At 42.1% G+C, this 72,089-nt stretch overlaps 3 protein-coding genes across 6 annotated transcripts in view; 2 read left to right on the top strand and 1 right to left on the bottom strand.

Annotated features, from left to right (window-relative positions):
* Positions 1 to 2,362, top strand: part of LOC139575520 (transmembrane protein 100-like) — a 2,424-nt gene extending 62 nt beyond the window's left edge. The window contains exons 1-2 of the mRNA XM_071400538.1: positions 1 to 77; positions 784 to 2,362. The exon at positions 1 to 77 is cut by the window's left edge and continues 62 nt beyond it. Of these exons, the coding sequence (XP_071256639.1) occupies positions 885 to 1,289 (405 nt within the window). The 5' untranslated portion in view covers positions 1 to 77; positions 784 to 884 and the 3' untranslated portion in view covers positions 1,290 to 2,362. The remainder of the gene's footprint in view (positions 78 to 783) is intronic.
* An 11,992-nt stretch (positions 2,363 to 14,354) lies between these two features.
* Positions 14,355 to 34,006, top strand: LOC139575498 (monocyte to macrophage differentiation factor-like). 4 transcript variants are annotated; one of them, XM_071400500.1, is made up of 7 exons: positions 14,360 to 14,503; positions 21,626 to 21,707; positions 21,953 to 22,113; positions 22,734 to 22,808; positions 30,791 to 30,892; positions 31,151 to 31,220; positions 32,333 to 34,006. In XM_071400500.1, the coding sequence occupies exons 1-7, from the start codon at positions 14,466 to 14,468 to the stop codon at positions 32,534 to 32,536; spliced, it is 732 nt and encodes a 243-aa protein (XP_071256601.1). In that variant the 5' UTR covers positions 14,360 to 14,465; the 3' UTR covers positions 32,537 to 34,006. The 4 variants fall into 4 exon arrangements, with proteins under 4 accessions (XP_071256619.1, XP_071256601.1, XP_071256610.1 ...); XM_071400509.1 differs by lacking the exon at positions 14,360 to 14,503 and adding an exon at positions 20,114 to 20,527; XM_071400518.1 differs by lacking the exon at positions 22,734 to 22,808 and having other exon boundaries at positions 14,355 to 14,503.
* A 2,595-nt stretch (positions 34,007 to 36,601) lies between these two features.
* LOC139575487 (hepatic leukemia factor-like) lies at positions 36,602 to 49,211 on the bottom strand. The gene is made up of 4 exons (XM_071400490.1): positions 48,906 to 49,211; positions 45,484 to 45,840; positions 39,033 to 39,250; positions 36,602 to 38,493 (listed from the first exon to the last, which is right to left on the bottom strand). The coding sequence occupies exons 1-4, from the start codon at positions 49,018 to 49,020 to the stop codon at positions 38,278 to 38,280; spliced, it is 906 nt and encodes a 301-aa protein (XP_071256591.1). The 5' UTR covers positions 49,021 to 49,211; the 3' UTR covers positions 36,602 to 38,277.
* Positions 49,212 to 72,089: the final 22,878 nt, after the last annotated feature.

The following is a 72,089-nucleotide window of genomic DNA, read 5'->3' as shown; positions in this document are numbered from 1 at the left end:
CGTATTACAGACCATGTTTTATTCATCGATGGGCAAAACCACATTCTAAACGGTGCGGGCATGGAAATGCGTGCAAGGTAAGTTTAAACACTTCGTTAGACACTTATCGAACATGCAGATTTTTTTCTTCATCACACAATATTCACTGTGTGTTTACCGGAAGTTGGTCCACGCGTAAAACTCGATCTCTCCCACCCAAACACTTTTCCTCATACATGATATGTTTCCTTTTATGTAATCATTACAACTTGAGATAACGTGTTTATATATGGTAGGTAGACTATGTAGTCATCGGAATTATAGCCTATGCATGTGGCACAGCTAAGGCTACAATATTTTCCATTACTAACTTTCTAGACACATTGAAATTCAATTCAAACATAACACCCCTTACAGCAAAACCACAGAAAAACCGCATGATTTTACACGTGTAAAATTACACGGAGTAGTTTGTAATGCCATCTCCCACGCTCTCCAGGGAATGTGACAGCTTGTGCAAGGTTGAGTGGTTCTTCGTCATTTAGACAATTTCTGACTTTGCTGGGCCAGAGGCTAGCATTGTGCAAGGAGGTTGCCTGGAGTTACTAAGTGCCAAATGGCTCATGTCTTAAGCTGTCAACCATTCCGACTGAGGCCATGTGCATGCACATAATAGCTACTTAAATGATTGTTTAGGCCTATTTTATTATGTCCAGTGAGGCTACAATTGGGAAACATGTTGAACATATGGATTTTGACACTCCCTTCACTATGACATAACAAATTATATATTTTTTCACATAGATTGGGACACGCTGACAGAACAACCTCAGGATATAAAAAGTGAAGACCCATCTGTGGTTAAAGTGAGGATCCATCTGTGGTTGGAAAGAAGCAAAACTTTGATGCTGGATCCTGCGATGCCAGAGGAACCCAGTAAAGACACCATGACAGTGCCAGCAGCCCCAGAAAGAGCTGTCGTGGAGAAGGCCAACATCAATGACCACCCTTTGGTCACTGAAATCCAACTGAATGCGGCCACAGGTGGTGCAGAACTCTCCTGCTATCGCTGCACAGTGCCGTTTGGCGTGGTCATTCTCATTGCCGGTATCGTGGTCACTTCTGTGGCCTACAGCTTCAACTCACATGGGTCCACCATCTCCTACTTTGGGCTGGTGCTACTATCTGCTGGACTGGTGCTATTGGCGCTAAGTGCGGTATGCTGGAAGATGAGACTTGAGAGAAAGAAGGAGAGGCGGAGGGAAAGCCAAACTGCACTGGTCGCAAACCAGAGGAGTATCTTTGCATGAAGGGAAAGACTGATCATCAGGAGAGAAATAAGTCTGTGATATGTTTGGGTGCGAGAGGAAACAGAGGTAGTGGTTAATTTGAAAGCGGAGTGGAGACAGCTGTATCCAGATGTTTTCATGACTGACCAACGTCTATGTGGTGGGTCGTTGACCTGCAAGGCTTTGACCTCAGACTGTCTCTAGGCTAAGCAAGTCAAAACGTCTTAGCTTTCATGAAGTTGTTGGGTTTTTAATCTGTCAAACAGACTGGTCACATCTGGGAAGCTGGGCAGACAGCCAAACTGAATGTATCAAAATTAAGACAAATTACCACTGTACAAAGCAATGGAGAGGATGTTTCCCATTAATCTACTGTTGCATCTGGTGACTTAGATTTACTGGGAGGGATAGTGGTCTGAAAGGAGGGGGACATGGGAAAATCCAGAACAATGAATCATGCTTCATTTACCATGTTTTAGGCATAACATCTCTCATTAAGTCTGATTGTTCCTTTTCATTTCACACAGAATTATGTTCAATTACCTGACATGGGAATATGGTACTTACATGTTAATATGTAATGATATATATTGGCATTATGGGGACACAAAAACGTGTTGTTTTTGTTTGATGTTTATTATCGTATTCTCTGAAACAAGTCGAGCTCAGAGATAAAGTCAATTAGATGTCACACAGTAATTATGTATAGTACCTATGATGTACCTATGATGTTATAGGTAGTATTGCATTATGAGGGAATATGATTATTGACTAAATGTAACTTACATCGAATTAACCTTTATTAAGTATTCTCTGTAAGCACTTTGTTCCACACCATGACTAACATGGTGTTCTATGTAACTATGATGACAAGATTCTTTGGAATTACTAGCATCTTGCCACAGTCTTGTTGTCGCTACAGTACTTGCCATTGTCAGTAAATGTATTTCATATGTTGAGTGATATGAAATGGTCTAGTATTTTATTCCACTTTAATATAATCATTTTTATGTATGACTTCTCTGTTAACAGTACATCAATTGTTAATAGGTTATAGTGAGGTTTAATAAACTCTCATCCATATTTAAACATTTCATTTGTGTCCGTTTTCATGATCCAAAGGTTCACTATGTATGTATTCTGAAGAAAATAGCTGATATATAGGGGAGAAGTCGAAGTGTTCCATGAGACAGTCTGGCTCATATCAGCTATTAGGTTGACATATCAAATGAAATTATCTTTCTGTTTAACACAACCACACATGGTTTATTTCAGCTTTGGGGTTTTTTAACGACTGAAATGACATAATAGAATGTCTCTCACTTAATGTATTTGTCAAAGAAGAAAGAGTAGGGCATAACTGCTAAAAGCAGTTAAGTGGTGTGACTTGAACATTCAACAGTGAATTGAAGGAAGTGTGTCTTTCTCTCCTGACGTACACCACTAAGTCCAACTCCTTATCCTGGGGTTCCATTGTGTATTCAACCTTATGCACTTGTTCTGCCCTTTGTTGATTGTTTAAACTGCTTTGAGGGCAGGTTTGCCTAGGACTACATTTCATTAACTTGCAGTGAATGAAATGTGTTCGTGATAAGGATAATAAATATTGTTTATGTATTATATAAATAAGTTACAGTATTAATATCTACTTAATATTTGTTCTAATATTACAATGTATTAACTATTTGTTGTTGTTTTGTACCTCTGTCAGGATCAAATTATGTAGCTGCCAAAGGTGACATCACTGTATGCTTTGACAGCTGAGAAATCACTTCCACCGTTTCTTCCACTATATAGTAAAGTCCAAATAATCTGCATAACAGTGCTCAGTTGGCCAACAGAATCAATACTTCATTCTACCTTCCAATACATAAATTCCAAAAAGGTAAAAGGAAGTTGAACTCTCCTGTTTGACTTGGTTTAAAATAGCACAGACGCGGAGGTATATTTATAGGCAGCATTTGCGTTGCTATGCGTCCCTTTGACACAAGACTCTACAACTAAATGGTTTGCTTGCGTCAGAGGAGCACCTACAACACACTTTGTCACTTTTGAGGGCAAACATTACCCCATGCATAGGGAAGCTCCTTATAGGGGTAGAATGGAGTCATTCAGACACCTGACTCTGAGACCAAATGTTAATCACTTAGTAAGATGTGTCCCCTTTCCGCATGACAGGTTACCAGCAGCTAGGGCTAAGAGGCAGTGAAGTTGGAAAAAAGGGGTGACTTGATATGGGACTTAACAAGTGCTCTCCACAACCGTACCCTCTTTCTGAATTTGGTGTATGTCACTTTTTTTGTTCCAGGGACTGCCAAGCAGATAATTATGTTTATGAATAAGACAAAAATGAGATTGGATCAAATTATTTTAATTGAATTGAAGAAGCCCATAATGGCTAGCTGTTACAAGCCAGATTGGGATGAGCGCAATTAAAAGTAATGAGGTCGACATTACAGGGATCCTTTTCAGTCAGTTACTTCCAATCAAATACTTGATAAAAAAACACCAGAGAAGCATGGCTTAACCATAAACAGCTTGAAATAATAAAAATATGTGGTACCAGAGGAGCAAAGGGCTTATTTATTACAGCTTCTATTTCAAATGAGGTCCAATCAATGACCTTGGTTGACCTGGAATATGAGGTCCATGTTTTAGAAATATTTTTTTCATCGTTGCTTGTGAGCTCACCATGTTATCATTAGGCTGTTAGGGCTGTTGGTGTAAAGACAGACAAATTCTCACTTTTTGTGTCTGCTCAGAAATAAGACTGTCCATGTTCTTGTACAGTCCAGCCCAAATGGGAAAACAGCTAACCATATCCTAATAATTGTGGATTGTTCAATTGAAAACGGTGTTACAAATATTCACTTCAAGAGATAAGTTGCTGTTATGAATATTAGAACTGGGTTTCTGATCAATGCGTCATTTGAAGTATTCTATGGTCAGAGCTTCTCATAAGTCCAAACCATTGTAAATTCATTTTGAGGTGACTTTTAAGTTGCTCTACAAGGGCTGGTGGGTTAAAGAGATGGAGCGTGACTGTTTAGTTGCTCTACAAGGGCTGGTGGGTTAAAGAGATGGAGCGTGACTGTTTAGTTGCTCTACAAGGGCTGGTGGGTTAAAGAGATGGAGAGTGACTGTTTAGTTGCTTTACAAGGGCTGGTGGGTTAAAGAGATGGAGCGTGACTGTTTAGTTGCTCTACAAGGGCTGGTGGGTTAAAGAGATGGAGCGTGACTGTTAAGTTGCTCTACAAGGGCTGGTGGGTTAAAGAGATGGAGAGTGACTGTTTAGTTGCTCTACAAGGGCTGGTGGGTTAAAGAGACGGAGAGTGACTGTTTAGTTGCTCTACAAGAGCTGGTGGGTTAAAGAGATGGAAATTGACTGTTTAGTTGCTCTACAAGGGCTGGTGGATTAAAGAGATTGAGAGTGACTGTTTAGTTGCTCTACAAGGGCTGGTGGGTTAAAGAGATGGAGAGTGACTGTTTAGTTGCTCTACATGGGCTGGTGGGTTAAAGAGATGGAAATTGACTGTTTAGTTGCTCTACAAGGGCTGGTGGGTTAAAGAGATGGAAATTGACTGTTTAGTTGCTCTACAAGGGCTGGTGGGTTAAAGAGCTGGGAAGTGACTGTTAGTTGCTCTACAAGGGCTGGTGGGTTAAAGATCTGGGAGTGACTGTTTAGTTGCTCTACTCGGGCTGGTGGGTTAAAGAGATGGAGAGTGACTGTTTAGTTGCTCTACAAGGGCTGGTGGGTTAAAGAGATGGAGAGTGACTGTTTAGTTGCTTTACAAGGGCTGGTGGGTTAAAGAGATGGAGCTTGACTGTTTAGTTGCTCTACAAGGGTTTGTTGGTTAAAGAGATTGAGAGTGACTGTTTAGTTGCTCTACAAGGGCCGGAGGGTTAAAGAGCTGGAGAGTGCGTCAGCCACCTTTCCCCTGGAGGATTGGCCCATGTCACTACTTCCTCTGTAAACTCACCCCACCTGACACTCAGCGACCATGGGTACAGGCCAGCTGATGCAGGAAACAATAGGCAGCTAGCCTGCTTATCAGACACGACCCTCCCATTTCTTGAACGTGAGCAGCTCTTTGATGGTTATGTCAGTGGATACAACAAAAGTGGAACCTTGGCAATCAGGAGAGGGTTTTGATTAGATTGTTGCAGCAGTCGCTTGTAAGAATGCTTGCCTTCCCAAATTTTCACTGTCAGAAATATTTGTTCACTTGGAGTTTCAAACTTTTAAGCTTGTGCCTCTGCTGAATTTCAACATTGGCCCATGTTCTTGATAACTGAAAGAGCAACCACTGAAACACTGCTAAATTCCATGTATTGGTTCAGCCCTTCAAAATTTCCAATCTATATTTCAAGCGCCTCGTCAAGCAATGTTTTCTTCCTGCTCCTTCTGAAAGGTACTAAGTGCACACCTTCCAAGATAAATACATCGCTTATCAAAAGGTATTTCAAGGCAATCGTTAACCACAATTATGGTGGTAGTTCTCTTAAACAAATTATTATTGTGATCGCTGGGAGAGGATAAACAAATTAAGAAATCCAGACTACATCCATTATCCAAGAAGCACATTTTACCTTAAAAGGAACAGAAAAGCCACTATGGCATTCACAACAGTTATCTTCACTGCCACTGCCCAAGACTGTCTTTTCTTTCATGCTGTGCCAACAGCTCTCAAAGAGGTGTCTGAAGTGCTGCCTGCCCACTGCCTCTGGGGTCCTAACCCATGGCATGTCCTCATTCCCATGCACACTGGAGGTAAAGCCTTTCCTGACAAACTCAACAACTCAGAGGGATAGAGGATGCACTGGATCGCCATTAAATCTCAGTTCAACCTAAAATTTCCCACTGTTGTTTTAAAAGAAAAACTTAAGCACTGCTTTTAAAAGCATTTTTTTAAACTGCAAAGTTCTTCACCCTCTTGTATCTGGCAGTATAACTTGAGTTTTGAATCTTGATTCAATTTGACATGAACAACTCTCAGCAGATTAAAATAAGTCTGAACAACAAACAATGCAAGATCAATAGACACTGTGACGTTATTGAGTCTGGACATTGTGTAGAACCTTGTGTAGAAGGGTGGTGGGTCAGGGCCTCTAGAAACAATTATTTTTGTTTTGTATTATTTCCCTAAATTCTTATTCAGACTACAGGGCTCTCTTCAGCCATAACAAAAGGCCATCTTGACTGATACAATCTTTACGATTGAAGCAGCTGCAGCTCCCCCAATGCCCAACAACGACCAACTGTTGAACCAGGACATTCATCTTCTAATCGATTGTGCTGTGTAGTATTTTACCTCTTGTCTCCTTGTAGCCAGCCACCCTTCTGTCTCTCTCCCCACAGACTTCCTAATTAAACCAAGGAGTGTACTGCTAACAGTGTTTTCCCTTTGTTTCTCTTTCCTCATCAAGACCTCTCTCAAACATAGTGAGCCTCAACCAGCTGCCTGCTGGAAAAGGGTGAAAAGGATTCCCATCATACAACAAAGACGGAAGGACGTCAAAACGGCACAAAGGGAAACCACAAAAGTGACATCCTATCGTGACTGTATTGTTGACTTCGTCAAGCATGAAGAGACATTTAATCCATTTGTCTGAAAAGAGGAATGAGAACACACATGGTCAGAGTTTGGTTTCACTGTGATACATAATACAGGATAGTTGGCCGAATTTCTGTTGGACCATGGTGTATGTTGTATCTTGTGATGTACAATGCATTGCAAAAAGCTTAGAGAGATAAATAGTATGAACAGACAGTGGATATGTTATTCATGGTAAATATGTTGGCTCAATGTTGATCTTGAAAGAAGTTCTCACCCTAAAACAATCTAATCCTTGTACCCTTGTTGGAACAACAGAGGAACAATCACTCCTGTCATGGCGTAAAAGACCAACAGGGCTGTTTCATGTCAATCTCTGACACCAACAGGAAAAAAGCGACTTCCACAGTGTTTACCATCTCTGCCTCAGGAAATCTGTTTGTAATCTGCAAGTTCTCCTTTGAAACCAGGGATTGGGAAACAGCTGTAATTAAAGAGTTATCTATTAATCAGTGTTTATTTTTTGCACTTCCACCTTAATTAAAGTGTGTGTGTGTGTGTGTGTATTTGTGTGTGTGTGTGCATGCATGTATGCAAATGCTCATTACAGAAGTACTTGAGAAAAATACACAATGCAGATGAAAACTGCACCCCCTCATTGATCAAATAATAGACAATATGCCAAAGTACATGTGCTGCAAAAGGATATATATTTTTAAATCACAAAACAGTGGATAAAAACTCAATGATTAATATGTCTCCTGTGTCTAGAATATCAGTTTACTGTAAAGAAACATTGTGGACAGTGAGTTAATGCTGGAAGACCTCAAGTGTAATTGGTTAGACAGCAATAATACATGCAAGGTGTTCACTCTTTCCAGTACCATATTCTTGCATGTGTGCCAAGAAACATCTTGGCAAGCATGGCCAGTCTTTTCCCCTAAGTAAATTAACTAAATCATTGGAATGGTTTAGGGAGGAAATGACAAGGTGTGTCTGACACAGCTGCAGAGGTCATTTAACAAACACAATGATGTCATGGGAAGTAGCTTCTTCACAGCACTCGGTTTCCTTTCATCTGAACAGCTGAGCTACTTTGTAAAGGGTTGGATTTTCCTCTATAGGCGTTCAAAAACTCCATTGCATAGATCTTTTTGAATGGTAAGTAGAAACTTCTACTTCTGCTGTTGGTTAGGTTACCACCTTGATATTCCTCAACAGATAAACTAATACAGTTATGCTATAAATGTATTGATCTTTGGGGGAAAATGAAAAAATATCGAGGGAATAATCTAAACGCTTCATCCTTGAATGTATTAATGGAGACGAAGACAGAAATGTATATTTATTTACCTTCTTCTGCCCTTATGTGACATGAAGTGAAAGCCCAGAGGCTTTTCTATTTGCCACGCTCTGTCAGGTAACTTTCACACCCAGAAGCTATGGCCCCATAAACCAGCCTGGGAGCCTAGGACTTGGTCAGACCTGGTCACACAGAGCACAAGAAGGGAATGTGGCCCAGCGGAGAGTAGTGGGACCCCAGCTCCAAGCATCACCTCATCTTGAACAAGTGTGAATAGGTTACTGTGGGAAACAGTGGGGGAGCGTTTAATGTGGTCTCGGGGTGTAATTCGGCATGCTTTTAATCAGCTCTGGACGTTCTTCTGAGCGCTCCCTAGGGAAGAGAACAGCAGCATTTCTGATGACGTATGCAGGACAATGGAGAGGGGACACAGTCAGGGCATCTGTTTTGTAGTGCCCCAATGACTTATTACTGTGGCCAATGGGACCCACGTGTAAATCTGAGCTCCTCTGGAGCTGCAAGGCGAAAGAGTCTCTTTGATGCTGAGTGAGATTTAAAGCAAATAAAACAAGTCAACAACGCATTAGACGGAGAAAGAAAACCCTTGTCGACAGCCCTCTGTCCTCCTGAGTATGTAGAACATTGCTATAGGTTGCAATGTGTTCTGAGACATATGGCCAGAGAAGAGTGTTACAAAGGATTACACAGACTTCATATAGAGTAAAACAGTTAATTGAAATCCTATTACTCCATATTACATAGATGTCTAAGTAGGCTACAGATGTAGGATCTTAATTTGAGCCAGTTTAGTACAGCAGGAAAATAATTCTGAAGAATCAGGAAATGTGAATTATTATGTGGATTATAATTCATGTAAATGTTTTGTAGGGGTTGATACATTTTTTGTTAGGGCAAATCATGCATATAAAGTCTGATATTTTCAAGTGGAAATGACAAACTTTAGAATCCTTTTAAAACATTGAATATACTACAAGTTTGCATTTCCTCCTGTGCAAGAAAATTCTCAGCAACAAAAGAGTGATCAAATTAAAATCCTACATCTGTAATTTAGTGCTGTCTAAAAACCATTTCAATGATTCATGTGGTGTTTCGGTAAGGGTCTTTACATGTGTCACATGCGGTTTAACACCACTGTAAAAGCACTCCTCTCCCAGGCTGGGCTTTAAATGTAAGTCACATGGTACACAGACTGGTCGTGCTTTGTGAGGTCCTTGACTAGAGGAAGCCATGAGCTCTGGGAGGAGCAGGTTCCCACACCCAGAAGAAGAGACGGAGGATAGGCTAACACAAACAGTCCGCCTTTCAGGAAGGAAAAGGCTCCCTTTAGGCCTTTATCAGATCTGCGAGCGCCTCAGTCCGCCAGTCGCCCGCCAGCTGCTGTCCCCCCGAGAGGTACGGCTCCACCCTGGTCCAATTTAATGGTCCCTTTACTCTGAAATAATCAGTCATCATAATGCACTACTAATATATCAGGCTAGATGCTAGGTCACTCCCTTATTTGGGTCTGAGGACACAGTGCATACAGAGGTAAAGTGTGGAACTAGTCTGTGAGTTTTGGGACAAATTTCAAGAATGCAGGCTAATGGCAACACTATCAGATAGGGCTAGACCGGCAGTGCAATATGTGATGACCTGTGCACGGTAGGCCTACAACCCCTCACACGTGTTCAGGAAGGTCTGGCCAACGGGATACAGCAATGTGGTAACAATTACTATAGAATGAACAAAATAACAGATCTGTGGGTAGAGTGTGGGTAAGTTTGGTTTACCACACCATACATTGATTCCTTCCCGTTCAGGTCTAATTTCCTGATCAAACAAGTTATTCTATTCATAAAAACAATTCTGAAGGAAATAAACACAACACGAAACAAATCCTCAACCCCCTGGTTCCTCAGTCTAGATTCCCTCTACTCTCTGTTCCCATGGACCAGTATGTCTCTCCTGTGGTATTCGTACACATTGCAGCCGAACAGGAGCTGCCCTCAGCTGTCTTTTGATTGCATAACCCTGCCTCTTTGCTTACCTCATGGAACATCTCTGGAGTAACTCATGGAGACTGAAGACACAAAGAACAGGGACACGTTCACAACATCTGCTGGCTTCAGCACCTCATGACTGTGTATGCCGCTTGGGCAACTCCGAGTGAGTAATAGTTCCCTTATGTCCAGTAAAGGGGGCTGTGTCTACGTTGATCTTTTTTCTAAACTTACTAAACCCTTATGAAAAGGAACCGGATGTGGAACGCTATATTTAATGGGGGAAGGAAACTTTGATACTTCAGTTAAGTTAAACCTTTCAGCAACAAATGTTTTCTTGGTTGACTCCTCCATTCTTTAGATAGAAACAGATCTCAGCAACAGTCATGGAGGATAGGGACTGAGAGTAGATGATATCCCACTAACGTCATAGGGAAACCTTTGCCACATCGAGGAGGTCTGGATTTTATGGGTTGTTGCGAGAAATTGATACGCTAACGCATTACAAAATTAGCACTCTGATTTAAAAAATATATTTTTAAAAAGCCTGGGGCTGAAACCTCTGCAATCTTTTTTACTGGCATGGCTAAACTCTCCAAACTTGTATAAAATATATCTTACATTCGTTAGTAGTAGAAAGAACACAATGTACTCCAGTGTCCGCCGACTGAATTTCATTATTACCAGATCTGTAAAACAGAGCATTTAAACCTCAAATGTAAACATGCTGCCTTTTGATTGATGTCAGTTAAGTTGTAACAACTTTCTACATTTGGCGCACCCTCATGGTTGCCCACAGAGACACCATGGCAACAAAGACAAGAGTGCTTGAATCCATATATGTCAAGACAAAGGTCCATGCTGTTCAGTATTTGAACATAAAGCTAGTATAGGCGAAAAAGGTTCTTCACATTGTGTTGGATTGCAGAGGGGGAGGGACCTTTTGAATGTGTATGTCTTGTAACTCATTTGTTGTGGACTTGGAGGGGTGAGAGTGGGGGGGTCAGGATATGTCTGATGGAGGGAGGGACACCACCGAGTATTAGTGGCATGCTGGGAAAATAAACAAACATTGAGCAGAGTTGTGTTGTGTTTCTTTCCCTTGGAGGTAAAGTCTTTGTGCACTAGCAGAATGTGAGGCTTTTGTCGACGGAAAAGTCAAAGAAAAGACTAACTCCCCTTGCATCCTCAGACATCCACAAACAGAAAGGCTCCATCCAGACAGAGACGACAGATGGGAAGGCCCAAGGCCCTCCGGCAGGTTTCTCTACATATCCCTTCTCCCCAGCTCTCTCACGGCGTCTGTCTGCTTCCAGCCCCGTGGAGACGGCCGGACACCCTGGCACCAGGTCTGAAGCTGGGAAAGATCGTCGGCCCAGATATAAACAGGAGAGAGACCCCACCCATGGGCATGGGGCAGACAGACAAACCTGACATATCCTCTCCTGGAATTACTTCCAAACAACTCAACAAAAACATCCCTCAGATTTTCCTTCAACCCAATGTCAATGTGCTATTTTTTGTTTAGTAATCTTGAAAATGAAGCTATATGGATTGCAATACTGCAAATGACCTTACCAATATTAATCCATACCCACAATGTCATCTCATTGCCAAAATGTACCATTTCCCAGAAGGATATTCTGGCCTCCAAAAATAAGGTTGATGTTTGCTAAAGAAATGCAGGTTGAAAATGTTCTGCATATCAAGCCACAAACAGACAGGCTGACTGTATTACTGCTGAGGCCGCCACACAAGGGCGTAGCCTTTTCCAGATGCTCATTTTGGGAATTTGACCAGATTAACAAGTGATGACGAACTGACTGACGTGCAGAGGACTGTCAGAGGACATATTGCGCAATGAGGACTTTTTACTCAAAGACAGAGAAGGCATTAGTCTTCTTCATAAGCGTTCATGAAATATTGTGCTGATTGTCCTTCAGAGGCCAAAAGAACCCTCTAGTTTTAAATCAATGTCCAAATGGACAGTTAGATCATGACATTTTGGTGTGTCTATGAAAAATCTTTGTAACCTTTGACATTGGTCACAAGAACATTAAAAACTTATTAAAGGCATGAAAATCCAGTTCTGCTATGAAGTAACAGTGAATCCTAACTAAGCCTGTGATGTTATTTGGAAACATGAAACCTATTTTTCAAAGAAATTCTTACTTTTTCGAATTAAAACTGCTCTGTCCTTTGTTCTAAAAACGCATGTCATCTGTTTGGGGCTTGTCCATTGTAGACAATCATCCTGATAAATGACCAGTTGATCCAGAGGAACATGAACTCTAAAAACAGAGCTGTTAGAAGTTCATCAATTCACATAGGATCTATCTGGTTTTATCCTTGTTCAAGAATACAGTCTAAAACTCATGTATGCGCTCATAACAATGCACCAATCAAATCTCATCTCTTTGTATTGAAGTGCCTAATAAACAAATATTGATTACCAACGACATCAAGTAGAACATTGCAGTTTGCCTGTCCCCATACATGACAGACACAGGAGTGTGTGTGTGTGTGTGTGTATGTGTGTGTGTGTGTGTGTGTGTGTGTGTGTGTGTGTGTGTGTGTGTGTGTGTGTGTGTGTGTGTGTGTGTGTGTGTGTGTGTGTGTGTGTGTGTGTGTGTGTGTGTGTGTCTGTGTGTCTGTGTGTGTGTGTGATGGCAGTTTGGGTCAAAGTTCAGATTATCATCCTATAGATGGTGCTGTTCCTACTGCGCAGCTCATGCTCATGTTGACAATGATGACTGCCCTCTGCTGCTCATCTAACCCTCTCGCTTGAACGCAAAAGGATGAAAACCATACCACAAGAACAACATTAGCTTCACTCAGTAAAAAGATATCAGTAAATATATATGGTAAAGAAATGTCCTTGTGGTGGAAGTTCTCTTCCACAGAGCATGAGTATTTGAAAATGAAAAATGGCACTGCCTTAATTGAAATGCGTCAGCACAGATTATTGACCTCATAGGAACGCTTTCAATTCCGTTAATCCGCCCTCTGATATCTCTGCAGCGGCAGCCTACAACGACTGTCAATCCTCTGATACACACAGTGAACAGAAGAGTACTGATCACACATATTTAACACAATAAATATGCCTGCATTGATATTTAACATTGAAAATATGAAAGTCAAAGACCCCTCTTTCACATCTGAGTAGCTTTTTAAGTCGCTATCTCGGGTCTCTATTTAGCCAGATGGCTCCCTCTCTCAATCCCCACTCACAATCAAGATTAAGATTACACTATTACACACACACATTCACAAATACACACAACACACACACAGAGAGACAGACACAGAACACAGTACTCATAAATGCGTCATACACATGTTCATACTAACGACAGACTGTCCGTCCCCACCCTGCTTTTTCTGATAATTCTCTAAATCCGTGCTGTTTCCGACATTAATATGCCCTTGATAAACAGATTCTGGTGATATAACACAGGCTTTCAAAAATGGCCTTTTTAAATGGGCAGAATCCTATACGAGATTCAGTTGTTGAAATTACAACTGAGGCTTAAGTTATTAAACAGAGCAGCTTTAATCATTGATCACAGAAATTCAAGGTTGGAGGAATGGCATGGATTAAAGTATTTTTACCACAAAGCCACATATCCACTGTGATCTGAGAGAGAGAGAGAGAGAGAGAGAGAGAGAGAGAGAGAGAGAGAGAGAGAGAGAGAGAGAGAGAGAGAGAGAGAGGGGAGATTGACGAGGATAGATTGCCGGGGATAGAGAGAAAGCCCTGCTGTCACTTGCTAGTTTAGTGATTCCAGCTCCACTGAAGGCGACCGTCTTCCATTCTCCGTCCCATCCACCAGCTGTTTCTTCTGGGCCTGTGGGCCGCACAGTATGAGGCAGCTACCATGGGCTTTAAGGAAAACTTCTCGGAGATTGATCCTGTCACTTTGAACCTCTGCATCCTTATCGCCAGCTATGTTATCTTGCTTCTGGTGTTCCTGATATCTTGTATAATGTATGACTGCCGGGGCAAGGATCCGACCAAGGAGTACGCGCCGGACCCTGTGCCTACCCAATCCCCAATCAGACTGGTGGTAATGCAGCAGACCACCCCTTCTCCGCAACATCAACGCTGGGACCAGACCAATATGGTCACCTCATATGAGCCTCAGCCCAGTCCAGACTTCAGGGAGAAGAAGAGCACCATGGTCTAGATTCTAGAAGGACTACTGTGGTGCTGAATAACTCAGTTCACCACCCGTTGGAATTATCGCAGCGGGATAAACTTTTGTACATATATGTTTTTAAAAATCTGTTTCTACATTTATTTTTTAGACTGTATTTTTCCCTGGTGGCCAGGACAATGCTAGGATTGGACCTGCAGAAGACCAGTCTGAGACGGTAAGAGAGAGGCATGTGTGTGCAGTATTGATGCACATGAAATCCGTCTTTTAGAAAGCTCTGGTGGATCACAGAAGCCTGTTCTAAAAGAAGAAATGTCACAACTGATAATCAACATGGAATTCAGGAGCTGTACTATTAACAGTGGTTTGTGTTACACGACATGAGAGGGAAATGCAACTGACTGAAAAATGGTTGCAGTTTTCAAACCTTATCTTTGCACGTAGCTCAACTAGTTATTACACCACAAAATGCCTCAGTGTTTAAATTTGATACAAAGTATTACAAGTTATAATTTTTGATTTTTAAAGAGAGACAGGTCTGTCCCCTCTCAGTGAGCGTTCATTGTCATCTTGCTTCACTACTTTGTCAAATGTTACTTGATAGGTATTTGTATGATGCTCTGCTAGTGTAATGTTTTCATCGATGAAAGACTTATTGCCCTATCTCAATCAGGACTCAGGAGGAGTGTATTACAAAGTGTGCCCTGGCATTTTCAGATTAGGAGATTGCCCAACATTTCCTCATATTGTTTATAGGCAAACTAAGGTAGCCATTAGCCAATTACATAACTTGACAGTGTTGAGTCTCTATGAAGTAACCGACCACAGTTCAGCCAAGTGCTGTCCAACCATGGTCCTGACTTGTGAGGCCCAGATTATTCTGTTATTTTGAGACTTGCTTCTTTAATCGCTCTCCCACCCGCCATGAGAAACAGGTTATTTATGGAGCCCATTTCAGATATGTACCTGCTAACCCTTTGATGTCAAGACATGTGACTTGATTCAGCCAACACAAGTTGATACATGTAAATAAATACATTAACAAATGCTATGTAACGGTTTATATACAGTTAACTCATTAATTACAAGCTGTATTGAAGATACAAATGGTCAGAGTAACACATCAATCAATCAATATTGCATACTGTGTACTTTTTCTGAAGTGCTTATTGTTTTGTATAATTTCCCTGTATGAGTAGTAGCTTCCTGTACAAATGTTCCCTTATGAATAATGAAACTACAGACGCTTGATACAGACTACTCCTATCATCAAGCAAAAATAAAGATACTTTCTATTTAGTGTTTTACTTTGATAATTGCTGAATCCTATCAGTGCATGTAAATATTACATGGACTGTTCCAATAAAGAGCTGCAGTATCTAATACTGATAAAGGTGTCTGCAGCACACACATGGCTATTTCCTGACTGTAGGGTCCAGACTGCCCAAGGCACTTCACTTGTTGGTGATACAGAGAGCACGCCATGCAGTGCCCGGATAAACATGTATCTCTCGTGACACAGATACGATGGGAACATTGTATTCCCAAGCCCCACACCAGTCATAATGTAGTGCAGCTCTGCAGTGTACACGTGAAACGAGCAAAGTCCCATAGATATTTATTGATGTGACGCAGTGCTGTTACTGTAGGTCCTGAGTCCTGACTTTGCCTAATCTACAGTATATGACTCACTAAATAGCCAAATCTATGCACACATTCCTTGACTTGATGTTGTCTGATTCCAATGTGTTTCCTCTTTTACTCTGACTGGCAGTGTTTCCATTTGGCATCTGTGTTATAGGTATATGAGACGCTAGAGAGGGTCTGTCTTTTGTTCTGTTGTCCTAATGCTGAAAGGGGAGAATGCATCCACAATGCAGGCCTCATGAGGACTCGCAGGTATGGATTGTCGTGGCCATACATTCTCCTCCCGAAATTCACTAGGCCATCACAGACTCCATTGAACGACTACAGTATATTGAGAGACAGAGGTTGTGGCTAACACTTATCCAATTATTCAGTCAATCTGCTTGAATTAGGATCTCTAAAAGAGAGTGCAAGCTGAGGCTATAAACTGAATTAAGCCCTTGCATGTAATATAATTAAACGGCAGTAATCATACATTCACTCGAAGGTGTGACGGAAACCCGTAGTAGTCACTGCCAAAACTAGCACCTGTACACACCGAAATAGCTTTGCCCATGCCATCTTACCTGGAGCATAAACAAATTAAGCTGTTTTAGTCCTTATACTTAGAAATGCTACTTGTATGCACCTTGCCCTGAGCTGACACACCTGGCAAAGCAACTCCAATAGCTTGATTACAGTACAACAACATTAACACCTACAGTACCAATAGAGGATTACAGTACAGCAACATCAACACCTACAGTACCAACAGAAGATTACAGTGCAACAACATCAACACCTACAGTACCAATAGAAGATTACAGTACAGCAACATCAACACCTACAGTACCAATATAATATTACAGTACAACAACATCAACACCTACAGTACCAATAGAAGATTACAGTACAACAACAACACCTACAGTACCAATAGAAGATTACAGTACAGCAACATCAACACCTACAGTACTAATAGAAGATTACAGTACAACAACATCAACACCTACAGTACCAATAGAAGATTACAGTACAACAGCATCAACACCTAGGGAATCACACCATCTCTTTATCAGTTATTGACAGAGAGAGACACTTATATTCTTGAAGTAATTTACTTGGGAAAATGTATTTCTCAAAAGCTGGAATCAAGAGATTCCAACTGATGAGAAACTAGCAATCTGAAAGGATCATGTTCTGATGAGTTTTAAGATGTAAAAATAATTACCACTAAGATAGAATACCACAGAATCCCATGTAAGAATATACTGTATGGGAACAAATAATTGTACCATTTAGAAAAGGCAACATGTTGCAGGACAATGGGGCTCCTGAGGTCTAATGTGAACATAAATCCAAATGTTCCAAATATCTGAAAATGCTTGCAGTATTTTTGTCAACAGTGAAGAGCAATGTTGCACCAATTTATTAGCTGGGTGCAGGCCGGCTGTCATGCCTCTATGCAGACACTACACCAGTAATCCTTTGCTACAGGAGGAAATGTGCTTTACAGTTTAAGAACACGCCATACTCAGCTTGTTAGCTACTAGATCAATTCTGAACTCTGTTGAGGCTGGGACACAACACAGGCTCTATCTTACTTTACAGCAGTTTGATTTATTGATTGAAATGGGCATTGACAGCATGGCTATAACATACACTAATATATCCACCATGCCATGAATTGCAAAAAGCAGCCATTTTATTTCCATCTCTACTGAAACCTCAAAGGGCATAGCTATGTATTTAGATGTTTAGCCTTTTCACATTGACAACATTGATTCATCAAGCATCTGAATATCACACCTTTACATTTCTTGTCATCTTTGTCAGACAGAATTAGTGTTGTTGTTATTCTAAGTGTGAGGATGGGAATATTCCGTAGCTTTTCCTAGAGGTGTTTCCGGCCTATTGTAATCCACAGTATTGGGATTCCCATGTCTTCCCTTTTTAGAGGTACTGTATTCCAGCATGAAACAGTAAACCAATTACAGAGCTGTTTAAACCTGGCATCACGTGTCTTCACAAAGCCTCTGTTATCCTGTGGGTAGTCCCACCAGTGTCTGTCTTACAGTAGCCACTAAAGATGTCATATTAACAGCATGGCCTGCTGTGTGCATGTACAGTACAGTACATTGCTGTTGGGCAGTATGGAGCATTGTTTGGTACTGTTGATCTACATGGTGTAGGGAGCTTTTACATCCTGGCAGAGGGCTTTGTTGGGCAAGCTTTGAGTGTTTAAAAGCAATCAATGAAAATAGGTCACACACAGCCTTTACAGTATGTGTAGCCATAGTGTGACACAGAGGGTGATTCCTGTCAGATGCTTAACATAATACCTGACCTGAGGGACCTTTAACCACACTTCCTCTGTAACATGAGCTGTTCCACTTGCACTGCCGTTGTGGCTAGTGGAGTAAGTGAAATGGGTCTTCAGGTTGTTGACTGTGAGCAGAGTGGAGTAACGGAAGAACTCTGCATGTGCCTCTAACATGTAACAGTGTCAGAAATAGAACGAGCTAAACACTGTTTTATAGCATATTTAGAAACACAGGGACACTATGCTGAGCTGCTAAACCCTGTGTTTGTATGACAGAATGCCAACCTCCATGTCTCAGTCCTGTATCGCATTAGGGGTGTTAGCATGGCACCATGGGGGAACTGCAGCCTTGCAGCAAGAACAAGGAAACACTAAACCCTAACATATGGCTGCTCGCATCCTCCCGTTGTCTCTGCTAATGTCATTCTTAAAAACCCTGCCTGCCTGCCACCATCTCAGCTGTACTTCCACAGCTTGTAAACCATGAGCTCCTCCTGGGCTGGATAAACCACATTTGAACTGTCCAGTGCATGGTGTACCCTAGGGATAGGATCTTGTGCAAAAAGTGGATTTGACTTTCATGAACTACAATACACATTAGCCTAGGGCTATTTTTGTAATCCTTTGGCATCACAACATATAAAACCAGAGAGATGAATTCATACTTAGAGGCTTACCTGTCTGTCTAAAGATAACATGTGAAATCTTTCTCTAAGGGGTTGATTATACATCTTATTCTGAGTTTACCAACGCAAACATTTAAAAGGGATACATTTGGGAATGTTATCTTCTCATGCATAAATGTGCTGGTTATTAATGGTTCTGAAAGGTATTGTGCAATGCCACTGCGTTGAAGTTGAGTCAGTATGGGCTTATGTTTCACTCTGGTTGTAATAGCCCAAAGAGAAAAACAAATTGTCAGTTTGAAACTCATTAAGCTTGCATATCGCACTTAAAGTCTTTTGTAAACAGCTATGTGTTGTGTTATCTAATGCTGTTCCTGAATGATCCAGTTACATTACTGTCACTGTTATGTAACTCTATGGGTTAGAGAGTGCTCATCAGATACATTGCTGAGTTACAATGCCGTCACTGTTATGTAACTTCATGGTTAGAGAGTGCTCATCAGATACCTTGCTGATGTGCAATTCAACATAGGCTAGCAGCACATTGTTTTGTGTCCTGTCAACATACAGCACAACACAATTACCCATAGGGACATATTTGCATCTGATAACATTGTGAATTAATCTCTTTGCATGCAAGTATACATCTGTTGAAACAGGCCTATGATGTAATATCAGTTTATTTGCTCAAGTTTATTAGCACTGAGATAAACAGTCAATACTAAAAAACTGAATTTAGAAAAATAAATTATTAATTTATGACACAGGACATGATATTGGACTCTGAACAGAATACACAAATAATTTTTGATGCATATTCAGGTTTTCGTCACTACTTGCCACACCCACAAAGTCATAAACCCCGGCAATTTATACAATTTTTCTTATTGAAATTAAAATCTGATTTCAAAACTAACGCTAACATTAACATTAACCTTAACCACACTGCTAACCTTATGCATAAGCCGAACCTTAATTTAAGACCAAAAAGCTACTTTAGGTTCTCATTAATTTTTTCGATAAAGCGTTTTAACTTTAGGGTTGTAGTAACTAGTGGAAACCCATATTTAGTGTTTGTTGCTGGTTGAAAAACAAAAGTAACTACTACTGTTACATCTGTCCATCATGGTGTTACAGATTTTGAGACCTCCTCCAGCCACCCACACTGTCATCAGATGTTTGATTGGTCTGATAGGAGGAGGCCCCACACTTTTAGTGTTATTATTGGTTCAAGCATCCGTCATTCAAAATCTCTTTGCATGAACTAAACACATTTCAATCGTGAAAAAGGGAACAACGCCGGTGTCTACAAGGGGACACAAGTGTCAGGAGGATATGTATTTGCTAAAATGATAGTATTAATGTAATCGATTGAAGCTAGTTTATATTTGCAGCACAATGGTATTAAGGAAAATACTAAAATAGTGTCTTGATGTATTGATTTGGACTGGGGGTATCTTATTATGTGCACAGATGACTGATTAGTTGATGACGATAGCTGGGCCTTCACTTTCTCTTGTTTTGGCTAGCTTTCTAATTTCCCATTTGGCTAGCTTGCTGATTTCCTATTTTTGACTGTAGCTCGCTAGCTAAATCTTGCTTCGTGATTTCCTCCCTTCGTTTTGCGTGAAGGCATTGAAATGAGGAGAGTGAACAGCCTTCAAAGGTGGGTTAGCTAAAAATGTGGCAGTTATCCAATGTTTGCATTATGATGAATTTAACTATAGATAGATAGCTGGCATTCATTTATTCAGGCAAGTGGTTTTGTTAACGTAAGTGAACCTAGCTATTGGCATTTACTGAGCCTTATTCTTAGATGGATTGTTTCTTTGTAGCCATGAATGAAGCAGAAACATGGTTATTGTAGCATGCAGTACTATAGCCTACTAGCTACAATGTTTCCCACCAGGAAATGCGATATAGCGCAGGTAGATGGAATCCGGTAAAACAAGTCGCCATAATTGTCCAATCATGGCTTTGTAAATAATGGGTATATGTCCTTGATGAAGGGCAATTCCATGTTATCAGAGTGACGCTGAGACTCACTTTAAAATGTGTGGCAAACAAAAACGATTGAATGCAAAAAATATACATACACCTATATGCAAAAGTATAGTTTTAACAATTGCCACTGAACATTTGACAAAAATACTTATTTGAGGAACAGTGCAGATGCAAAGTTTGGTAACAGAATTACAGTAAAATCTCCTTCACTTTTTTCTGTGACCACGTTTTTCAAAAAGTATTAAATAAGTACTTCGAATTAAGATTCAAAAATGATTGCATTAAGAATTAGGTTTCAGCTATGATATGACATCTTGAGTATGAACAAATCTGTTTTGGTTATTGAACTACACTAAGTGAAGTGGATCAATACCCGGTAACAGAATGACTGTAACAGATTGACATCATGGGTCTGTACTATACAGAAATGTATAATTATGAATATCATTCTCTTCATGGTGAAGTGTCCTATACAAAGGTAGAAAAATGTAATATCCTCCTTTGCATGTTTGAGTATTATTCTACACACTGGCTATTATTCAAAATGTTATTTTATTGTACTGTATGTCAGTTTCTGGTCTTCTCGTGTTATTTTCCTGCTTCCTTCAATTGGCATGGCATACTGTTGCATGAACAACCCAGAAACAGTGTGGGAACAGCCCTGAATCAGGATAACCTCTAACACCAGTATTGTAACAGCCCCTAGTCCTCCCCGCTACCTGCCCCACTAACACTTGCTGCATGTTGCTGTATGTTTCAGGTTCATGAACAGGCGGGCCTCTGCTAACTGCCGCTACCAGCCCACCTGCTATGAGCATGCTGCAAACTGCTATACTCACGCGGTGAGTTCACGTTCCCTAAGTGTAGGCCTACTGTACAAAGACGGGTTTTCAAATGTCAGACCTCAATTGCTCTTTTTCCCATGCTTAAGTCTATTGACGGAATTCTACCTGGTGTTGATAGGGTTATGGAGAAAACACATTTGACCAAAAACACTATCATTATAAACTACACTGAGTGTATGTTACAATGATAGTTTTCAACAGTTGGTAATGTTAATCTGTCTCCCTTTGTCTGTACCCTGCAGCTACTCATCGTACCAGCCGTTGTGGGCATGGCCCTGCTGCACCGGCTCTCAGACGACCGCTGGGAGAAGATCACAGCCTGGGTGTACGGCATGGGCCTTTGTGCCCTCTTCCTGGTCTCCACTGTGTTCCACATCATCACCTGGAAGAAGAGCCACATGAGGTGAGGAGGCAGAGGAATGTTCTATCACACTAGACCAGGGGGTCTTCAACCTTTTCTTGCCAAGGGACCCCCTCCCAGGCAAAACGGCGACCCAGGGACCCCCTCCCAGGCAAAACGGCGACCCAGGGACCCCATCATACTTTAGCAAATATAATTTTTGACATGTCTTGTCTTATCATCAGGTGAATGGAAAGGAGAAGTAATCAACATTTTAAAATGAATAGATTTGTTTGATTATTTTGACCTCCCCACATTTGAATTGAAAGAGGAAGTGTAAACTCATAGCCTATTAGTTAGAAAGGTAACTCCAAACTCATTTTTGCGAAGAGCAGTTGCCTAGCGCTGGTTAAACAAAGGTTAGCCATGTGTTGGTAAAAATGAAAGTCCAAGCCAAGAGCTTCCCAGCAGCACTTGTTGCAGTGGTAGCCTATTCGCGGGTGCTTATTCAAAGCCTATGTCAGATACTTCAGTGAGTTTAATTTGCAGTAACCGGTCTGACTACCTGAGTTATATTATACAGCACCCAGCACATAATAATTTTAATTGCATACTAGGTATGAGTGGGCAGATGCAATCAAAGACCAATGAGAGAAAAACTGAATGCTTGGTCTTGATTCTAGGTCTGTGGAGCACTGCTTTCATATGTGTGATAGAGTGGTCATCTATTTCTTCATCGCTGCCTCCTACACACCATGGTAAGTTCTATTTCTAATACCAATTTTGATATGTCACTTATGGGATGCACCTAAGGGGCGGATCTCAAGCTCGATGTATCCAATCACACAGCGTCTGTTGGAGACAGAGTGACGAATGAGGTGAGCCCCTCTCCTTCATTAAGGTAGCCACTCGCCTGCCAACTGGTCATTCTTGCCTCTACCTTGCGGAAGTGACCGCGTTCACTAAAAGCTCTCCTCAGCACAACTAGATTCCTGTCTTTCTAGTGAACTGTTCTCAGGCGAACCGTGAGGTTAACGCTGCCGAACTTAGAACCTCAGCTCTTGTCGATTAGTGTTGAGTACTGACCGAAAGGAACATTTTTGCTTCGAGTAGAAGTCACTTTCTACTCGTTCAGCCTCCGGTTTTCAGGTAGTGCCACATGGCTAGCTACCGAGACTCGGTTAGCCCTCGCTTTGGCTAACTAGGCTATCACACACCGTAAGGCTTTAACTAACCACTAACAAATGTCTAGCTCCCGCCTCAATGCTTAAGCTAACCTGGCTAGCTAGCTACAAAGCAAGCTAACCGCACCAGCCTTACTACCAGCAACACTGTACAATTGCTAGCTCTCTTCTCTTGTCTGGTTCAAATCTACTTTTACATGTTTGTATTAACTCCCTAAGGTTGATGTCTGCACCCCCTGCGGAAATCGAATTAGCATAATAAAACGATCCCCATAAAAATCTGTCAGTTTAAGCTAGAGATATGTATTCTTTTGCATTGGATGCGTCTCAATCCCCCGCATCCACCTATGTAACACTTCCGCATCGGCGTTGAAAGGTGACAGAGCTAGAGCAGTGTTTGTCAGACCATGAGACATCCCAAAAATTGGTCTTCTCACAAAATCGTCTGTAGCGTCCGAACGGTTTGGGTTACAAACTATTGTTGACTATTGGCTACGACCTCCACAAGCATCTTGAGACTCGTCTGAAGTCTGTACAGCCAATCTGCTAACTTCTGCCTGTAGCGTCCGAACAGTTTGGGCTACACACTAATCTAACGTACATGTTGGTTGTTTTGGTCTAGGATGCTCACAGGCCTCTCAAGAATCGTCTGAAGGTCCCTGGTTGCAATCGGAAAAATTTATGGAAGTAAATTATATATACAAAGTATGTAGACACCCCTTCAAATTAGTGGATTCGGCAATTTCAGCCACACCCGTTGCTGACAGGTGTATACAATCGACTACACAGCCATGCATTCTCCATAGACATATATAGGCAGTAGAATGGCCTTACTGAATAGCAACTGTAAGTGCTGTTATTGTGAAGTGGAAACGTCTAGGAAAAACAACTGCTCAGCCGTGATGTGGCAGGCCGCCGAGTGCTGATGTGCGTAAAAATTGTCTGTCCTCTGTTGCAACACTCACTACCGAAGTCCAAACTGCTACTGGAAGCAATGTCAGCACAATAACTGTTCGTCGGGAGCTTCATGAAATGGGTTTCCATGGCCGAGCAGCTGCATACAAGCCTAAGATCACCATGCTCAATGCCAAGCATCAGCTGGAATGGTGTAAGGCTCGCCGCCATTGGACTCTGGAGCAGTGGGAAACACGTTCTTTGGAGTAATGAATCACGCTTAACCATCTGGTAGTACGACAAAATAATCTTGGCGGATGCCAGGAGAACACTACCTACCCGAATGCATAGTGACAACTTTAAAGTTTGGTGGAGGAAGAATAATGGTCTGGGGCTGTTTTTCATGGTTTGGGCTAGGCCCCTTAGTTCCAGTGAAGGGAAATCTTAACACTACAGCATACAATGCCATTCTAGAAGATTCTGTGCTCCCAACTTTGTGGCAACAATTTGGGGAAGGCCCTTTTCTTTTTCAGCATGACAATGCCCCTGTGCACAAAGCGACGTCCATACAGAAATGGTTTGTCGAGATCGGTGTGGAAGAACTTGAGCCCTGAACATCTTTGGGATGAATTGGAACGCCGGCTGCGAGCCAGGCCTAATCGCCCAACATCAGTGCCCGTCCTCACTAATGCTCTTGTGGCTGAATGGAAGCAAGTCCTCGCTGCAATGTTCCAACATGTAGTGGAAATCCTTCCCAGAAGAGTGGAGGCTGTTATAGCAGTAAAAGGTGGACAAACTCCATATTACTGCCCATGATTTTGGAATGTGATGTTTTACAAGCAGGTGTCCACATAGTGGATGTAGTGTAGTGTATATAAAGTGCATTTGGGAAGTGTTCAGACTCTTTTTCCAACATTTTGTTATGCAGTCTAAGGCACTGCATCTCGGTGCTAGAGGATTCACTACAGATACCCTGGTTCGAATCCAGGCTGTATCACAACCGGCCGTGATTGGGAGTCCCATAAGGCGGTGCACAATTGGCCCAGCGTCATCCGGGTTCTTAACTGACTTGACTAGTTAAATTAAATAAATAACAAAGAAAAAACAGTTTTTTTAAATGCTTGCAAATGTATTAAAAATATAAAAACCTATACCTTATTTACATAAGTATTCAGACCCTTTGCAATGAGACTCGAAATTGAGCTCAGGTGCATCCTGTTTCCATTGATCATCCTTGAGATGTTTCTACAACTTGATTGGAGTCCACAGAGACTCTTCCTAGAGCTGGCCTCCCAGCTCAACTGAGCAATCAGGGGAGAAGGGCCTTGGTCAGGGAGGTGACCAAGAACCCAATGGTCACTCTGACAGAGCTCCAGAGTTCCTATGTGGAGATGTGACAACCTTCTAGAAGGATAACCATCTGTGCAGCACCACCAATCAGGCCTTTATGGTTGAGTGGCCAGATGGAAGCAACTCCTCAGTAAAAGGCACATGACAGTTTGCCAAAAGGTCCGTAATGGACTCAGACAATGAGAAACAAGATTCTCTCATCTGATGAAACCAAAATTGAACTCTTTGGCCTGAATGCCAAGTGTCATGTCTGGAGGAAACCTGGCACCATCCCTACGATGAAGCATGGTGGTGGCAGCATCATACTGTGGGGATGTTTTTCAGCGGCAGGGACTGGGAGACTAGTCAAGATCGAGGGACAGATGATTGGAGCAAAGTACAGAGAGATCCTTGATGAAAAGTTATCTGTAGCAGGTTAGAACCTCAGACAAAGGGCAAAGGTTCACCTTCCAGCAGGACAATGGCCCTAAGCACACAGCCAAGACAACGCAGGAGTGGCTTCAGGACAAGTCTCAATGTCCTTGAGTGGCCCAGCCAGAGCCCGGAGTTGAACCCGATCTAACATTTCTGGAGAGACCTGAAAATAGTTCTGCAGTGAAGCTCCCCATCCAACCTGACAGAGCTTGAGAGGCTCTGAAGATAAGAATGGGAGAAACTCTCCAAATACAGGTGTGCCAAGCTTGTATCGCCATACCCAAGAAGACTCGAGGCTGTAATTGCTGCCAAAGTTGTTTCAATAAAGTACTGAGTAAATAGTCTGAATACTTACGTAAATGTTATAGTTCAGTTTTGTATTTTTAATATATTTGCTAACATTTCTGAAAAACTGTTTTTGCTTTGTCATGGGGTATTGTGTGTAGTTGGGGGGGGGGAACTATTTTAATCAATTTTAGAATAAGGCTGTAACGTAACAAAATGTGGAAAAAGTGAAGGGGTCTGATTACTTTCTGAATGCACTGTATATGGAGACTGTTTAGTGCCAAAAATAAGGGGTTTAATACATGTATCTGGGACTATATGTTGTACCATGTAGTCAATTCGTTTGTATGGGCCAATAGCAGTAAGGCCCCAAATAATTTTTGATTAAATACATTTTTTATATATTTTTTTGATACCTCAAGGGGTCTTAAAATTCCCAATCAAATAGCAAAATGATCCTTGGTATGACCTTCTTTAAAATAATTCCATATAGCTTAGTAGTAGCTCAAGTCCCGATGTCTCTGTATCGATTGGCCAGCTCTGGAAAAATACTCCTATCCCGCATGGCCCCGCTAAGAAACTGCTTCCCACGGTGACAGCCTGCCTCAGAGAGGCTAGGAGCTCATGGAATAAGCCCCTTACCAGCAGCATCCTGGCTAGGGGTTCCCTAGCAAGGACATGAATGATCTGGGTTTCGCAACCCTCCCAAGGTGGAGCCGTCACTGGCGGACCACCTCCACCCCACACAGTGTGCTGCTAGCACTACTGGCACTTCCCTCCCTGGAAAGATGGATCACTTTATTGCCTCCATTTTCCATAAGACATACAGAGCTTTGGACCTTTAAATCTGAGAACTTAACGTGACCTCTTTATTGTTGGCCTACCAGGCAGAGTTGCAGGAGGATGTGGGGGAAGCAACTGGATTCAGGTACTCTGAATCCAGTTTCTTGGGATGAGATCTGTATGGCTACAGATCTAAAACTCTGTGCCTCCCATAATGCTATCCAAGGCTGTGGTCATACTATGAGTCTGGCGGTGGTGGGAGAATGGGCTCTTTGGCTAAGCTTATCCAGCTTGACAGACAAAGAAAAAGTGGACCTCCTGTGATACCCAAGGAGTTGTTTGGCCCGCTGTCGCCGCCATGCAGCATAAGTGCAACATGTGTATGGAAGAAGGTGAAACCTTCAACTTCTGCCTACCCCGCAAACCCGGCCCTTTGGCAGCCACTGGAACTCATCTTAGCCTCACAGCAAGGACAGGGCAGCAAGCTGGCCTTAGGGGCCCTAAACCCCAGCGACACAGCAGACTGCCAATACCCAGGCTAAGCCCTTGAATCAAGGCAAACCTGAAGCCAAACAATCCTTTTCTGCGGCCTCAGCAAGGTTCCGCCCTCCTAACCCCCCTAAGGGGTGCAAGAAGTGCCAGTCAAACTAGGTCACAGCCCTAAGTGGCAGAGGAGGATAGTGTGCAAAGCCTACGGTCTCTCTCTCGGGTTTAACGTAAGCTGTCCCTCCCTCTCGCGTGACAGTGGTGAGGCACATATGTAAAAAAATAATAATAATATGTATACACTATTCCCTTTTGCAACAGCGCACTTTCGTGATGGAGGATGTGCACTCTTACCACGAGTGCCATCCCCCTTGGACTCTCCGCTTGGCACCTTCTCAGGTTTTAGCCAGGGATGAAAAAGTTAGCATGTCCGTTCTCCCTCCGGTCTCTTCTGACATACGGAGCTGGATGACAGATTGCCTTTTGCTATTATACCATGGCTTCCTTATTTTTCCTTGCCTTATGGCATTGTTGCCTCTAACTGTCTTTTGCACTAGCAACACAGTAAAAACAGGCTAATGTGGGCACCTCCTCGGTACTACCACCAGGAGGCGCCATCACAAACTGAGCAAGGCAGGGGAGAAACCTTGCACCTTTCTCTGTTTTCATAGTGACAAACAGGAAATCAGGTTTCTGGGGTTCACTTTAAGGACCAAAGTCTTTTTTTGGGCAATTTTATGGCAACTTAGCTCTATTGATAGAAAACTTTTTTTGTTGAGCTATAGGACAGTCAGTACAGTATTCCATATTCCAAAAATAAGAGGGGGGAAAATGGTTACCTTTGCTGGGCCCCGGAGCCCCAGACAGCAATCTGGTACACCAAGTCCAATGCGCTCTGGCGTTTTTTCCTTGTCCCGTTCTTACCTGCGCTTGGTTTGCGCAGTCTGAGATTAGGTCAGCTCCACCTTTGCTTTCTGAATGAGCGGCTGAGGGGATCTTCGCTCATTCTAACCCTCCCTTCCGGGGTAGGGCCAAAACAGAGCAGACACATACAGGCAACTGCCAAAATAAAGGAAACACCAACATAAAGGGTCTTAATAGGGCGTTGGGCCTCCACGAGCCGCCAGAACAGCTTCGATGTACCTTGGCATATATTCTACAAGTGTCTGGAACTCTATTGAAGGGATGCGACACAATTCTTCCACGAGAGGCTTTGATGGTGGTGGAAACCACTGTCTCAGGCGCACTCCAGAATCTCCCATATTGGGTGGAGATCTGGTGACTCGCTCACACACACACATACACACACACACACACACACACACGCTTTAAACCCCCTATGCTTCTTTGAGACCCCTCTTTCAAAGACAATGAACTAATGGGCAACTGGGCATTTTCATACATGAGCATGATGGGATGTTAATTGCTTAATTAACTCAGGAACCACACCTAAGTGGAAGCACCTGCTTTCAATATGCCACATTTTCTCAAGTGTTTCCTTTATTTTGGCAGTTACCTGTAGCTGATCTATTGCTTAGGATTAGGATCTGGGTAACCAGCATGTTTCCTTCTTTCTTTTGGCTACACGGGGGCGTTAGTCACTCCATTGGCCGGTCTCTCTCGCGCAAAGAACCCCGCTCGGTGACACGAAATAGCCATACCTATTGCCACCTGCAGTCCAAGAGGATCAAGCATGTTTTGCAAGAAACATTCATGCTCATATTCCTTCGACCCATTATGAGGTATCCTAGTTAACTGGGACACTCTTTGCCTTACCCCCCCCCCCGTGGCGTTATTATGCCCCGGGGTGAGCATGACACTCGCATGCTGGCACTTCAAACCAGTCCCTGAGAACCCGGCCTCCCCATCTATCCAGACTGACTCGAGAAGACACTGTTAGAAGCGTCAACCCTATAATGGTCTTTTGGAGACCCTGTCCCTAAATTATGATTAGGCACCACTAGGGGTGGAAGCGACGGCACACCCTCTCAAGGGTAATGCCCTATGCTTTTTCTCTTTCCTAGGCCTGACACCCCCACTCTAAGCAGAGCGAGGTAACAGGCTTATCCCTGATCTTTGACCCCTGCAATGGCCAGGTGCACCCTGGTTAGCGGAGACCACTCTCCTGCTCTATAACCAGTCCTGGTAGCCACTGTTATGCAGGGATCCACGGACCCTAACATACGGAAAGATTTGTACCCACACCCAGTAGCCGTGACCCTCTGAGCATAGCCCGTGGGAGGATAAATCTGAATGCGACAAGCCGGCCACTCAAGATCTTTCACAATCCAGAGTGCCAGTGCCCCACATACATGCCCATTGTTTGGAGAAACAGACAATGCGTTTTTTGGGGAAGTGGTGTAACTTACACAGACCATTCCTTAAATGCTCCGTATGCTTCATTGCAGGACCTTTTTGGACAGAGGGAAGATCTCCAAACGTCCAGTTGACTGGTGTCTCGCCTGTCACACAGGCCTCGACAGATGTTATACTTCTCTTTCTAACCCGCTTTACCGTCTGCCCTATGCCTACAAAACTAATAAGCGGACTGTACTCACTGGCAGCCAACCTCTGCGTTTTTTTGTGGGCACCTCCCTGCAAAGGGAGGCCCCCTACATCGTTAATGGCTATATTGAGATAGTGTAGGCTATTGTATTGGAAAATATAATAGCAAGGTTACAGCCCAGAAGGGCTCATTCCACTAGAGATATGACTACCTCTTGGACACTGGTCTAAGGATCTCCTTAGGGGAGATTTGCGCTATAGCATGTTGGGCCACCCCTCATATGTTTGTGGTCTTCACCGACTGGATGTCACTGCACCTTCGTAGGGCATACTCCCTCAGTGTCATAGCCTCTGAGGGGGTGATGCTGTTGGAGCTACCCTGGCTTCAGAGAGCATGTCTGTGTTATGGGAGTTGACCATATCCCATAAGTGACACATCGAAACAAGTATAAGAAATACAACTTTTGGTTACTTGTGTAACCCTGGTTCTATGAGAATATGAGTGAGATGTGTCACCTTTTCGCGAGAGCGCAAGGACTAGAGACATGATTGAAAATGACCAGTTGGCTGGCGAGTGGCTCCCTTTATGGAGGAGAGGGGCTCACCTCATTCGCCAATCGACCAGTCTGTCTTCAACAGACGCTGTGTGATTGGATAATTTGAGCCTGTGACCCGCCCCTTAGGCATATCCCGTAAGTGACACATGTCACTGGTATTCTCATAGAACCGGGGTTACACAAGTAATTCAAAATGATCTCATGTATGTGATGAGGATCCTGTAGTTGGTATGTTTCCCTAGGCTAAAGTGTGGAATGAACATCATCTTTCTCTCCTGCCAGGTTGAATCTTCGTGAGCTTGGCCCACTCGCAGTTCACATGCGTTGGTTTGTATGGCTAATGGCTGCGGCAGGAACGATATACGTCTTCAACTACCACGAAAAGTCAGTATAATAACCTTTCTGCATTTTAATGATGCCTTTTTTGCAATGTAAATATTATTTTTTTTACTAAATCTTCAGTGGAGTAATTGGATATGTACAGACTACGGTCTCAATGAATCCTATAACAATGAAGCTGATGAACAGGGCCATTGTTATATCTGCTAACCATCATCACTTTTTTGTTCTCAATTTTGTAGTTTTTCTGGTGATAGGTAGGTCTTTTTTTAATATGGAATATTCTGTGTTTTTTTGTTCTAGGTATAAAGTTGTTGAGCTCGCCTTCTATTTGACTATGGGTTTTTTCCCTGCGTTGGTTGTGACATCAATGGTAACGTACTCAGTTTTACATATTGACTTTCTGCTGTAATCTCCTTACTCAGTCACCACCCACACTCACAGCGGTAGTGGCAGTGCTGCTTACATTTGCATCTGCTGCTTACTGTTTGCTTTGACACTCTGTTTCGAGCTATCTGGCAGATGCATTAAACATGACCGGTTTTACATAACTTAATTAAAATGGCCCTAGAAAATCTGGAATCTGTCAATTCCACCAAACCAGTGTCTACATATGTGAAAACAGCGCATTTCTATGATCTGTGGTTAAAAAAAGAAGGTCCTAAAAAATGCTTCTCTGTGACATCACAGGGTAGGATTAAAAGGGAAAAACTGATTTTCAAAACCTGCAATGAGTTTCTTGCCCAAGGGAGGGTATTTTCTTGCTCCCCACGTCTCCGTCAATCTCATAGTGTTTGAAAATCACTGTTTTTAAAATGGTTCAACTTTTGATGATGTCATCTGGTAGAACTGTTCACTTCATTTTTTTTCTATAAAACTTAGAAATGGGCCGTTGACATTGGAGTTGTGCTGGAGATAGTGAAAATGAGGTTGAAAAGTGGTGAAGTTGTTCTAAGGTGCTCTATCGTTTTGCACCTTTGTAATGCCTACCGTCATCTGGTGTTCTTGCAAAAACATCAAGTTAATGAATTTGTTAATGTGTGTATTAGTGACTTACTATACATTTATCAGTAGCATCCATCACCAAGGCGTAGTGATCACAGCCTCCATCACCACCCTTCACTTGTGTACCACTATATCCCTCAAACTCAACTCTGGACCTTGAAGCCAGACCCACTGCATTTTTTTAATTATTCCCCTCTAATCAGGGGCTGATTTAGACCTGGGACACCAGCTGTGTGCAATTAATTATTAGGTAGGACAGAAAACCACCAGGCTCCGGACCTCGTAGGTTAAGAGTTGAATAGCGCTATATGATTAGCAGAATATCTGTTGTTCAGCTTCCTATGCCCCCCTGTGGACTTCTTGTGGTAGTTCACTCAGACTCCAAAGGTTTTTAGGGGTTGTATTACTGTACTATATGCTGAACCTTGGAGAATAATATTCTAGTCCTTTACATGAGATTTTCCCCCAAATTTTCCACAGAACAACACGGATGGACTGTGTGAGTTGGCCTGTGGGGGACTCATCTATTGCCTGGGCGTGATCTTCTTCAAGTCGGACGGGGTCATCCCGTTTGCCCATGCCATCTGGCACGTGTTTGTGGCGCTGGCTGCAGCCTTGCACTACTACGCTATCTGGAAGTACCTCTACAGGAGTCCCCCTGCTAATACTATTCGGGACGCCTGACCCCCACCGCGTCAAGTAGGCTAACTGAAAACACAGTGCCCTCCAGTGCCTCTCGACATAGGCACCAGCTAATAAAGACTCCCACAACTGCCCACCGAGGATGCAACCACAGCCGGAAAGTTTACGAAAACGACCATGCATTGTTTACTGTTTTCAGGTAGGGAACAGTTTTTCGGTTTATCTTTGACTGTACACACTTTGAACAAAGGTTATTTGTAATTCTGTTTTTGTACAACTGTTATTCATTTGGAACCCCCAAGCAACTAAAATGATCAACTTTTGACTTCCATTTGGAAATTGTTCTCATCTTCTACACATAATGATATGTTGGGCTGTATTGATATCAGTGTTTTGTATCACTTCACATTCCATACTTAGTATCATCTGTCATTTGTAGTGATTTTGTCAGTCATCTTATTGATTGGAAAGCAGTTGGGAAGGACATTCAATTGAGTTGGGCTTTTCACTCTGAGGTAAATGTGCACTGTACACATTGGACACAAAATGTCTGAATCAGTATTTATCAGTATCTAAGTGCAGTCTTATTTTTCAGAAGCACTTTTGTATGATAAGAACCACAAAGAACCATTGAATATGATGTTTAATAAGTACTCTGATTTGTGTAATTGTATTATTTTTCACAAATATGGAGCCTTCAGAAGGTGAATATTTGAGTTGGTATAGCTTTTAAAAAGGGTCTCTGTGATTGGACTGAACTTCCAGAAAGATACATCTGAGATGTCCTGAACTTCTGCACATATTATCACTGCTGCCACTTTTATGGTATAGTAGATTGTTCCTTTATATCACACACTTCCTGAATAAAAACTCTCCTCACATCCTAATTTTACCCCTCTGTTCTTTGTATTAATTTTCACCTGTTATGTGTTTTTGGATCTTCAATGGTACTGCATTCCCTACCTTTCTTTTGAGGAGTATTTGCCATTTCAGTTGAGAAACTATGAAGACCAGTACCATTATACTATGAAGTTGAATTGATTGAGAAATGTGGCATGTACAACCAACCCTATAATGATTTTTAATGAATGGTAGATTTATCCATTTTTAGCTTTCTCACTTGTTTCTCAAATTGCCAGAGACAGTTTTTGGAACAGGTGTTCACAAATTTCCCTTGTGTAAAACACTGTACAGCCCTTGGTGAGCATGCCTTTGTTTTTCCCCTCCCTGACATTTTGTTAGCTATGCTAAGTGGAGAAATCAGATGATTTTGTTATGTATTGTAGCCATTCTGAAATGTCTTGCTCCCTTTACCACAATGTTTTGTAATATTTGTATATTCTGTTTTGGCACATGATCCCGTACTGGCCTTTTTAGGGAAAACATCTGCTTCTCGTTAACTCTCTACTTTATCCATTGGGTGTATTGGTGCTGTACATATAGAAAACAATGTTCACTCTGTAAGAAATTGGTTACTAATGTGTTGATGAAAAATAAATGCCCTCAACATCATTCCTTTCGTCTCAGTTTGTCCATGTCTTGTAAATGTGTACTAGATCTATAGGTTGAAACTATAGCTGACCTCTGGGGGCTTGTCACAGCACTTCATACAGACAGAAAACACATTTCTCCATTGTTCTGTGTAGGAAACCAAACCTTCATTAAAGGAGTTGCATTTCCTCCATGGATTTCCTCCTCCTTAGCTCATTTCCTCCATGGACAGAATGGTAGCCAGACAGAGTCCCAACAAGAGACCTTCCAATCACTGACCTTGATGCTTGAGACAGCTGCTGGGCCTGGGAGCTTTTTGATCAATCAGACTGGCAGGTGGATGAGGAAAACACACAAGCCACTGAAATGTTGATACCAGCGGTTTCATTCATTTAGTACCATGTTCTGAACATACCACAACTGACAACCCAGCCACCTGTAAATGTTTTTTACTCCTTTAGAAATACTAGTTATGTGACATTACTTTCCTAAATGTATGCTAAACATTAGGAACAACTTCCTAATATTGAGTTGCACCCTTTTGACCTCAGAACAGCCTCAATTTGCTGGGGCATGGACTCTACAAGGTGTCAAATGCGTTCCACAGGGATGTTGGCCCATGTTGACACCAAAGCTTCCCACAGTTGTCAAGTTGGTTGGATGTCCTTTGGGTGGTGGACCATTCTTGAAACACACGGCAAACTGTTGAGTGTGAAAAATCCAAAACCGTTGCGCCCGGCACCGACTACCATACCCCTTCAAAGGACCTTAAATCTTTTGTCTTGCCCATTCACCCTCTGAACAGCACAGATACACAATCCATGTCCCAGTTATCTCGAGGCTTAAAAATCCTTCTTTAACCTGTCTCCTCCCCTTTATCTACACTGATTGAAGTGGATTTAAAAAAAGTGGCATTAATAAGGGATCATATCTTTCACCTGGATTCACCTGGTCAGTCTATGTCATGGAAAGGACAGGTGTTAATGTTTTTTTATAAACTGGGTGGTTCGGGCCCTGAATGCTGATTGGCTGAATGCCATGGTATACCATGGGTATGACTAAACAGGACTATTTACTGGTCTAATTACATTGGTAACCAGTTTATAATAGCAATAAGGCACCTCTGGGGTTTGTGGTATACGGCCAATATACCATGGCTAAGGGCTGTTCTTAGGCACGACACATCTCCTCGGGCCTTATTGCTTAAGTACTATATAGACTCAGTGTATACAGTAAACAGTTTGAAAATGTTTGACACTAGCAGAAATAACAAGTGTGACACATCAAAAGAAACAGAAAATACTTTATTAGACACTACGAATTACAGAAAGGGAGGCCAAGGACTGAATATCATATGTTATGCATTCATTCCATGATAAACAAGACAGAATACTCCTTTCATTGTGTATCTATGTACCCTCTGTGAAACAGTCCATTGGTGTTGCCATTAATACAATGGTAATTAGTTAATTGTAGTGTTTTAAATAAGTAAAAAGACAATTGTAAATATATAGAATATTTGCTGCATTAGATCTGAACCTATTCAAGTGGTGATAATGACATTACATCGCTGAGAGACTGAGGAACAGTCAGTGTATTCAAGGCACTGGAATAGACTCAGAATTATGGTTACTTTTTTCCATTCATGGGTGAGGTAGTGAAGTCACTCTACAGGGAGGTATGTGGGCAATGTGTGGACTGGTAATGGCTTTATCCTATTCTTTCATATGGTACGTCCATGGTACAGAATAGCATGTTAAAGTACATGGACACACACAACTAACAAAACCCATATCTGTACGGATGGGCTAAAGAAATGTGAATAAGGAAAACCACCTTCAGCCATTTCTCTACAGCCAAAACATATAATCTCTACTCTCACCTTGGCTGGACCATGATCTTCAACAGGTAAGGAACACTACACTGTATTTGGTCAATTGTGAATTTAATGAAGTATTATAGCAGAAATAGAGACCTCAGTAAGCTATGCAGTGTCATTGAGAGTAATATCACTCAGGCAGTGGGGCTTACTAGAACTGCAAGGTCTAACAAGCAGATAAACAGCAGCTACAGTAACCTGAAATTGCCCTCCCCCTTCATTGTAACATCGTTCTAACTAGTGAGCATAGAGATGGCTCCAAATATTAGTCATATTAGTCTATATCAGAATATGACTAAAAGGTCAACCTTTTCAGTTTTACCATCAAAGGACTCCGGTGACATATTTTGGTCATCTGAGTGAAGGGACCCATAACAGGAGTCTTCTTGAGACACCTAGTGGTGACATCGATGACAATCAATAGCAATAGAGACTCAATAGTGGGTCTCTTCAGAAACCGATTAAAGATCATTACATACATTCCGTCCTCCATACTCACAACTTTATTTCATGTTAACGTTGGTGAGACTCAATCTTAAAGCACTGCGATTCCATGACACAAGGAACTAAAGGTTACTAACGGCTAAATCTATAGTATATAACCAGGATACAGGAGTGTCTTTCCAATAATGCCCAAAAGTATCTATTACTGCTGCTGGATTTGGAGGAATCTCTGTAAAACTACCACATTGTTATGGTTAAGATATCAAAACACTACTATATTGGTTTTCTTTGAGTAATGTATTTTGTATTCTTTAATAATAATAATATTCTGGATTCTCTGCCTTTAAAATACATAGCCAGTAATGTATAGGAAAAATACTGTACAAAAAAACCCATATAGAATAGCTTTATATAAACATCTCTTATAACCAATATATCATCTCTGTACTGAATCTTTTGGTTTGTAGTAAACTAATTGTTTGGGATAACCACAGTACTGGACAACACCATCCTACTTTTTTTCAACATCTTTTACATTCATACAGCCATCTTACAGAAGAAGGCAAACACATATCTACAAAAATACAGATATCTCTATTGATTATTAAAAGAAGCACTCTTGTTAATCATGCTAAATAAAAAGGAAATCATTAAACCACTTTGCGATTAGCTTGAGGTTTGTGTTCTGAGAAACCATGCTGAAATATTCAAATAAAAACAATGAGATGATTATAAGAACAACAATATCAACGACACAAATAGAAGTCATAATAATAACAATTAACAATTGAATATTTCAAAAAATGTATCTGTCCTTAACAGAAAAGATACATAAATATCAGGCAGATTAGACTGAGGAACATTGCACCAGGGCAGATTGTGACACGCATTAGAAGATTAGTGCAGAGAGGGTAAGCTGAGTTGTGGTTTTGGAACAGGCTGCAGCAGAGAGACCACTGAGCACAGGGTGGGAAATCTGTTCACCATCACCATGCTAGCTAGCGCAACTCCCAACAGAAAATGACCGCGCCGCACAACGCGAGACAAGAGGCTTGTGGGTTCTACTGGAGACCAAGAGGTGCTCCGATTGGTGAATCGGTGTGGGAGGAAAAACTTGGTAGCATGAATTAATATAGATTTGGAAAAGATTATTGCTCAATGTGTGATAGAAAAGAATCGCTGGTTTTTCTTTTCAACTGTACAGTTATACTGAGGTTTGAGAAAGAGGTTAAGTGCTAACAAGAAAATATTAAAAATCACAAGAGTAGCTTATAGTCCTGATGTGATGAACTGATGTTACAGCGCTGCAATAGAACAACAATGGACACGAAAATGTATAATATTAACGGAAGTACAATAACATAAAAAAATTGCAATATGAATGTACGCGCAGTACAAACCGTTCGAGAAAGGATGCTACAGAAAGGTACAGGACATAACAGACAGGAACAGGGTCTTAGGTAGGAGGATAATCCCTCTGAAAACAGCACTAGAAGAACATAAGGATGGGGAGGGAGATACATTACAACAGTTCTCAGTCCTGATCACATGTATAAAACAGGTGAGAAAGGGGGAAAACAAACACCATGGCATCATTTACAAAACGAACAATGGAAGGAGGGGACAGGGTAGGGATCCGTAGAGTAGGTTGTTGGCTCATTAACACTCAAAGTGCCTTGTAGTACTTGAAAGAGGAAAGTGTGTGTGCATATTGTACATACATACATACATACTCATATCCCATGTACATGTGTGTACATGAAGGGTGAGTGAGAAAACAAACGGAACAAACAAACGGATGCCAGTGACAGAATTCAAATTCCAAATGATAGAATCATATAGGATTATCATGTACAGGGGTGAGGGGCTGGTGTGTGGGGGGCCAGTGCCACCAAAAGGGAGGCACATTGTCCTTCAAACTCTTGGGTGAGGGGGTGAGAGGGAAGGGTGTGGCGTGGTTTGGGGAGGTTCACAGGGGCCCATGCCGAGCCTCGTATTTGGCCACAATGTTCTTGGTGCGACCCAGTTCCTTCCTCAAGTCGGCCACCTCTGAGCGAAGCGCACCGTTCTCCTTCTCTAGGAAGCTAGCCCGGATGGCAATTTGGTTCTCCTTCAGTCGCCTGGCATCCCGTGATCTTTTGGCTGCTACGTTGTTCTTTCTGCGTCTGGCCCAGTACTTGTCATCCTGGAAAGTGAGGTGAAACACACTGTTGTGATTAATTTCTTTCTTCACACTACCTGTGGTATTGTAAAAATATAAGTGATTCACCTGAGTAATAAACAGTATTCCAAATGTATTCCAAACCTATTATTCATGTCATCACGTATCTCATTTTCACTTAATACATTTCCATAACGTTGTTTAAAACTGCCTGACACGTTCAACCTCCTTTGCACCCTGCAGGAAGCCATCTTACCTCAACAAACAAAATAGTACATGTGATACACCTCTTCCAACAACATCATATGACCCGGGTTAAGGGTGAATGACCACGGCTAAACCTGTCAATCTAAATCCTGGCCAAGTTCGCCTCCTCCCTATCAATACTGAAAAAGCTGCCGGTTTGGGTTTGCGCCAGTGGTTTAAAATACTTCTGATTATTTCGGTGGAATAAGTCCACTTGCTGCTTACATAACATAAGAAAACATGGTGCTTAAAGTCTTTGGCCAAACAAGTGGTGAACCCTTTCAATCTTCCACATAAGTAGGCTTCAGGTAGGTTACCTTGAGATCTTCAGGGATGAAGATCTTGCGTGCCTTTTTGATCATGGGCTGTGGTTTGAGCTCCTCTGGGGCGAACTTGCGTTTTCGGGGGTCAAACATCTCCTGTCCGGGCACGCTAGACAGAGCCAGGTCTGCAGGATCGGGCTCGTAGCCCACTGGAACTTGAATAGACTCTGGATCGATGGGGCTGGGGGTGTTCCTGGCAGCTGAGGGCAGCACTGCAGGAGAAAGGCAAAGGAAAACAGGTTAGAGGGTCTGCTGAATTACATCTGGGCACTGTTTAGAAGAGATTGTACTCTATGAAAGAGCAGGCTTTGAGGTGCAATGGTCCTTGAGAAAGTAATGGTTAGAAATGAGGCGTTATTAGACCTCAACTGGTTTCCTTAAAATGAAGGTTCTAGAATCTGCCATTAAATGTAATATAAAAAGCTATGACAAATGTGGCAGTCATTAGTACCCCCCTCACCTCCTACCCCATACCAGGGGTAGTAGGGGTACTTAGAGTTCTCTAGAAAGACCCCTTTAAAAAGTCCCAAGGAGGGCACTTAGGGGAAACTAACACACGTGTGCCTGTTTACATCATAGTATTCCGCCATTCTGTTCTGTATCATGGTTGTGCTTTACAAAGCTGATCCTCTAGAACAGGGGTGTCAAACATACAGCCCGGTCCAATGCGGACTACGGGTGGTTTGAGTAAAAAAAATCTCTCATATATTTGTTTTTCAACAGGACAATGACCCAACACCCCTCCTTGCCGTGTAAGGGCTATTTGACCAAGAAGGAGAGTGATGGAATGCTGCATCAGAATACCTGGCCTCCACAATCACCTGAACTCAACCCAAATTGAGATAGTTTGAGATGAGTTGGACCGCAGAGTGAAGGAAAAGCAGCCAACAAGTGCTCAGCATATGTGGGAACTCCTTCAAGACTGTTGGAAAAGCATTCCAGGTGAAGCTGGTTGAGAGAATGCCAAGAGTGTGCAATGCTTTCATCCAGGCAAAGGGTGGCTACTTCGAAGAATCTCAAATATAATTTGATTTGTTTAACACTTTTTTGGTTACTACATGATTCCATATGTGTTATTTCATAGTTGATGTCTTCACTATTATTCTACAATGTAGAAAATAGTCAAAATAAAGACAAACCCTGGTAGGAGTAGGTCTGTCCAAACTTTTGACTGGTACTGTATGTATGTATGCATGCACTTTAAAATGTCTAAAACCAAATTGAAAATGTGTAGAAAAGATAATGGACCTACATTCATTTAGTTTCTTGACTGTGTCCCGCTAGCTAATTAATCACCGAAATGAAAGCTAGACAGTCAGGAAGCATCGGAAATTCAGAAAACAGAGGACTACAAGACTATTTGTTGCAAATTTTGACAGCAAGGAAATTTTTTGGCGCGGACCTCGTTGACGACCGTATGCGGCCTCCGGGGAAAGATTAGTTTGACACCCCTGCTCTAGAATCAATACCAGCCTTGCATGTGAAGACGGACTATATTCTTATGTCCGTCTTATTCTATACATGCTCATCAAGTCAATGACTATTTCATCTAAATAATTCTACAACTGGCCTTGCCCACAGGAAAGCAAAATAACTGTGGTTGCACCTTTTAACCAACAGGTGGAGCACAGAGAACACAAACACACAGATTTACCGACACACAGACAGACAGACACTCTCACAAACACAGAAGATATGTTATTTAAGCTTTTCTGGGGCCCTGTTATCAGTGCCTCTAGTCAGCTGAGCTCAGGCAGACAACAACATTTTGTCTGTAAATGTTAAGGCAACCTTCTCGTCAGCCAGCCTCAACATGTGCCTCTGCAAGCTCTCTGTGGATGTTACGTAACACCTAATAGATTTCTATTGCACAGAGCAGCAGGTCAGCAGTTGACACGGTTTCACATTCTACCCTTCATCATTCTGTGGATTAGCAAGCAGAACTGAAGAATTTAATGGAATTTGGTGGCTGGCGGTGAGCATCTTATGACAGTGTATTTACTTGAGATTCATCCACTTAAACAGCTTGACAATTACAACGATTCACAATCAAAGGACTGTAGTCTTTTGTAGTTGGTTTGAAAACGTAATGAGGAATGAAAGAAATACAAATTCTTCCTGCTGACGGTGAAAACATTTCACTCAAACAGAATTCAAAGGTCGACATTTTAGGTCACTTCCTACGTCATGACCCAGCTTCTCTGTGCTTTAAGCTGGCTATGGCATTAAGCCTTCTGACCTTTGGTCACAGCAGCATTTCTAGCTCCAGCTAGTCCTGGTTGAGATTTAAGCCGAGGTCAACATACAGGTCTGACCTGCTTGTACGTTATGCAGAAGGAAGTAAGACAGCTACTCCAGCCCTTTCAGAAGAGAAAACAAATATGTATGAATTTAGAGAAAAAAAATATGGATGAATATGTATGCACTCACTACTATAAGTCGCTCTGGATATGAGCTTCTGCTAAATTACTAAAATGTAGACACGCAAGCGTGACAACTACACTCTAGCGTCACCAGTGAATCATTGCATCAGTAGTCACTGACACATTAAGCTAAAATGGCTGGCCATCCAAAGTGGTACTTCAGCAGGGGTCCAATTCAATGCCTCATGTTAGTCCCCAACAATGACAGGCCACTGACTAACACTGTCAGCTTAGTGCCAAGCTACTTACAAGGGCTAAATCAGACGCTGTCCAAAACAATCTGTCAAAAGTATATCACCTGTATAAATAACAAGCACTGTGGCCCAAACGTCTTATCACTTTAACCATTTATTCTGACCAGATTACTGGAGTAAAAATACAGTGACATGCTTTACTGGCTAAGAGTGGCCTGGTGAAAAGTCTGGCTGATAGTGCCCTATAGTATTTGGCTGTGACCTCCCCTCTACGAACCTCCAATAGGAAGAAACAACACACACCAGTCTGACAACATGTGTTCAACGTCCACCAAACATAGATAGAAGGTAAGAGCTCTGCGTCTTGTTCCTTCTCCTGTAGGTAAATGCTCAGATTTGCATTGTGTGGGTGGGTAGTAGAACCAGTGCAGATGGGATGGAGGGCTAAGATGGCTCTGACCTGACTCTCACCTGCATGTTCTTCCTCTGACTGCTGGACAGTCAGGAGAGAAACTCAAACCCTCTTTAAACTGCTTTGATTTTCATTAACATTTTAAGCTCGACCCCTAAGGAATGACAACATTGAGTCTGTGCCTTTTCCAACCAATCTTCAAAATGAAGTGTGAGCTAGTCGGGGATTCATATTATTGTGTTAAGTGTTTACTGTATATGAATGTGACGCTAAACAACATGGAGTCAACAGGAGAACTAACCATGCCTCCCCTTTATCTGTTGACTATAGGGAGAGGATTTCCATAGGTACCACATACCTTATCAGACAGTCACTTCCATGGCACACAAGTTTAGACCTGACCTTTTACCTTGTCTACATTCCACTTCCCTTTTGGCACCTGCCAACAATAGACCGTAGGCCCCTTATTGAACCAGCAGTGGGACCCGCCCATCGCTAACTCCACTGGATATCTGCTGTGATAACAAAGCTATCTTGTGCTTGCATGCAATATGGAATTGGGAGGTTGGTGGGGCGGGCTAGGCTGGAGGTGTATGTGATAGCAGTATAGCCTTGACATTGTGATCTCATCAGGGTTCAGCCTGTGCCTCTGCTATGGCTCCGACTGGGATCTGTCTGGTGAGGGAGAATTAATGGAAGGAGGGGGAGATGCTCATGCCATGACAAGCTCCCGTTAGCAGTGGGGCTACACATGGCGGATGCATGTGTCTGTCAGGAAGACCTAGCCGTACATGTGAGAGGGGATGTGCATAATAGCGAGAAGGCAGGCCCTGTGAAACTGTACCAGACAAAACACACACACACACACTCACTCGCACTGAGACAAATATACACGCACGAACACCCTCACATGCTGGGATTCTTTGTACTGTAACTGTACAGATGTAATTCTTTGACACGAGTGACAAGTGTAATAGTTTGTTGTGTCCGGATGTACAATTACTTCCTGTGGTGAGGCCAAAAACTATTTACAGTACCACGTCAAGGTTTGTTCCCAACTTCTTTTTTTCTTTTTTTTTTACTTTGTGAAAGCAGTGGGGAAATAAATACTGAGAGAAACATTGTGGTCACTGTACGTACACTGACGAAGGACATACATATGGCTATGTTTGGCATGAGTAATAATGTCATCATTAGAAACAAACTATTACACTTCTGTCTGCGACTACTTTCAAGGGACAAGCTAAATCATATTAAAATGTGTCAAACAGAATGCCATACATCAGAAGAAGTTGTGAATGTTTTTTTTTTACCATGGCAATTGTGAGGTTATTTTTGGAATGGATGGGAATTTAGGGCATTTGCAATTCCTTCAAATGTGAGTGCAAATCACAGTAAAAGCATGCTGGGTGGATCAGAGTAATAGTGGGGGGGAATTGATACAGTAGAGTATCGTAATATTAATACTATTTATGACAATATTATATCAATTTTATGACTCCAAGTATCAATTCTCAACAACAAACCTTTTGTATATTTTCTGCTAGGTAGTTGACGTTAGTCGGCTGTACCTGTGCCAAAACGTTGGTATTTCTCCTTCTATAGCTTTGGCCTCAATCTTCTATTAAATGGTGAGCCAACATTTCAGTACTTTTATTTCCATGACGGATCAAAACTAGTTTTTATCATGGGTCTCTCGTGTCCCCCTGCAGCAGACATAGTGAGCAATATGTCATGAACATCGAATCACAAAAATCGCAGTATCAAATCAGAATACATATAGAATCGCAATAAATATCGTATTGGCACCTAAGTATCACGATAATATCGTATCGTGAGGAGCCCTGGCAATTCCCAGCACTACCATTTAAGTGGTAATTCATATGAATTCAAGTCCACTACACAGGCCAGTTTCACTAGGTCACCATCACTGTTCACGTCGGGACTTGGTAGATCATTAATGACTAAGATGAAAAACCTTTGGACATACATAGGTCTATTGGAATAAAATGCAGCAGAATGTGTTTTGTGTGAGAGTTCAACTTCTATTCAATCTGAGGATGTTTACTGATAAATGGTGTCTTAACTCATATCCATAAAACCTCAAGAAGTATGGGACAAATAATATAGGTCCCACTGAGCAGAGACATTGTAAACATGAGCTTCTGTTATACACTGGAACATTATAAAAAGGCAGGTTTCCATACAGTGTGGATGTGATTATAAGGATTGTATTTGACACACTGTGCTCTACCAACTATGGTAATGTGAAGATATCACACACACCAACCAAAATACGTACCAAAGTTACTATATAACACAAACCAATGGGCACACAGAAATATTCCCTTTAAACATATAACATACTTATAACTGATGTGATAACACCTTATTTACAAATGTTGATTAAATAAAATAGGGTCATAAAGACAACTACCATCCTCATCATTAATTAACTAGCTTCAAAATAAAACAATTACAGGCAATAGAATCACTGTTTTCCCCTCGACTAGAAGATTCAGATAGGATGTCCATTATTTAGCAACAAAGAATTGGCTAGCACAAACCAGATCACATCTGCCTGCTCCAACAAACACACCAATTACACTGACCCTCTTTATTCACTCCCCCACTTTCAAGAGGCTGAAACCATGACAACTAGCCTTATGGAAGATGTTTGCCTTGGTGATGCCTGTAAATAAGGTATGTTATCCTCACACCTCTAAATAACTGGGTACCAGGAATGTGTGTTTCATTAAGGAGGAACGTTTTACTTTTTTCTGGTTGTCTCCTCAGTAGACAGCCACAGATACGTCAGGATTCACCTTAGGCAAACAAAGCAAAATGGAGCATCGCGTGCCAAGCAACAAAATGAGCCTAATCTAAATCAATATTGGAATTTCACCGGGTATGTAGTAAAACTGTAAATGTTTGTTGACAAAAACTACACAGTTGAGGGATCAAAACTATAACCCACCCAAGTTGTACAACTACTGTCCCTCCAGTTTAACTTTCTAGTACTTGGCACAATGCCACTCAAGCTCCAAAGTCCAGGGCCAGAATTGTAGAAGAAATGTCCTAGCATACTCAAAGCCCCTGAAGTAGCCTAAATACGGAGAAACCTCTATCTGTGCTTTTGGTCAGAGTGGAATGGGGTATACAGTAAAGGAGAAAGTTCAGTGTTGAGAAGACCTGGTCATAATATGCGTGCGGAGTACACCAGGTGGACAAACAGCGCCCGGGGCATATTATAATAAAGCGCAACAACTCAGGTTTTGACCATAGAGATTTGCCCTAATTTGAGAGCTATAGGAGGGTTGTGTGTGTGCGTGTGTGCGTTTGGTTGACCTTGCAGATGTTAGCTTTCGTTTGAGAGTGTTCCTGTGCTTTGTGTTGTGTGTGATATGGTCTTTTACCTGCTCTGGCTGGGGGGCTCTGGAGACAGTTCTGGGAGACCATGGATGTATGAACGGAGGTAGTGGCGTGGCTGCTGAGGTCGACCACAGAGGGTATGGGGGGTGCAGGGGAAACCTGCTGGATAGTGGGCTGCCGGGACTGCTGTGGATGGTTTTGGTTATTCTGAGCTGAGTTTGCGGGGATGCCATTCTCTGACAGAAACTCTTCCAGGTCCATGTACTCCAGCTGAAAGTTGTCCCCATCATATGGCAAGGTCTTGTCCCACAGGGTTGGCCCCAGGAAGGCCGACTGTGGAGTATTGGCACCGCCTTCCTCATCCAACTTTTTCTCTTTCTCATTCTTCTCTTTTCCAAAACCTGCAAATATTTGGAGAGAGTCATATCACTGTTAGACCAAAACAGCCAAACAATGTCTTTACAATGTCAAAACGGCTAAGCCAATAAAAGGCCAAGGTTTTAATTTATATATACACGCACAATATCTACAGCCCCTGATTGTTGATTAAACATATAACATAGGTCTACTTGAGGCGTATTTGAATGTATATATACTTGATGCAAATATATAAATAACCAAACTACAGTAAATACCCCATCAACTCCAACAGCAAAAGCACCCCCTAGGGGACAAACTCCAGTCTCAGGAAAGCTGAGGAAATATATTTTAATTTCTCTTCAACCTATTTCCAGAAGTTTTAAAGAGTTTTTCCAAATCTATCTATATATATAGAGAGAGTCTCTATCAAGTTGTTGACAAATAAGTACTAAATGGTTTCTAGACTGGCTAGTTTTCGGGAAAACGAACTATTTACAGTAGATTACAAACTTCCCACAATGTACTACTGTTGGACTTGCTTTTGCCCTTTAAAAGTATTTTTGTAGTAGTGTTCAGAGTTGTTGGGAAAGTTGTCAAAATGTCAGTTATTTTTAAAAGTTTAGATAGAATGTAGTTGATGTGGTTAATAAAACAGTGGTTGTTTGATTGGTAGAAGATATTTCTGTTCTGATTTAAATAGCAGAGAAGTAGACCAAGATGCCATATCCTCTAAGTTTTTGCCTAAGTTGTTGGGAAAGTGGTCAAAGTAGCTGATGTGTCAAAAGTCTAAATGTTTACTCATTGTCTTATGCTAGAAATGTGCTCACCCAATGCTATAAATGTTACATTTCTGAAAGTTATATGACAGTTAATTCAACAGTGGGAAGTTAGCTTAACGAATGCAGTGGATAACCGTTACTAAAACAGCTGTCACTTTTGATCAGAAGAAGATAATTCTGTTCTGATTTCAGATTTGAATGTGTTGTCACGACACCAGAGTTGACTTCGATACCAGGTTTAGTATCACAATACTCGATACCAAAATGATACCAATTAAAAAAAGAAAGGGTATTAGCCAAAGTCACAGAATGGTAATTGATCCAGATGGATCTTTTGAGTCCATTATCATTACATTTGAAAAATGTTTTAATGTATGCATTAATTAATTAATTCTAAAATAAATGTCACCTTTTTTTAAACCAAACTACATAACATTATGGTCTCTAGTCTATTGATAAACTGGGTAAATCATGATGTAGCCTAGGCCTATTTACAATACAAGGGAATGCATATTCAATAGGAGTGTGTGCATACATTGCGTTATTGACCTTGTTTTGGCTGATTTCATTGGGCTACAGATGAAAAACAATCCGTTTCCCTTCCATTTGGGCCTTATTTTAAAGTATGCGCGTTCTCTTTAAGACCCATGACGTCATGCACATACACCTTTGAAAACATTTATTAACAGTTTCAACATTTCTACATGCTGTTTTTCATTATTCAAGTGTGTTAACTTATGTGCAGCATAAGTGGTGATGCAGCTCAGACTCCCAGTGGTTCCTCCTGACAGGCTTGGGCTAGCAATGAGGAAGTGGAGCAGGCACGGTGCTCTCGCGCTATAAGGGGACATCGGCTACGCTGATAGACAGACTTGGTCCTCTCTCAATCCGTAGACGACATGAGACATGACAGAAGTACCAAATATAACAACAATTCGGGTACCCAACCGTTTTTCAGGTTCTAGTATAGAAAAAGTACTGAAGTTTCGGTATATCGTGAAACACGCATTTGAATAGCAGAGAAGTAGACCAAGATCTCATACCCTTTAAGTTTGTCTAAAGTGCTGGGGAGGCTAATGTTTTTTTTTTTTTTTTTTACAGAAAATGAAGTTGATGCGGTTACTAAAACAGCTGTAACGTTTTATCGCAAGAATATATTTTTGTTACGATTCCAGATTTCAATAGCAGAGAAGTAGAGGAAGATTCCACACGCCCTAACTGTTTGTCTAACTTGTTGGCAAAGTGTCAATGTAGCTGATTGTTGTCACAAGTTACATTGTTCACAGTGCATAGAATGTTGGATGTATTGATGTCACAATGGGACCTTTAGAATGTTGAAATCCCTTTAAAGTGGATGGAGGACAAAACGAAGGGCAAAAAGCTTTATAGTTTATAAAGTGTAAAGGACATCCACAAGTTGTATACAAGCACACTGGTCCTGACCACTCTGCACTTTTTTAAAGTTTGAATGATGTTTCTAGCTTAAACGGTGTACGAAAAATAGCATTCCAAATAATAAAAGTACTGTATGACAAAAACTTACAGTGGGACGTTTTCTGTCGTAAGTCACATGAATTAAAGGGATAGTTGCTACACTGTATCCTTATCAGGCTGGAGCTGTCATACCAGGAATGTATTTTTGACATTTAACGACAAATTGCAACCATCATGGAGCATACTGTACTCCTTCCCGATCTGGCTAGATGTAGTAGTACTAATACATTACACTTAATGCGGAAATCAGCAGTATAAACAATAACAAAGCGAATCCCCCGACACTGGTTCGGTAAAAAGCTGAGGGATGGGGCTAGAGAAATGTAACCACTCAAATGCATAGACATGAAGAGTTAGAGTTATGGATACAAGGATTGACCATCCATGATATCAAAATTATAGTTTTAACCATGTTGAGGCTATATTGTGTTTGTTTACATTTTCATTGTTTACAAACATTGGAGTAAAACAATCTTATATTTGGGGTTCTGATGGGGTATGACAGTTGAACTAAGCTCATGAGGCATTTATAAGTTCTCCTCTTCAAGAATCAATTCATTTATAAGTCCAAAAATGGATGTAGCAACAGTGATTGTCCCTTTAATTTACACTTGAATCAACGCCAATTCTTAGTAACTAAAGGTGAGAAACACCTGGCTACCGAAATATTGTAGCCATCGGAGACGTTCTGGTTTTTCTGCATTGTATCTTGCATGCTCACGCGCTGCAACACTGGCAGATCCTGCTTGAAAGCGAGAACGACAAAACAATCGTCTCAAAAATGAATGTAAACTACCACGTAACAAATTATTTGACGTCTGCGTTTTGTTTACCTTCTTCATGATGAAATGGCAGCTTCATTGGATTCTCCAACAGGGACTTCAGTACGCCATTAGTTGGAGGTTGGAAAGATGAGTTTAAAGGAACAAGTCTGGCCATTTTCTCCATTGGTCTGGAGGACGATAGTATAGCCTACAATTGATGTTATTCCTAAAGAAGACGCACGTTTGAAAATATGTTAAACAAACACCAAACCTCAATGCTTGACCCAACCTGTAGTTCAGACCGAGAAATTGATATCCGCGCAGAAAATAACAATTACGGTTTTCGTCGAACAAGGCAGAGAACTAACTGGATGTGAAGCTCAAGATGGTTCACAATCCATTTGTGGACACTGATGTACATGACGTCAAACCTTTGGCAAATACTTACCGACTCTGCGAATGAGATGGAGGGAAGGAGGGACTGACCACTGCTGAATAGGGAACTTATTTGTTTCACGGTTTTTGCCTATAATTTCTTTCTCAGCCCTTTTCTTCTTGAAAATATACATGTTAATCATGTTAATTGACAGATTACTCCGACATGGCGTATGTGATCGTTGTACTACCCACATCCATTAACCTTGGTATGTAGTGCAAGATCCATAGATTGAGCCCCCCATACAGTTCTCTCTCTCCCTCACTGGTGGGAGCAGTGGGATCATTGTGGTGTTCTCTCGGGGCGTGTAAGCATGTGAAGCTTTGAGTGTGAGGACATACAACCCTTCTTTAAAGAGGGGGAATATTGTAATTTAGGCCTACTGCAATGTGGTGTAGTGAGCTTCGTTGGACATATACACAGAGGCCTGTGTTATTAGGTGCTCAGCTCTGTAATAGGATATGGATCAAGCCCCCATCATAGCTCTCTCTCTCTCCTGTACATTCAATAGATAATTTAAAGCTTGTTTCCACCAAACTGGTAACTATTCAACTCTAATCATTTTTTTGTCACACACCGGATAGTTGTAGTGAAATGTGTTGTTTTACAGGGTCACCCATAGTAGTACGGCACCCCTGGAGTAAATTAGGGTTAAGTGCCTTGCTCAAGAGCACAGCGACAGACTTTTCACCTCGTCAGCTCGGATATTCAAACCAGTGACCTTTCAGAAACTGGCCCAACGTGCTAACCGCTAGGCTACTAAAAGGATTAGGCTTATAACAGGTGTGCCAACTGTACATTTCTTAACCTTAGGTCTATAGGCCTATTATTGGCCACAGAGTAATTGAATTATACAAACATTTATTTTAGCTCTCTATTATGTCCTACAAACATTTAACCTATGGTCTACAACAGCCCCCGACACTCATTTTATTTCTTAAAACATAAAACCAATCAATTAGAATGATGCTAGTACAAAAAATGCCCAGGACATCTACAGCACCCAATGTCACAGGAAAGCACATCACATCACATCAAGCACATCACATCAATTCAAATTGTATTAGTCACATGCGCCGAGGGTCTAGACCTTACAGTGAAATGCTTACTTACGAGCCCCTAACCAACAACGAAGTTAAAAAAAATATACAGATAAGAATAAGAGATAAAAGTAACAAGTAATTAAAGAGAAACAGTCAAATAACAATAGCGAGACTATATGCAGGGGGTACCGATACAGAGTCAATGTGCAGGGGCACCGGTTAGTTGAGGTAGTATGTACATGTAGGTAGAGTTAAAGTGACTATGCATAGATGACAACAGAGAGTAGCAGTTGTGTAAAGAAGGGGTGAGGGGGAGGGGGGCACTGTAAATAGTCTGGGTAGCCATTTGACTAGATGTTCAGGAGTCTTATGGCTTGGGGGTAGAAGCTGTTTAGAAGCCTCTTGGACCTAGACTTGACGCTCCGGTACCGCTTGCCGTGCGGTAGCAGAGAGAACAGTCTATGACTAGGGTGGCTGGGGTCTTTGACAATTTTTAGGGCCTTCCTCTGACACCGCCTTGTATAGAGGTCCTGGATGGCAGGAAGCTTGGCCCCAGTGATGTACTGGGCCATTCGCACTACCCTCTGTAGTGCCTTGCGGTCAGAGGCCGAGCAGGTGCCATACCAGGTGGTGATGCAACTAGTCAGGATGCCCTCGATGGTGCAGCTGTAGAACCTTTTAAGGATCTGAGGACCCATGCCAAATCTTTTCAGTCTCCCGAGGGGGAATAGCTTTTGTCGAGCCCGCTTCACGACTGTCTTGGTGTGCTTGGACGGCCTGTTCACCCTGCTGTCATCCAGAAGGTGAGGTCAGTACAGGTGCATCAAAGCTGGGACAGAGAAACTGAAAAACACCCATCTCAAGGCCATCAGACTGTTAAATAGACATCACCAGCCGGCCTTCACCCAGTACCCTGCCCTGAACTTAGTCACGGTCACTAGCCGACTACCACCCGGTTACTCTACCATGCATCTTAGAGACCGCTGTCCTATGTACAGATGGAAGTTTAAGCTGAAGTTGAAGTCAGAAGTTTACATACACTTAGGTTAGAGTCATTAAAACTAATTTTTCAACCACTCCACAAATTTCTTGTTAAACATGCGTACTATTGTTTGTACAGATGAACATGGTATCTTCAGGCATTTGGAAATTGCTCCCAAGGATGAACCAGACTTTTGGAGGTCTACAAAAAAAAAAATTGAGGTCTTGGTGGATTTCTTTAGATTTTCCCATGATGTCAAGCAGAGGCACTGAGTTTGAAGGTAGGCCTTGAAATACATCCACAGGTACACCTCCAATTGACTCAAATTATGTGGATTAGCCTATCAGAAGCTGCTAAAGCCATGACATAATTTTCTGGAATTTTCCAAGCTGTTTAAAGGCACAGTCAACTTAGTGTATGTAAACTTCTGACCCACTGGAATTGTGATACAGTGAATGATTAGTGAAATAATCTGTCTGTAAACAATAGTTGGAAAAATTACTTGTGTCATGCACAAAGTAGATGTCCTAACCGACTTGCCAAAACGATAATTTGTTAACAAGAAATTTGTGGAGTGGTTGAAAAACTAGTTTTAATGACTCTAACCTAAGTGTATGTAAACTTCTGACTTCAACTGTATGTATGTGTGTCCCATCATCCCATCATATATACTGTATATACAGTACCAGTCAAAAGTTTGGACACCTTCTCATTCCACGGTTTTTCTTTATTTTTGACTATTTTCTACATTGTAGATTAATAGTGAAGACGTCAAAACAATGAAATAACACATATGGAATCATTTAGTAACCAAAAAAGTGTTTAACAAATCAAAGTTAAGTGTGCCTTGAATTCTAAATAAATCACAGTGTCACCAGCAAAGCACCCCCACACCATCACACCACCTCCTCCATGCTTCACGGTGGGAACTACACATGTGGAGATCATCCGTTCACCTACTATGCGTCTCACAAAGACATGGCGGTTGGAACTGGACTCACCAGACTAAAGGACAGATTTTCACCGTTCTAATGTCCATTGCTTGTGTTTCCTGGCCAAAGCAAGTCTCTTCTTATTATTGGTGTCCTTTAGTAGTAGTTTATTTGCAGCAATTTGACCATGAAGGCCTGATTCACACAGTCTCCTCTGAACAGTTGATGTTGAGATGTGTCTGTTACTTGAACTCTGTGAAGCATGTATTTGTGCTGCAATCTCTGAGGCTGGTAACTCTAATGAACTTATCCTCTGCAGCAGAGGTAACTCTGGGTTTTCCTTTCCTATGGCGGTCCTCATGAGAGCCAGTTCCATCATAGTGCTTGAAGAAACATTCAAAGTTCTTGACATTTTCCGGATTGACTGACCTTTATGTCTTAAAGTAATGATGGACTGACCTTTATGTCTTAAAGTAATGATGGACTTTGCTTATTTGAGCTGTTCTTGCCATAATATGGACTTGGTCGTTTACCAAATAGGGCTATCTTCTGTATACCACCGCTACCTTGTCACAACACAACTGATTGGCTCAAACACATTAAGAAGGAAAGGAATTCCTCAAATTAACTTTTAACAAGGCACACCTGTTAAATGAAATGCATTCCACGGGACTAACTAATGAAGCTGGTTGAGAGAATGCCAAGAGTGTGCAAAACTGTCACCAAGGCAAACGGTGGCTACTTTGAAGAATCTCAAATATAAAATACATTTTGATTTGTTTATCACTTTTTGGGTTATTACATGATTCCATATGTGTTATTTCATAGTTTTGATGCCTTCACTATTATTCTACAATGTAGAAAATAGTAAAAATAAAGAAAAACCCTGGAATGAGTAAATGTGTCCAAACCTTTGACTGGTACTGTATATTAAAAGTCAAATGTATGTCCCAGATTGGGTCCATATCAAGTGAATGATTGGCCTATGTTGGGATCCCTATATCTGAAAGTAGGGCAACAACCTCAGTTCACCTCAACGGAGGAGCTGAGTCTAACAACTTGATAAAACATAAATAAATATTTAGTTTTATTGGCTGTTGCTTAAAAAAAAAGTATATTCAGGCCATATTTCAGTCATGGCTTGTTGTGGGTGGTAGTGGTAGTGGTAGTGGTGGTGGTGGTTGAGATGGATTTATTCCTCAGATAGAGTAGTTCTGACTAAAACTGCACCATTCTACACAGCATACCAGAGTGGGAGGTCAGAGATCACAAATAATGTATGTGAGAACCTCACTTTGCCTGCAGCCGTTTTTAGGGTTCTTGTGAATGGGGTTGTATGATCAGTATATCCAAACACACTACCCTGGGCCTTTCACTCCCCCACAACCAAAATATAGAATTGAAGATTCAACTGGTTGAAATGTGTAAAATGAAAGCCACAGCTTAATTTGAATTGTACCAACAGAGAGGAGACTACGTTTTTTCAAGAAGATTGTCTCACTTAGCCGTGGAAGTCATGTGATTAAGAATTCAGTGGCTGGACGGAAAAAGTACAACTCACTGAAACGAGCCACAGTACAGCAGTTAAATGCCTGTGGAAGGTATTGAAACGAGCCACAGCACAGTAGCTAAGGGCCTGTGGAAGGGACTGAAATGAGCCACAGTACAGTAGCTAAGGCCTGTGGAAGGGACTGAAACGAGCCCCAGTACAGCAGTTAAAGGCCTGTGGAAGGGACTGAAATGAGCCACAGCACAGTAGCTAAGGGCCTGTGGATGGGACTGAAACGAGCCCCAGTACAGCAGTTAAAGGCCTGTGGAAGGGACTGAAACGAGCCACAGTACAGCAGTTAAATGCCTGTGGAAGGGACTGAAACGAGCCCCAGTACAGCAGTTAAAGGCCTGTGGAAGGGACTGAAACGAGCCACAGCACAGTAGCTAAGGGCCTGTGGATGGGACTGAAATGAGCCACAGCACAGTAGCTAAGGCCTGTGGAAGGGACTACTGGGTGGGGCCCACTAAGTACCTTTAAGATACATGATATGGATAACATGGGTCTTAAAACATTCCTTGAGAACCCTTGATATTGACCAACTATTTTGGGACTTAGCATCATGTGCAGCTATTGATTAGAATCACTTGACATGATTTGCTGTCCACCACAGCCTATGAAAATTATATTTACCATTCAAAATTATTGATTTTATTTGCAATTATTATACATTTAAATCAATTTCAGTGGCCTAATGTAGACATATTACAAATCAGTGAGGGGCACTGATGTTGTGTGTATTTGATCTCATAGAGGTCTACCAACCCTGTTCTAGCTCTGGCCATGATGGTTAGACCTCCGCCTTAGCTGCACTAGCTGTGTCATGTTCCCCATGGCTCCCCACCTGGGCGTAGGCTTCCTGTGAAACTACTGGGCCTGAAAAAGAAAACATGACAGATCTCACTCTGCCTGTCTGAGGAGCTAGATGGGAGACCAAGCCCAGAAGGGTTTAGAATCCTCTCCTCAGTAGTGGCAAGCTACTCAAGCTGGAAGTATTCATTGTTTTAAAACTTCTTTGTGCACTGTGTATTTTGTACTTTTAAATATGCAGTGCACTTCAACTTGAAGTTGAGCCCGTGAAAAGGGTCACATTTCAACATTCTCTTTGTCATGTTTCAACTGGACCATAGCATAGCTCTATCCTCTGTGTTTTTTTACAAGTAAAAGTGTAAGTGTTGATAAATGCAGTCAATTTGACTGGCTTTTAAAGTACAGCTGAGAGTAGACTTCTACATTTCACAGTTGGCCCTCCTTACTCTGCTCCATGCAATGCAGATATGTCACCGTGTATTTTCAATGTCACTGCTGTGGCTTAAGTGCATGTTACTCAAGGAATATATCATTTATTAATTGTTCATAAACTGTTGGTCCCCTCCTTTTTCTATTTATTTTGTTATGTAAGTGCGCGACAGTACTGTTCTGTGAAATACATGCAGAGTCTAATTCAATGCAACATCCCCCTCCCAATGCTCCCCCTGACAAGAATTCACACTGAGGGTTCAGGTGTGGTTTTGGGCAAGATGTGGCACACAGAATCCTGCAGCACAGTGAGCTAGGGATAACGGCCTGAGTCCGCGTGTAGGTCTAGGGTAGCATGCTACCCTAGACCTTCAGGCCTGCTGAGGTATTACAATACAGCTTTTTATCTCAGCGTGTTTATTCATTCACATTATCCTTTTTCACAGAAAGATGACGTGACATTGTTGACCTCTCGACCCCTGGCTATTTCAGGCACATCATATACGTACAGTGGCTGATGTTAATCCTTCAGATTTCGTTATATTCCCAAGGGGAATCCAAATGGCCTGGGCCAACGCTAAAATAAACCTTATTTAGGGTTGGTTATTTTTAGAGGAGTGTAGTCGTCAAGATGTTCTGTGCTTATATATAGTTTTGAGGCAATTTGAGTGAGGCGTCCTCAAAGATAATCCCAGATGATAGAGACATCTGACCTACCTGGAACGCTGCTCCTCCTTCTCCAAATGGAAGCACTTCAGGGAGCTCATTCTTTACCACAGCATTGCAACTCAAACATCCCCAAACCTGAGAGATTGCCAAGGGTTACACCAAAACCTCTTCAGAAATAGAATGGGCATGAACGTACAATATATAGCAATAACAATTCCATGAGAAGTCCATGTACCCAGGAAAGCGTAAGGCAGGGTAACACTCTTCAGTTTCTGAATCCGTTTGCTTTGATTTATCCTGTGGCAAGTAAACATTTCTTGGAATCAGAGGAGCTCAAACTCGGGCTTTGTGAGGTAGAGCAGATAAACAATCAAGCAGAAATGGGCCGTAAGTGATACTCTAACCAGATCTAATTTCATTGACAAAGTGTTCAGAGCACACTCAACAAGACAGGTGGGCGGCATGAGACAAAGGCTACGTGTCAAATGTATGTCTCCGTGGTAACACCTTGCGAAGAAGTGGCAATGGACAGTCGGAGACAAGGACATGATCTGTATGTTTTTCCATTTGAATGTTATCACTACAAGGGGAAAGAACTCTACTATGTTTTGTTCATTTACATTAGGGACAAGAAACAGGGTTTTAGGGCTGTACAGTATTTGTTTTATGAAGCTGCATGCATTCTTAGCTTCTACTTCACACACTGATTCTCCATCCTCTGCATGATTCTGCCTGTCTATCACCTCCTCTCCCTGCCTGAGATGTGAATTATTGAGGGTCATCTCCAGCTCCCATACACTGCATTAAGCTCTCACTGCGCCAAAATACTGAGCTGCTGCTGCCCACACACACATCAAGAGCAATGCAGTTGAAGAAATCTCTCTGCGGAGTTGCCAGATATGCTTGAATTATTAAGCGCACGTATAGGTAGAAGTAAGAGTAAAGAAGAGTCAATTGACTTATACTATTCAGGTCATCAGCGTTTGTTTAGCTGGAGATGTAGCCTATAGATACATAAAAAATGTGGTACTTTGGAGACATTTAATCACAATGACCCACATCTTGGTGACATTGAGTCCAAGCAAATTTCTTGAGATTTGAAGCAAAGCACAAAGCATGTTTTGACATACGACCATTACATGTTGCCATTAATAAAACAAAAAAATCTACTTCAATCAAGGTTTTCTACAAATGACCTGCTTGAATCCATTGATTGTATTGACTTGGCCTTTGAACAAGAAGTCAATAGGGAAAGCTGCTTAGTGGTTTACACTTAGAGAGGTTACTGAGGATGAAGAACATCACAAGTCAATACTTTTCAACCTACTGGAAGCACATTCAGTTTCTAGGCCCTGGGGAAATGACTGTACATTTCACTATATGGAGTTGTGTACTTTCAGAGAAATTTACTTGAGTACATTGTGACTTCAGCAAAGTGTTTTGCCTCATAGCTTACCTTACCGTGGCCAAGATTCAATCAGATAAAGTGTTAACCGAAGACAGCCGACACCCTCATAGCTGATGTTTTTGCAGTGTCTGAGGTGTAAAGGAATCCACGTATTAGGTTTGGTTTGCTTCTAGCAGAACTTGGATAAGCGAAGCGAACGTCTGTGCCTCGCATACTCCCTTAAAAGACCATTGCTTGAAAAACTGCAATATTACTGTTTGTCCCTCTTGAGACACCATAGCAACAACATACCCAGTATACATTTCTTCAAAATAGTCTGAATTAATCTAAAATAAATCAAGAAATCTGTAATTAATTGAAGATTTTGCTGAGATCTTAGTCGCGCAATTTTACATCTAACTAAGATGTTTGGTGCACTATTTCTCAAGTAAAAAAATCTGCATGAAAACTAGCCATCTCTCTCTGAATGACAACAAACACTTAATTGAAGAATCACTTCCATAGCTCCCACTCCTACTAAGAGTAGTACTGTTGACCAATCACAGACGAAAGGCTACCGAACAGCAAAAAAAAAAAAACACCTGCCCGAATACCAAAAAATAAAAAAAACATCACAGAATGTTGTCATAATATATGCACAAACTGTTTTGACTGGGTAGCATGCCACAGGCTTGACTGCATCGGAGCTGTCAAATCGGTGAGCAGCTAATCTTGATCATTAACATGAAGCACGTCCCACTCCTGTTAGAAGTTCAGAATGAGAAAGTGTAGGCTAAATAGAAATAATGACGCTCAAATTGAAAATCATCAAATTAAATAATGAGGATTTCTATCAGCCTGATGGAGGTGTAGATCACGTCTCACATTCCAGTTTTCAAATTTGTAAACAAGGCTGCATGGGATTTCTGTTAATGCGACTTCGTGCAACCAATGGCAATGTCCGCTTTAGGTATAATGCCAGCAGACACTTGTGGATTTGACAGCTCTAACACAGTTCCACCTCCAACACTGCCAAAACAGTGTTTTTACATAACAGATATTATGCACATAATTGAGCATAATAACATTCTTAATAAAAAAAACATTACGCTGCAGGACATCAGTCCTTTATGGTTAAGTAAAATACACATTTGATATGACTGGCTGCTCTTAATTGACCATTTATTGATTACTTATGCTTATAATTACTTAATATGATTTGAACTTTAAAACAGCATTACAATGTAAAGGGAGTTGTGCATTAAAGAAAAGAAAATGTCCTCCTGTGTGTATGACCCCACTCTGGCTTTAGTGTGATCTGGCAGGAAGAAAACAAATATTTTAATTAAAATATAATATTAACTCTTATAATGAATCAGTCTAATCTCTGAACTACAGACTGGTGGTGATTGCTCAGAGTTAAAGTAATCTCCTTTTTACATTGGATAGGGGACTTTCTTGTATCATTTTTTCATGGCACAGTAGCACTTCTTTCTTTGCCACCCATCCCTTGCTCCTCTCCTCCTCTCCTTCTCTGTAGTTTTTTGTGTGCTTAGTTATCATCATCCACGTCCACATCTGCTCTTTGATGGCTTGTTGTGTCACATTGCTGCACAGTTGGCCTTCACATGGCACACAGTAGAACGCAGCAGGCCAGCCGCATTGCTGCCCCAGGGGATGTGTGTCCCTCTGGGATCTGCTGGGGAGAGACCACCCTCAGCCCACACAACACTCATCATCCCTGCAGAAAATACTCTGCTAAAACAACAGTATCCCCACAAACACACAAACACACACACAGTAAGAAGTCACACGCTGCTGGTGCACACAGACACGTTTTCTCACACACACATAAACATTCAGGGGAGAACGGATACATCTCCTCTCTCATCAGTGGATACACACAGCCACGCACGCAGGCACGTTCACACACACACACACTGAAATAGAGCTGTGTCCATCTGTTGTGGCTGGTTGTTTTTACAGTCAACAACAGATAGAGACAGCATGTTGGCTAGGGCTAAGGACCAGCGGAGATGGAGCGTTCAAGGGGAGTGAGTCAGAAAGTGAAGATGGAGACAGGGGATGTCCACAGCATAGCAGACCATTCTCTGTGCCTTGCCTGTCATTTCTCCATGAAACAGACAACAGTCTGAACCCAGACACCTCTCTCTCTCTCTCTCTCTCTCTCTCTCTCTCTCTCTCTCTCTCTCTCTCTCTCTCTCTCTCTCTCTCTCTCTCTCTCTCTCTCTCTCTCTCTCTCTCTCTCTCTCTCTCTCTCTCTCTCTCTCTCTCTCTCTCTCTCTCTCTCTCTCTCTCTCTCTCTCTCTCTCTCTCTCTCTCTCTCTCTCTCTCTCTCTCTCTCTCTCTCTCTCTCTCTCTCTCTCTCTCTCTCTCTCTCTCTCTCTCTCTCTCTCTCTCTCTGAAGTGTGGTTGGCCATCCTAACACACTAATCTGCTTAGAGTCTACCGGTGTGTCCTTGTCCTTGGCACTGATATGGTATGATAGTTGACAGGTTGAGATGGAGAGGAGGGAGAGTAGCTGAAGGTTAATGTTAGATTATAGACTGAGGGTAGTGACTGTAGTGCTATTTTTCAGCAGTCTTATGTCTTGGGATTAGAAGCTGTTAAGGAGCCTCTTGGTCCTAGACTTGGCGCTCCGGTACCGTGCGGTAGCAGAGAAACCAGTCTATGACTTGGGTGACTGGAGTCTCTGACAATTTTTTGGGCTTTCCTCTGACACCGCCTATTACATAGGTCCTGGATGGCAGGAAACTTGGCCCCAGTGATGTACTGGGCCGTACGCATTACACTCTGTAGTGCCTTACGGTCAGATGCCGACAGTTGCCATACCAGGTGGTGATGCAACCAGTCAGGATGCTCTCGATGGTGCAGCTGTAGAACTTTTTGAGGATCTGAGGACCCATGCCAAATCTTTTCAGTCTCCTGAGGGGGAAAAGGTGTTGTTGTGCCCTCTTCACGACTGTCTTGGTATGTTTGTTGGTGATGTGGACACTAAGGAACTTGAAACTCTCGACCCGCTCCACTACAGCCCCATCGATGTTAATTGGGGCCTGTTCGGCCCTCCTTCTCCTGTAGTCCACGATCAGCTCCTTTGTCTTGCTCACATTGAGGGAGAGGTTGGAGAGGTCTCTGACCTCCTCCCTATAGGCTGTCTCATCGTTGTCGGTGATCAGGCTTACCACTGTTGTGTCGTCAGCAAAGTTAATGATGGTGATGGAGTCGTGCCTGGCCATGCAGTCGTGGGTGAACGGAGTACAGGAGAGAACTAAGCACACACCCCTGAGGGGCCACAGTGTTGAGGATCAGCGTGGCAGACATGTTGTTGCCTACCCTTACCACCTGGGGGCGGCCCGTCAGGAAGTCCAAGATCCAGTTGCAGATGGTGTTTAGTCCCAGGGTCCTTAGCTTAGTGATGAGTTTTGTGGGCACTATGGTGTTGAATGCTGAGCTGTAGTCAATGAAGAGCATTCTCACATAGGTGTTCTTTTTGTCCAGGTGGGAAAGGGCAGTGTGGAGTGCGATTGAGATTGGGTCATCTGTGGATCTGTTGGGGCGGTATGTGAATTGGAGTGGGTCTAGGGTATCCGGGAGGATGCTGTTGATGTGAGCCATGACCAGCCTTTCAAAGCACTTCATGACTACCGACATGAGTGCTATGGGGCGGTAGTCATTTAGGCAGGTTACCTTCACTTTCTTGGACACAGGGACCATGGTGGTCTGCTTGAAACATGTAGGTATTACAGACTCGGTCAGGGAGAGGTTGAAAAGGCCAGTGAAGACACTTGCCAGTTGGTCCGCGCATGCTTTGAGTACACGTTCTGGTAATCCGTCTGGCCCCGCGGCTTCACACCATGAAAAAGTGCTAAGTGAGCATCATGCACTGTTCAGATTTGGTATTTGGTATTTTATTAGGATCCCCATTAGCTGTTGCAAAAGCAGCAGCTACTCTTCCTGGGGTCCACACAAAACACGAAACACAATACAGAATGACATAATACAGAACATCAACAGACAAGAACAGCTCAAAGACAGAACTACATAAAAAAAATGTAAAGGCACACGCAGCCTACATATCAATGCATACACACAAACTATCTAGGTCAAATAGGGGAGAGGCGTTGTGCCACGAGGGGTTGCTTCATCTGTTTTTTTTAAACCAGGTTTGCTGTTTATTTGAGCAATATGAGATGGAAGGAAGTTCCATGCAATAAGGGCTCTATATAATACTGTATGCTTTCTTGAATTTGTTCTGGATTTGGGGACTGTGAAAAGACCCCTGGTGGCATGTCTGGTGGGATAGGTGTGTGTGTCAGAGCTGTGTGTAACTTGACTATGCAAACAATTTGGGATTTTCAACACATTAATGTTTCTTATAAAAAGAAGAAGTGATGCAGTCAGTCTCTCCTCAACTCTTAGCCAAGAGAGACTGGCATGCATAGTATTTATATCAGCCCTCTGATTACAATTGAGAGCAAAACGTGCCGCTCTGTTCTGGGCCAGCTGCAGCTTAACTAGGTCTTTCCTTGCAGCACTGGACCACTGTCACAGTGATAGAATCATGCACTGTTTAGATGTGATAGAATCATGCACTGTTTAGATGTGATAGAATCATGCACTGTTTAGATGTGATAGAATCATGCCCTGTTTAGATGTGATAGAATCATGCACTGTTTAGATGTGATAGAATCATGCCCTGTTTAGATGTGATAGAATCATGCACTGTTTAGATGTGATAGAATCATGCCCTGTTTAGATGTGATAGAATCATGCACTGTTTAGATGTGATAGAATCATGCACTGTTTAGATGTGATAGGATCATGCACTGTTTAGATGTGATAGGATCATGCACTGTTTAGATGTGATAGGATCATGCACTGTTTAGATGTGATAGGATCATGCACTGTTTAGATGTGATAGGATCATGCACTGTTTAGATGTGATAGATTCATGGACTGTTTAGATGTGATAAACTCATTCACTGACAGCACAGTTGTCCTTTTATCATCAGCCAAACACAATGCTCTATCTGACAGAGAAAAAAATGACCTGCAGCTCTAGCTGAACATGAGTACAGTATAGAGGATGGAGGGGGTAGAGGGGAGAGGGCAGGGGAGAAGGATAGAGAGTAAGGGGCCATGACCATTTGCAGTGAAGCCTGAGAGGAGATATGCCCAATGTCTGCAGCCTCCACTGTGAAATCGATGTTGGCCTACAGAGATGTGTACATTCAGCCATGTCGTAATACAGGGAAGGTTTCAATTATATAACCCTCTGAAATGCATTATGAATGGCAAAGTTATTGTAGACACAGGTCATTCAACCTATCAAAGGAATCCCCAAAGGGCATCTTGATATGCATTTTAGTGTATGAAGTGAAAGGCATTCCATAGATTTCAGTTATTTCCTGTGTACTAGGATAGGACAACGACAACATATGTTGTCCCAGTGGTAGGGGTGGCTCCCCTGCAGGCCCGGGCCTGTGTGCTCCCTGGTCCACGTCCCCTACTCTGGCCCCAGGAGGGCGGCCCGGCTGGCGGCTGAGAGAACAGACTGTGCCGGAGGAAGTGGCCCCCAGCCGTCTGCGTTTGTCACGGAAGCCCCTTGGATGGATGCCAGTCACGCTTTAGACCCAGTTACAGTACAGAGTTACAGTACAGAGTTACAGTCTGCTCTCACAGACACTCATGTCAGAAGGAGAACAAGCAACAGGCTAAATAGTAATGACCAGGCATACACCAATCAGACAATCAGTATGGAAATGATTGCATTTTTCATGAATAATATTTTGAAGTTTTAGCAAACTCCACAGATATTGTAAAATATGGTGAATACACTGAGTCCACTCATACAGATGCCATATCTTAATTTGATCCAGTTTCTCAGAACAGGAAAATAATCCTGCAGAAACAGGAAATGTGAATTATATTCAGTGGCAATTTTAGCATGTAAATCTTGGTGGGGCAAATTCAACAACAAAAATGTGATGCATGCCACACAACCGCTCACTGAATAGCAGAGTAAGTGATTGCTTTGCAACGCCTGCAGTTAGCTACTGATTCCTTCCAAACCACTCATCGTTGAATTTGCAATTTCAACTTGTTGTGTAATGTTTATGTCCAATGGCTGATGAGCACCGATATGTTTAATCTATAATTTCTCTCCATATGACAATAATTGAAAAGGATTTGCCAGTAGATTGTCAACTTGATTCATGATAATGGTTTCTTGTCCAGCTTGCTAGCTAACATTTTGAAAGTATGATGTTGACATGATCAGTCCAATCAAAGCTATGGTAGATATAACGTGATTTGACGTCATTTTATCTGTGGCCAATGACCTTGAGCCTTCTTGGATGGACACTAATGTAAATCTATGGCAGCACCCAATGGGGCTTGAATTTTATAGCTCTCCCTGTAGATTTTGCGGTGAAGTAGTGTCCCCGTGAGCGACAGAACAATGAGCCAATCACAGCACAACTAGAGAACATTACCAACCCCTACACTCTGTATTTCTTGCTGGCTGCATCACCAACACAGAAAGCACTGAGCTAGCCTGAAACACCTGCATTTTGGAACTGCCTTACTCAAGAAAACAAAAAAGAAACCATATTTGTATGCGGCTTTATTAACTCAAATATTATTTCAAATCAAATCAAATTGTATTGGTCACATACACATGGTTAGCAGATGTTATTGCGAGTGTAGCGAAATACTTTGTTTACATTGTTTGCAAACTGATATGTGACACGTAGTAATGCCAAAATATATGTATTTTTTAGCTAAACAGGTGGGGCTCAAAACAGGCTCTACCCCACCTGCCCTGAATGACGTGTCAGGGAAAGGGAAAGGGGGATACCTAGTCAGTTGTACAACTGTCACCACTGATTATAATGTGGATTATAATTAATGGAAGAAATTTTAAGACATTTTTCCGTTAGGGCAAATCAAGTCAGAAATGTTAAAGTGTAAATTACAAACCTTATAAGCCTTTTTAAACCTCGAATACACTACATGCTTGCATTTTCTGCTGTGCAGGAAAACATCTGCAACAACAGGATGATCAAATTAAGATATAGCATCTGTTCAAAAAAATAATAATTTTTATATTTCCCCTTTATTTAATAAAGTTAGTGAGGGAGATATGAGTCTCCAGCTTCAGTGGTTTTTGCAATTCGTTCCAGTCATTAGCAGCAGAGATCTGGAAGGAAAAGTGGCCAAAGAGGAATTGGCTTTGGGGGTGACCAGTGAGATATACCTGCTGGAGCGCATGCTACGGGTGGGTGCTGCTATGGTGACCAGTGAGCTGAGATAAGGTGGGGCTTTACCTAGCAAAGACTTATAGATGACCTGGAGCCAGTGGGTTTGGCGACGAGTATGAAGCGAGGGTCAGCCAACGAGAGCATACAGGTCCAGTGGTGGGTAGGATATGGGGCTTTGGTGACAAAACGGATGGCACTGTGATGGACTGCATCCAATTTGCTGAGTAAAGTGTTGGAGGCTATTTTGTAAATGACATCGCCGAAGTCAAGGATCGGTATGATAGTCAGTTTTACGAGGGTATGTTTGGCAGCGTGAGTGAAGGATGCTTTGTTGCGAAATAGGAAGCCAATTCTAGATTTTACTTTGGATTGGAGATGCTTAATGTGAGTCTGGAAGGAGTGTTTACAGTCTAACCAGACACCTAGTTATTTGTAGTTGTCTACATATTCTAAGTCAGAACCGTCCAGAGTAGTGATGCTGGACGGGCGGGCAGGTGCGGGCAGGTGCGGGCAGTGATCGGTTGAAGAGCATGCATTTAGTTTTACTTGCATTTAAGAGCAGTTGGAGGCCACGAAAGGAGTGTTGTATGGCATTGAAGCTCATCTGGAGGTTTGTTAACACAGTGTCCAAAGAAGGGCCAGAAGTATGCAGAATGGTGTCGTTTGCATAGAGGTGGATCAGAGAACCACCAGCAGCAAGAGCGACATCATTGATGTTTACAGAGAAAAGAGTCGGCCCGAGAATTGAACCCTGTGGCACCCCCATAGAGACTGCCAGAGGTCTGGACAACAGGCCCTCCAATTTGACACACTGAACTCTTCTGAGAAGTAGTTGGTGAACCAGGCGAGGCAGTCATTTGAGAAACCAAGGCTGTTGAGTCTACCGATAAGAATGCGGTGATTGACAGAGTTGAAAGCCTTGGCCAGGTCGATGAATACGCCTGTACAGTATTGTCTTTTATCGATGGAGGTTATGATATCGTTTAGGACCTTGAGCGTGGCTGAGGTGCACCCATGACCAGCTCGGAAGCCAGATTGCATAGCAGAGAAAGTACGGTGGGATTCGAAATGGTCGGTGATCAGTTTGTTAACTTAACTTTCGAAGACCTTAGAAAGGCAGGGTAGTATAGATTATAGGTCTGTATCAGTTTGGGTCTAGAGTGTCTCTCCTTTTGAAGAGGGAGATGACCGTGGCAGCTTTCCAATCTTTGGGGATCTCAGACGATACGAAAGAGAGGTTGAACAGGCTAGTAATAGTGGTTGCAACAATTGCGGCGGATAATTTTAGAAAGAGAGGGTCCAGATTGTCTAGCCCGGCTGATTTGTAGGGGTCCAGATTTTGCAGCTCTTTCAGAACATCAGCTATCTGGATTTGGGTGAAGGAGAAATGGGGGAGGCTTGGGCAAGTTGCTGTGGGGGGTGCAGAGCTGTTGACCGGGATAGGGGTAGCCAGCCATAGAAAAATGCTTCTTGAAATTCTCAATTATAGTGGATTTATCGGTGGTGACAGTGTTTCCTAGCCTCAGTGCAGTAGGCAGCTGGGAGGAGTAGGCAGCTGCTCTTATTCTCCATGGACTTTACAGTGTCCCAGAACTTTTTGGAGTTTGTGCTACAGGATGCAAATTTCTGTTTGAAAAAGCTAGCCTTTGCTTTCCTAACTGCCTGTGTATATTGGTTCCTAACTTCCCTGAAAAGTTGCATATCGCGGGGGCTATTCGATGCTAATGCAGAACGCCACAGAATGTTTTTGTGCTGGTCAAGGGCAGTCAGGTCTGGAGTGAACCAAGGGCTATATGTCACACCCTGGCCTTTGTTATATATATTTTCTTGATTAGTTTAGTTAGGTCAGGGTGTGACATGGGGGATGTTTGTGTGTTTTGTCTAGTTTAGGGTGTGTGTATTGTTTATGGGGTTTTGTAGTATGTATGGGGTTGTGTTCAGTGTAGGTGTTTAGAAAAGTCTATGGTTGCCTGATTTGGTTCTCAATCAGAGACAGCTGGTTATTGTTGTCTCTGATTGGGAACCATATTTAAGGCGGCCATAGGCTTTAGGTGTTTGTGGGTAATTGTCTACGAGTAGTGTTTGTGTCAGCACTATTTGTATTTATAGCTTCACGGTCGTCAGTTTTGTTATTTTGTTAGTTTGTGTATAGTGTTCGTTTCGTGTTTTCTCTATTCAAAAAATAAAAGAAGATGTATTATTCACACGCTGCGCCTTGGTCCAATCTCTCACCGCAAGACGATCGTGACACTATATCTGTTCCTGGTTCTACATTTTTTGAATGGGGCATGCTTATTTAAGATGGTGAGGAAAGCACTTTTAAAGAATAACCAGGCATCCTCTACTGACGGAATGAGGTCAATATCCTTCCAGGATACCTTGGCCAGGTTGATTAGAAAGGCCTGCTCGCTGAAGTGTTTTGGGAGCAATTGACAGTGATGACGGGTGGTCGTTTGACAGTGGACCCATTACGGACTCAGGCAATGAGGCAGTGATCGCTGAGATCTTGGTTGAAGACAGCAGAGGTGTATTTAGAGGGCAGGTTGGTCAGGATGATATCTATGAGGGTGCCGTGTTTATGAATTTGGGGTTGTACCTGGTAGGTTCCATGATAATTTGGGTGAGATTGAGGGCATCTAGCTTAGATTGTAGGACGGCCGGGGTGTTAAGCATGTCCCAGTTTAGGGCACCTAACAGTACAAACTCTGACGATAAATGGGGGGGCAATTAATTCACATATGGTGTCCAGGGCACAGCTGGGGGCTGGGGGTCTGTAACAATCGGCAACAGTGAGAAACTTATTTCTGGAAAGGTGGATTTTTAAAAGTAGAAGCTCTGTTTGGACACAGACCTGGATAGTAAGACAGAACTCTGCAGGCTATCTCTGCAGTAGATTGCAACTCCACCCCCTTTGGCAGTTCTATATTGGTGGAAAATGTTGTAGTTGGGGATGGAAATTTCAGAATTTTTGGTGGCCTTCCTTAGCCAGGATTCAGACACGGCTAGGACATCAGCGTTGGCGGAGTGTGCTAAAGCAGTGAAAAAAGCAAACTTATTGAGGTAGGTACAGTTGGATCAGTAATCCATAATATATACTGTATAGGTACAGTATCTGAATGGTGCCTGGAGGTCCCTTTAATAGTGCTAAAACATCAGGAGAGCAGCACAGGAATAGTAGTACAGTGCCCTTGACCGTTTATTTTAAGGATTACTGTGCAAATCCTCTGGTGACCTGGAAACTTCCTACAGATCTAAATTTGACCTATAAATTGTCACAGCAAAATAATCCTGCAGCAACAGGATTTGAAAGTTTAGTCCATAATGTTGATTGATCAGCGGTTAGGCTATTAGCTGGCCAAAAGTAGGCTACATGAAATGCACCATACTGTTAGTGTGGGTTTTCAGTGAATGTACTGTATGTAAATCATGAAGTTCATCTGCATTTCCTGCAGTGCAGGAAAATTCTCAGCAACAAAAGAGTGATCAAATTCAAATCCTAATTCTGTAGTGAGAGTAAACTTTGGGTCTCCTAAGGGAAAAATAAAAATTAGGCTTTCTCTTGGGTCACTACTGTATCAATCAATCAAATTGATTAATAAAGCCCTTTTTACATCAGCAGTTGCCACAAAGTGCTTATACCAAAACCCAGCCTAAAACCCCAGAGAGCTCCATACTGTTGCTGATGGCGCCGACGGAGATAGTCGCCTCGCTTCGTGTCCTTAGGAAACTATGCAGTATTTGTTTTTTTAATGTATTATTTCATTCATTGTTACCCCAGGAAATCTTAACTCTTATTACTTACAGCTGGGAAGAACTATTGGATACAACAGCGACGTCAACGTACCAACATTTCGACCAGGAATACGACTTTCCCGAAGCGGATCCTCTGTTTGGACCACCACCCAGGACAATGGACATAATCCCAGAAGACGACCCAAAACAAGGGCGCCGCAGAAGGTGCAGACGGAGCATCCTCCTGGTTAGGCTCCGTAGATGTGCACATCGCCCACCGCTCCCAAGTATTCTACTCGCCAATGTCCAGTCTCTTGACAACAAGGTAGATGAAATTCAAGCAAGGGTTGCCTTCCAGAGAGACATCAGAGATTGTAACATCCTGTTTCACGGAAACATGGCTCTCTTTGGATATGTTGTCGGAATCGGTTCATCGCTTCTCCATGCATCGCGCCGACAGAGATAAACTTAGAGGAAGGGCGGGGGTGTATGCTTCATGATTAACGACTCATCGTGTAATCATAACAACATACAGGAACTCAAGTCCTTCTGCTCACCCAACCTAGAATTCCTTACAATCAAATTCCGGTCATATTATCTCCTAAGAGAATTCTTGTCAGTTATCGTCACAGCAAGGTCAATACAGGTGCATCAAAGCTGGGACCGAGAGACTGAAAAACAGCTGCTATCTCAAGGCCATCAAACTGCTGAACAGCAATCACTAACTCAGAGAGGCTGCTGCCTACATTGAGACCCAATCACTGGCCACTTTAATAAATGGATCACTAGTCACTTTAAACAATGCCACTTTAAATAATGCCACTTTAATAATGTTTACATATCTTACATTGCTCATATCACATGTATATACTGTATTTTATACCATCTACTGCACCTTGCCTATGCCGCACAGCCATCACTCATACATATATTTCTATGCACATATTCTCATTCACCCCTTCAGATGTGTGTGTATTAGGTAGTTGTTAGGAAATTGTTAGATTACTTGTTCGATATTACTACACTGTCAGAACTAGAAGCACAAGCATTTCACTACACTCGCATTAACATCTGCTAACCATGTGTATGTGACCAATAAAATGTGATTTGATTTGAGCAAGCAATCTAGATGTAGAAGCACGGTGGCTAAAAACTCCCAGGAAAGGCTGGAACCTACTGTAGGAAGAAACCTAGAGAGGAACCAGGTTCTGTGTGCTATGCTTTCTATACACAGATGAGTCTATTTTTAATTTGTGTTGTTGTTGTGTGTAGTCCTTTAAGTTAAAGTCTATATCAAGTGTATACGCTTACTAAATCTCCCCCTCTCTTAAGCCACGTGCGTTACCAAAGTGCCGGTCTCTATGAGACGAGAAGCATGACTGAGACATGTGCTTTGTGTAACTCAGCTCAAAAGAATAAATCAGGTTGGTTAATCAGGTTTCATTGAACTGGCAGTCTTCTTTTCAATGTAATTCCAACACCAAAGGAAAATAAACCCTTAAGAGCAGAGATGCTCTCCCACACAAACACAGCTATTCTTGTGTGGTTCTGGCAAAGCGCAGGGACCTAAGGAATGGGAGGTTTCTTCTCTGTCTCCCAGCAGTATCTAGGCAACCTTCTCACAACCAATCAATTTGAGATCAAAGGACAGTTCAAGCTGTCACTCCACTGTGCATCGACCTAGTTCCATTATGTTCTCACATCAACCACTGCTTCCTTCACTGTGGATCACCTGCTAATTAGTGTGCCTCTCCTCTGGCTTCCCTAGATGGAAGGCTGCTCTGACCCCGCATCTCCTTCTGAGGGATATTAGCCACGGCATTAGTCTCAGTCTCCACTCAACATCCGGCTGAACCTCCAGTTTAACACACAGTACATTTAAGTCATTTACATTTAAGTCATTTAGCTGACGCTCTTATCCAGACCGACTTACAAATTGGAAAGTTCATACATATTCATCCTGGTCCCCCCGTGGGGAATGAACCCACAACCCTGGCGTTGCAAGCGCCATGCTCTACCAACTGAGCCACACGGGACGGGACAGGGACAGTAGACTTCTCCCATTATTCGTTAGGTTAACACTAGCAAACAGGAAAAGATGAGTGTTGTGGAACTCGTAATTGACTTGCTGTTGAAATGTTACAATATGCATTATGTTACAATATCCATGTTTTATGGAAACAACTGTTCTCACAGTTCCAACAAACACACTCCAGTAATTTGCATTAAAACAATCTATGTCAGATGTTTACAGTTATAATGAGGCTACCAGTATCTGAAGAACAGCAGAGTTCAATAAAAGCCTGTTTCCTAATGATCCAAGGATCCCTCCTAATAATCCTTTAGTTGGGTTTTGAGGGGGCGGAGGGTGGGAGATTGTCTGTTGTGGCACAAGGCTCATAGAGGTATCGTTAGTACAGTAGTCTATAGTGCATCTCGTTAGTGTCTCTTTAAGGGCTGAGTGGAGGACCCAGGGCACACAGCAGATGGCGGCTGGCTGCAGGTTCATAACTATGCCCCGGTTTAACCTGGTGGCATGTCAGCACTATATGCCTGCCTGCAGTACAGTACAACACACACAGCAGTGAGGTGGTGATAGTGGGCCCACCATGTCTCTTTGTTATGTCTACAGTATAGAGAGAGAGCCATCTCTTATGATGGAGGGTGACAGTATGGGCCATGATGACTTCTGTGAATGATATGTGTGACAAAACAACGTTTGTAGTCATGGATGATATGGTTTATGTACATACAGTACATTCGGAAAGTATTCAGACCCCTTCCCTTTTTCCACATTTTGTTACGTTACAGCCTTATTGTAAAATTGATTAAACAAAAAATGTTCCTCATCAATCTACACACAATACCCCATAATGACAAAGTGAAAACAGGTTTTTAGAAATGTTTGCTAATAATAAAAATAATAAAAATGGAAATACCTTATTTACATAAATATTCAGACTCTTTGCTATGAGACTCCAAATTGAGCTCAGGTGCATCCTGTTTCCAATGATCATCCTTGAGATGTTTCCACAACTTGATTGTAGTCCACCTGTGGTAAGTTAAATTCAATGGACACACCTGTCTATATAAGATCCCACAGTTGACAGTGTATGTCAGAGCAAAAACCAAGTCATGAGGTCGAAGGAATTGTCCTGAATTGTGTCGAGGCACAGATCTGGGGAAAGGTACCAAAAAACGTCTTCAGTATTGAGAGTCCCCAAGAACACAATGGCCTCCATTATTCTTAAATGTAAGAAGTTTGGAACCACCAAGACTCTTCCTAGAGCTGACCGCCTGATCACTCTGAGCAAACGGGGGAGAAGGGCCTTGGTCTGGGAGGTGACCAAGAACCCGATGGTCACTCTGACAGAGCTCCAGAGTTTCACCTTCCAACAGGACAACGACCCTAAGCACACAGCCAAGACAACGCAGGAGTGGCTTTGGGAAAAGTCTCAATGTCCTTGAGTGGCCCAGCCAGATCCCGGACTTGAACCCGATCTAACATCTCCGGAGAGACCTAAAAATAGCTGTGCAGCGACACTCCTCATCCGACCTGACAGAACTTGAGAGGATCTGCAGAGAAGAATGGGAGAAACTCCCCAAATACAGGTGTGCCAAGCTTGTAACGTCATACCCAAGAAAACTTGAGGCTATAATCGCTGCCAAAGGTGCTTCAACAAAGTACTGAGTAAATGGTCTGAATACTTATATAAATATGATATTTCAGTTATTTATTTTAAATAGATTTACAAACATTTCTAAAAGCATTATGCGGAACTCTGTGTAGATTGATGAGGGAACAAAATGATTTAATCAATTTTAGGCTGTAATGCAACAAAATGTGGAAAAAGTCAAGGGGTCTGAATACTTTCCGAATGCACTGTATGTTTAACAAAGAATTACAGCAAATGAGTGACTGTCTCAACATTTTTTTTAAATAGTTAAATCTATTGAAAATGGAAGCTGGTTAGGTCACTGTAAATTCCCAGGCCATTTGC

This window comes from Salvelinus alpinus, chromosome 1 (genome assembly GCF_045679555.1).
Source record: "Salvelinus alpinus chromosome 1, SLU_Salpinus.1, whole genome shotgun sequence".
Taxonomy (NCBI): domain Eukaryota; kingdom Metazoa; phylum Chordata; class Actinopteri; order Salmoniformes; family Salmonidae; genus Salvelinus; species Salvelinus alpinus.
This window is presented reverse-complemented; position numbering and strand designations above follow the sequence as displayed.

What these genes read in the sequence shown, in the direction of transcription:
- LOC139575498 (XM_071400500.1), top strand. Translation starts at nt 14,466, where the DNA reads ATGCTAGGATTGGACCTGCAGAAGACCAGTCTGAGACG. An exon ending in CAGAAGACCAGTCTGAGACG is followed by an intron (nt 14,504 to 21,625) that starts GTAAGAGAGAGG and finishes TGTATGTTTCAG; the next exon opens with GTTCATGAACAGGCGGGCCT. An exon ending in CGTTGGTTGTGACATCAATG is followed by an intron (nt 31,221 to 32,332) that starts GTAACGTACTCA and finishes AATTTTCCACAG; the next exon opens with AACAACACGGATGGACTGTG.
- LOC139575487 (XM_071400490.1), bottom strand. Translation starts at nt 49,020, where the DNA reads ATGGAGAAAATGGCCAGACTTGTTCCTTTAAACTCATCTTTCCAACCT. An exon ending in GAGCCCCCCAGCCAGAGCAG is followed by an intron (nt 39,251 to 45,483) that starts GTAAAAGACCAT and finishes TTTCTCCTGCAG; the next exon opens with TGCTGCCCTCAGCTGCCAGG. An exon ending in TCATCCCTGAAGATCTCAAG is followed by an intron (nt 38,494 to 39,032) that starts GTAACCTACCTG and finishes CTCACTTTCCAG; the next exon opens with GATGACAAGTACTGGGCCAG.